Genomic DNA, 61,356 nt, shown 5'->3' with positions numbered 1-61,356 from the left:
ACGACCCTTTAGTCCCAGTTCCAGAACCGGGACAAATGGCCCTTTTTCTACTAGTGGTTGTACCCCTTGCAGTTGCAGCCGGGTTGCGACACATGCAATTGCAACTCTAGTAATGGACATGCAACTGGCCAACCATCCCTCCCCTTCAAGTTGTTGTCGTGTTGTACCCCTTGCAGTGTAGACAGGTTGCGACACGTGTAGTTGCAATTCCAGTGATGACATGCAAGTGGCCTACATCCCGTCCAATTGCAGTCGTGTTGTACTCCTTGTAATTGTAGATGGGGTTGCAACAAGTGCTATTGCTGGTTGCGCACGGATATTCACAACTTAAGTCATATACACAAAAGGCAATGCAACATGATGTATACAAAGATTAACAAAATATAGAGGAAAAATAAAAATAAAAATAAATTATCAGAAAAAGGAAAATAACTAAAAAGTTAATGATACAAAAAAAGGAAAAAACAAACATAGACAAAAGAGTGAAATAAAAAATAAAAAATGGCAGCCAACAAAAAAAAGGCCACAACCCCTGGCCAGCCCCCACGCAAACCCTAGACCCGACAGAAAAAACGAAGAGAGCAGCCCAGCAGCCCAATCCCAAACTTCGTACGCAGGCTGTTCACACGAAAGCAGCAAACAAATGTAACGATCTGTTTGGTCGACTGAGACTTGGACCCCTCTTTTATTGTTGTGTGGGGCCGCTGCTATAGTGTTTTCTCTCTCTCCTAACATACATTTACATGATATTCTCTACTGACTAAGTTTCATTCAAATAATAGATGCCTAATGCATGTTAAAATAAAAGTTTGATTTACATTCTGTTTGCACATTTGTATTTTTTCTGACAAGGTCTTTAAAACAAGACCGATATTGAATATATTTTCAGAAGTTAATATTTTGACAACTAAATCACCATGGTTCAAACTTGTTCCATACAAATATATTAATTCCATGTGAAAGAATTAATAATGTTTCATTGTGTTTCGCAAAAAAGAATCTTATTATTTCACTATGGTTACCCTTGTTCGGTTGCATTTCATAATGTTGCATTGTGTGCCAATGAGTATCAAGCTGATTCTTAGTAATCTAAAAGTTTGTAAATATTAATAGATTTTATTGGAACAAAACTTTGAACTTATCTAATTTCTAACAAAACATAGGATATTTATGTGTACTTTTATAGTGTTTCACCACGTTTCATAATTTAAATTTTAAAATTTATTGAAATATAAAGCGGTCTCATTTCAAAGGTCCCATCGTCAAAAACACAAATATGAAAATGGGTCATAAATTATACTTTTGGTTCAAAATATAAAATAGATTCAAACTCGGAAATAAAATGAAAAAGCATGGGATGGTGGAGCATAGGTGGAACAGTGCGCTTGCATGTGGTGAGAGAAAGATCTACCTACTGTGAGAAGTATAAATGCATGGCATTGGATCTCCAAGCAAAACCAACACGCATGCATGCACGGTGGGAGGTGAGCTTTTCTCCGCGGGCGTGCCCATGCCAAATCAACCCCTATGGTTTTCAGAGTGGGTTCATGCAATTCAACCACGGCTAACAGATTGAAATTCTCGGCATCATTTATTTTCCTTTTGAGAATATGCCCTTTCAGCTTTTTTTTCATGGGTGTTGCATTTCTGTACCAATGCAAGTCCAGAACTATGAGCCCAACCCTAGGCTCCATATTGTCATGAAGTCTAGCCAGGTCTAAACCCGACTAGCTCCGGACAAGCACAACTCAAATTTGAAATGTGTAGGTGATAGGTTAGGAGAAGAGGATGGAGGATAAGAAGCGGGTCACGTCTATAATAGTAGCCAACTCCTAATGTCCGAGGAAAGTGGCCAAACCCCTAGGTGTAGCCACTCGTCTCCCCATCTACCTCACCATGCGCGACAGGTTGTGGCCTCCACCACAAGCTATTCACCCTAGATCTCTTTGATGAAGCACAAGGGTACCGCTTCCCATCGTCAAAAGGTTGTCGGACCAGCCAGTCTTTGGAGCGCCTAACTGACAAGCACGAGTGTGCCACACACTCACTCAAGATCGGGATGAGGAGAAGCATTGCCGCAACCATCTAGAGAAACCACACAAGTTCTCTCCAGGAGCAAGGATGATGGGAAAGAAGTGGCAACATTTGGTTGGTTTGGGTGTCACCGAAGTTACTCCAGGGAGCAACATGGTGGTTGAGATGGGAATGGTTGAAATATTGGTTACTGCAAAGTGCAAACTCTATTGTTAATTGGTTTGAAGTTTGTATCCAAAATTGGCAGAAAGTTGCAAAAACAGCCCAAACTTTCGGATGGCTAGGCAAAATGATTCCCAAGATATTCACAAACCTATACCAAATTGCTAAAAGTTTTATAATTTCATTTAAAGATCAAACTTTCTAAAAAAACAGGTGAGGCGTAATAATAATTGAGATTGAAATGAGTTGAGCAACTCCCATAATCAATGATGTGTGGGTTGTCTGTCAACTTTGACTTCCCATGTTGCTACGATACCCAAAATATACATGTTTTTGTTATGTGTAAAGTATATTCCAAAACATATTATCATGTTCATCGGTGAAAATACATGTATATCTAGACGATGCAGCCATTTTTATACCCAAAATATCAAATTTCACACGTTGCTACGTTAAAAAATCCACCAAGAAAAGGAATAGCCAACTTATCTTTGGAATGGGAGAAAACAAAGGTAACTGATGAAGTGACTCGGTCATGAAAGTTGTGAGTTATGACTCTAGCACGGGGAAAATAGAGGTGGCAAGCACAACGAATGCAAACACCTATTCGGGGTATATAACAGTAGGAGAAATCCTCTTTTATGACAATGATTGAAGTTTGAATTCACACTATTTCTGTTATCTTTCAAATGTCATGCCAACAAATAGTTAGCCTACACAGGTTTAGAAGTACTAGCAGGCTTACATGTGGTTGCGCCTCTCATGTCAAGGGATTCACTTGCAAGCAAATAATCATGAATGCATCTTGAAAAGAAAAATCATCAGCAACATCTAGCAGAACCAGAGTAGTAGAAGAATTTTAGAATACATATATATTATGGAAAAATGAATTGAGAGATTCAAAGGAAGTAACAAACATCTCACTGATTACTCCCAATGATAAATATATCTGCTTATTACATTGAGGATGAAACTTCCCTCAAAAGAGTAAAGGAAGCATCAAAATTCATTTGATGATAAATTATCTAGTAGATGAAGTAAAGAAAATAAGCCTTATATTTGGGATAACTTAGCATAATCAAGGGTTCTCTTTCCATCTCGTTTGCTTGACAAATAAATTCTTGCATACTCTTCTACTCTGATTGTCTTGTATAACACCTTCTCCTTGGTACTGCCCAAAACTGGTGAAATTATTCCATCGTACTTTGGAACTTGAAATGCTGATATAGATAGTCGCTCCTTCTTGGCATTTATGGTGACCCTGTGCTCAATGCTCTTATACTTCCCATTTGTCATAATCTGTAACCAATGATGAATTTTAGTTAAATAAAATACCAAATTCCTCCCTTATACAAGGTGAAAATTGTTTGAAACTAGTGTAATATGTTCATACTGTTTATGAAACATCTCCCACTACACTACTCAATTATCACTCAGGTCAATAAAACACTCCCAACTCAAAATTGTTTGTGTTTCATTTGTAATGCAAAATTAGGTTTAACACCATACCTCAAGAAAGTCACCCACATTTACCAATAATGCATCACCCCGTGGTTTTACTGGGATCCATGCACAATGCCTTCTAATTTGTAGGCCTTGAACTGCATTCACTTCTAGCAGGATAGTGAGAAAAGATCCATCAGAATGCGGTGAGAAGCCTAAAACCTTTTCGGGAGTGGTTGTGCATGGAGGGTAGTAGTTCATTCTCAGAAATTGGCCCACATGCTTGTCTTCCATTAATTCAGGATCAACATCTATTGTTTTGGCAATAAAGGTGGCAAGAGAATGAGTGAATTTCATCAACTCGGAAGAGTACTCTTCGATAGAATTCCTGGGATTAAAACAAGAATAATGTATTTGTTACTGTTAGATATTGGTACAAATTAAAATTCTTACAAACTTTTAGTGACCACACTTGGCATTCATTTTTTTAGGGGATATCATTTGCTAGTGTAAAGTATAAATAGAACGTTCAAAGCACATTATATTGTTTGTTTAGCCATTGGCATACTTGTACTTTGTTGGGCGCACAATGAACACTTACAAATCAATTGATAGATATTTATACAAAATATTACCCTGTAAAAGTAGTTCATTTTATTTTGTAGAAAAGTTTGATGTCATATTTCAGTAAATTGCTCAAGATATATGTTTGATCAAGAAATTATTGAATTCAACTGAATGTCCCACTCACAAACATGCAAATTATGGCAATGAAAGCACCATGTCCGCTTCATTTAAAACGTGGCATGTTCTTTCTTAACCAAATGATTACGTGTGACTAACTAGAATCTTTAAGAATCCAACTTTGATTCAACTCTCGTGACGGCCATATTTAAATAATTTTCTTAATTTAATGCTTTGATCAGAAGGAAATAGTTTTAATGCCATATAGAAATAAGATGTTTCAAACACACAAATCTAACCTGAAATTAGGAGGCTGGTTTGGCCAGTAACTCATGTCACGGGCCTGAGGTGGCTGTGAAAAAAGGCCAAACATGTCTGACCAGTCTAGCTTTTGATCATCCGAGAGAACAAATGATTGACCATAACCTTGAAGGTCTCCTACTCGTTGCGCATATGTATTCTTAACTTCAAGGGGGAGTTGAAAGAACTTCTGAATGTCGTGCTTCATACCCGTGATGACCTCAACTGGTATTCCATGATTTACAACCTATAGATTGTAGAGGTTAGATAAGTAGTCTTGCTGTACATATGGAATTCTGTTTTTAGCAATGGAATGGTTGCATCTAGAAATAAATCTCTAGAAAATTAAGTACACTGTTCAAATTAGAAAAGTTTAATAAATCCACAAACTGTCAAACACAATCAAAGTTGTGTGACCACTAAAATGATGGCGATTTCATGCATGTGACAGCTCCATAAGCATAACAGAGAAACAAAATAAAAAAACTTAAGATAATAAAAATAAAAAATATAGAAAAACTAAAGGGAAGAAAGTCCGAAAATTATAAAAATAAAGACAATAGAATATCTAAAATATGGTAAGTAATACATAATTAAAAATCTAAATATTATAAGTTATTGATGATAATAGAAAATTGTAATATTGAAAATTCTAAAGATGGAAATAAATAAAACACCCGAAGAATTCAATAAATCTCTCCTTGTAACTTTTTGTGCGAGATCTCCTAGTAATTCAATAAATTACTCTCCTGGTAATTTATGAACAGTCATAGCTATCACCATATTTTAGTTGTTCAGTACTGTTACTGCATTATTTGTGAGTTATGTTGATTCCCATTTTGGGGGATATTGATGTGACTTTACCTTCTAAAAATTCTGAAACACTTTAACATTGTCTAATTCCTTGTTTTATATTTTCTACCTTCTTTCATTTTGGACCAACTTATTTTATTTTTCTTAAATTATTTACTATTTATACTTATGTAACTTTCCTTGATGACACAACGAAACCATTGGCAGCTATAATATTTTCTCCAAAAAAGAAGACATACTAAAAAATTTAGACTGCTTGGTTAATACGAGAGGTTGCTTTACAATATATATAAAGTAGGGGAAACCCTTTGTCGTCGAATACGAGACCGCACCTGGAAGAAGCCCCAGTCCTCACAGGCAAATCTGAGCTTGGCGGCCTCGGCTTCCACGGACTCGGCGTCCAGGAGCTTGGCGAGGTCGATCACCGGAACCTCATCGGAGTGCTCGGCGAGAACCGTGTCCCCGTCGACGCCCGGCTGGATGTACCGTTGGATGGTGTCGGCCGTCAGCTCGGCGGCCGACCCCGCCAGAGCCTGGACGTTCCTGACAGGGAGCGACGTTCCAGACTGCGACCATCTGCCCTCGCTGGCGCTGCTGCCACCACTCCTCGTCTCCACCTCCATGATCACTAGCAAGTTACTTCTCTGCCACACGTCTACACTGCACACTCTACTCCAGTTACTCTGCCTGCTTATCTGACCAGGCATTGAGCCGTCCAGTCTATTTATAGTACTATAAGATTGTTAGTTCTCGCAACTTGCTGACTAAAAGTTTTTCCTGGATCAAGCTGAATGATTCCTCGATCGGCTCTTCCGAGGTCCTCTGATCCATGCAGTTGGACGCACCGATCCATGCTGAAGCATGGCCGGCGGCTAACGGCCGAATTTTGCGGGGATAGAATACTTTTGCACCCCACATGCATGACATCATCAGTGTCCCCTCCAACTGTAAACCGGCCTAGTTTATAGTGTTTCAGACGAACGCATTCGGAGCATACGCGCACAACCAGGGGCGTGCCCATGCCGATGCAACGAGCAATGCTACATCAACGGACTGGTTACGGGATTTTATGGGGCTGGGAATACGTAGCAGTTTTTAGTTGGCCCACTCCTGAAAATCAGGGGGCGGAGGGTTAGTATTATGGGATAGGTCCGTACTATTTCATCCGTTGATGTAGCATTTTTGCGATGCAACCCCTGTGGAGTGGGTTCATGCAATTCAATCACGGTTAACAGATTGGACTTCTCGGCATCATTTTTTTTATTTTGAGAATCAGTCCTCTCAGCACTTTTTTTTTACGAGTGCTGATTTTCTGTACCAATGCGAGTTGCCGCCAGACTATATTTGGCCCATTTGCGAGACGGGAGTATGTCTCGCCTTCAGCTATCCCACTAATAGGCCAGCCTAGCTTGTGGTTTTTTTACGTGCACCGGAAAATATCGTTCTTCTTTTGCGCACTGTTTTTTTTTGTTTGGTGCGCGCACTGGTTTTATTCTATTCTCTTTTTTTTCAGTTTTGTTTTTTCTGCAAGGGTTCTCTATTTTTATTTTATCCTTTTTTCATTTCTCTTCTCTCCTCTCTACGGTCTTTACCTGTTTTCTTTGGTTTCTTATATTTATGTTAATTTAAAAATGCATGTCAACTTTTCAATACATGTTGTTATGCATACACGTATAATATAGTTTTAAATACACACTGAATGTTTTTCAGAAACATGTTTGGAACATTCCCATAGAATGAATGTTTTACCTTTTAAATAAACATTGAATATATTTTTGAATGGTATGGAATATTTTTTTCAAATTTCATGAACATTTTTCTACATTGTAAAAACTTTTTATAAATGTCACAAACATTGTTTTGAAACACATCATTTTTTTTATAAATGTCATGAATTGTTTTTTTAATGGTGTAAAACATTTACAGTGTATAAATAATTTTTAAATGTGACGAAAATTTATGAATAGTCCAAAACAAATTGGCGGGGGGGGGGGGTACCAATTTTGTCATTAGTTTTGTCATATTACTCAGTTGTGCCACTGGAAATTTTAACTACTCAAAGATGTCACCATTTTATTTAGTTGTGTTAAAAATGACCCTCTGCAATGTTACTGTCCAGTCAAAAGCCATTGACTGAGGTGAAGTGACCAAAATATCCCTGGACCCCACTTGTCAGCATCCTCTCTATAGCTCATTGTAACCTATGAGTGCTAGTTTTCAGCACACATAAAATAAAATTAGAAGGAAAAATAGCTTTGCACGCGGGTGATCGAATCCCTGTGTGTTGTTATTTTTTTTTCTAATTTAGTTCTCTGGGTGCTGACAACTAGAGCCCACGGGTTATAAGGGAGCGCTAACAAGTGGGGTACAAGCATATTTCGATCACTCAACCGGGTCAATGGCATTTTGACCGAATGCTAACGGTGATGAGTGGCCTTTAAGCGCATACGCTTAACGGAAGAATGGCATTCTTGAGTAGTTTAACCTTCTAGTGGCAAAATTGACTAGTGTGACAAAACTAGTGGCAAAACTTATAAAAATCCCTTTTTCTAAACCATGCAAACATTTTTTTTACTTTGTATAAACAATTATTTACATGGCTTAGAATTATGTATACATAAAAGATACTATTGTGTATACATAAGTTTTTTGTACATTTCATGAACATTTTCCAATGCTATATGAATAGTCTGAAAAAAACTACTAAGTTTAAAAAATATGCGCCTCCAATTAAAAAGTGTTCATAATGTAAATATTGTTCAGCAGTTTTCAAAAAAAAAATTGTGCACTACAAAAACATGTTTGTGACCTTCTACAAATATTTTTATGACATTTATAAAAAATTCAGTAAAATAAAAAAGTTCGCATTATTCATGAAAATATCCATACCTTTAAGTTTTTGTCATGACATAAGGTTTATGTGATTTTAAACAAATACTTTAATACCTCACTATAAATTTTCATGCAATTCTAAAAATACTTTGTGTAATTTTCCGAACATGTTCATGTGATATAAATAAATTTTGATGACATTCAAAATATTCATAACACAAACAAATATCCGCACATTTCAGAAAAACATTTCTGCATTTTTGAAAATAAATCAACGTGTGTATAAAATGTTCACCGTGTATTTTAAGAAATGATCTATGTGCATTTGAAAAATCTAAACACGCATTCAGATAAGTGTTAACATGTAATAAAAATGTTAAACATATATCTAAAAAATGTTCAACCTGTATATAAAAAAATGTTCAGCGTGTATTCAAAAAATAGGTATGTATTGAAATAGAAAAATAAAAAATCCAAAAAAAGAAAAGGGAAAAGAAAAAATGAAATGGAATAGATATAATAAAATAAAACCAACGAAAAAGTAGATAAAACCCTGAAGAAAAAACAGTCGAACATTCCAAAATCGAGGGAAATGTTTATAAAACCACTGCGACCCTACCCGAACCAATGCTATTGAGCTCTATAGGTGAGTCGCGCTTCTATCTCGCATTAAGCGAGACATAGCACCACGCTTTTTCTTTGTCTTCTGCCGATGCATACATGGGAAATCACACTCGCTTATTTGCTTGCTGCTTCCAATCGTACATGAAAGAAAACAAAATGCGATCGTTGACTCCTGACTACGAAAACGAATAGCCTGAGGGAAAAAAAATCAGCTAACAAGTTTTGTTGACAAATTTAGAAAATGAATTGTCTTTTTTTTGTCGGAATAGGACATGTGTTGTTGCAAAAGAATATGTTTGCTAATTTATTTATTTTTACAGAATTTAAAAGGCAATCAAGATATTTTTAAAATATCTCATGAATAAAGTTTAGAAAATTACAAATAAAATATAAAATGGAAAAATAATAAAAAGGAATAAAAAGCTAGACACAAAACCTGAAGAAAAAGAAAGGGAGGATAAACGACAAAACCATAAAAGTGTCAAAGAGATCAATTGGAAAAAAAGTAAAGTCAAAAGAAAAACAACTGACATGTTAGAAAACCGGTAGAGAAAAATGTATGATACTAAATTGCATGAAAATTGGAAGAAATATAGCCCAGTGTGAGGCAAAGTAAAGATAATTGGGGCAAGGCTCAAACGATGTCGTGGTGTGCCATTTTTACCACAAAAAACTACTATTCTTCATATAAGCGAAGAATGGAAAATTCGTATCGATGCGTGAATTCGGTAATCCCTATTTGACCATGTGGCATTAAACTATCCTTGTAACTCACATCCCCACACACAACTTCGATCCGTCCAGTTCAAATGTTCATCCATTTTCTTTCCCTTTTTTCTTGTTTGCTTATTGTGTTGTATTTCTCTTAAATTATTATTTTTTAGCTTCCTTTCGATCTTTTTACTTTTCCTTGACTTAAGTTTTTGTTTTTACTTAATTTTAGACTAGGACATTCTTTTTATACTATATGAATATACATTCATACACATGTGAAGATATTTTCTAATGAAATATATACACTTTTTTATAAAACAATATGTTTTTGTATACACAATTATTTTTCAAATACACAGTGAACATTTTGTTTCACCTAAATATCTTTTTCTCATCTAGTACATGAATATACATTTTTGTAATGTACAATTCTTTTTTTTCATGCGCGTAATGTACAGTTCTCTCTTTCTTGAAACTTCCTTTTGACAATACTTTTAACCTATTAAGAAAAAAAATTATAAAAATAAAAAAGGCATGGACTTTAGTGGACTGAGCCATGGGCCGGTCGGTCCATGTACAGTCTCTCTAGGCATCACGTTGATAATTTGACGGAGCGAGCCGACATCAAGCAACGGAGTTTGGGCAGCTAAAGAGCTATCATACATGAAAGATGAAACCATAGACTATAGTAGTTCTTTTATTATCTGTAAAATTTTCCACGAGTTTAGGAGACTCGCAAAGTGAAGCATACTTTACGGTTACGGGTGGGCTGCCATGTTTCCCCGATGATCTTTTGTTCATTCCTATAAACATTGTGACGGGTTAAATAAAGCTTCACGAGATTGACTAAAAAATAATTAACAGAGCAAGCATCAAATAAAAGTATTGTGTTCGCTCAAAAAGAAGTCGTCGCCTCCAACGTAGCCAGCCGCCGCCTCCCCAAAACTAGGGTTCTTTGCCTCCCATCGGCGCCGGCACCGGTCCATCCCGTCTCCGGTGGCCTTAGGGCCATGGAGGCGGAGTGGATCTCGGCCCTTGCCGATGGGAGGGCTCCGCTTTCATATCTTTTTTCAAGCTTTGTTAGGGTTTGTGTCCTGCTCAGGACGGCAAGACGGCGACGGCTCCCTGAAGATGGAATAAAGGTCTCCCCGTCTAGTCCCCGTTCCGGTGATGTGTGTAGCATCATCGGTGGGCGTGTGGAGGTGTGTCTCCGGCGGATCTGTCTTTGGTGGATTTGCTCGGATCTGTTCGTTGTTCGTCTTCGTTCGTGTGTCTTCAGGTTGGATCCTTTTGATCTACATTCTTCATCTGCGGCGGTTGCTGTTCTGGTGCGTTGGTTCCATGGGGCCTTAGCACGACGACTTCCCGACTGTCTACTACAACAATGTTTGCCCGGCTCTGGCGAGGGAGCGGCGATGACAGCGGCGCGCCTTCGGCTCGCTTCAGTGCTTGTAGTCGTCGCTAGGTGGTCTACGGTTCTGGATGTAATTTTTATTATTTCTAATGTCCATTGTACTACTATGATTAAAGATGAATAGATTGAAAGTTTTTCCGGAAAAAAAAAAGTCTCACTGTGTATCCAGCCATCCGACCTCAAGACATGTAGCTGTTTCGTGGGGTTGGCTTGGGTGAAAGTGTGTGAGTGTTTTTTCTTCCTTTTTCTTCATACAGGTCAAATTTTTTCGCCTCATTCATTAATTAAGAGAAAACAAAGTTTGTTACATAGTCCCAAATTACAAGTTGTTACTCTCTGGGCATAGTTGTCCCCAAATTTTTCACACCTGCGACCATCCAAGGTAAAGCTTCATTCTTTTTTGTTCTCTCTTGCTAACACAACTTTTTGCGGGTACTTGCTAACACAAGTATGTATTGCTATTTCGACCCGTCACAAAACTGTTTTTTTTAGGATCTTTTGCCTCTCAATTATAACTCTATGGTTTTTTTAAACACCTCTCCATAGAGTGCTTAAATAAAATGTCATTACAACCGTTCATAACAGCAAGTGTCACACACAACTATTAAAAAGAAGACCGTCCGATCTACTACAAAAGTGAACTTAGCAATCCCCTCGCCAAAAAAAAGCAATCTCATGCGTCGCTACATTGGCCTTCCTATTAATTTTAGACAACTTGAAGTTGTTCAGACACTTGATGATGCCAAACACTTCCTTCTTGAGGTCAACGAGTGGCGATCTGTCAAACTTTCTTTTGCAAGGAAAGAAGACACAAATGCACAATCAGTTTCAAGATAATTGGCATGTTAACTTTTTAGCCCCGAAAAAAACTAGTGTCAAAAACGTCCTTATATTATGGGACAGAGGGAGTACTTGTTACAAAAAAAATGAATTCTCTCATGACTTTCGGAAAGATTAGAGTATATGGTCGAATTGGTCATGGGCTAACCACCGCTAGCTAATATTTTTGTGCTCCAAAAGGCGGGACTAAAAATTAGGAACGTGCAAAAGTTTCTGTTTCTTTATCTCCAAAGGCGACGCGTTAGTCGCGGCGCTGAGCTTTACAGCGAGAGATACAGTTTGAAATATTTTTTCCAATCTTCCATGCAGCGAGTAATACACATCTATAGCATGCATATGTATCCAAAATTAAGGTTAGTAGAAGGTCGATCGTGCTTCTTATTTACACCCACATTCGTAGAGGGATAAACCTCAAATACAAAACTTGCAAGAACGTTTGCTACCTAGAACCCTAGCTACATGTGTCATGAGAAAACACGAGGAGCGAAGAGCGAAAAGAAACATCGTCGTCGATCTGTCTCAGAACCCTGGGACGAGCATGGTGGAGAACCAGATGACGAGGTCGTCGGCCAGGGCGCCCTCGCCGGCGTGCTTGGCCGCGGCTTGCCTGCCGTTGCCGTCGGCGACGTACACCCGGCAGAGCGGGCACGTCCGCTTGCAGAGCGCGAGCCACCGGTCGACGCAGTCCCGGTGGAAGGCGTGCTCGCACGGGAGCCGCCTGGTGGCCTCGCCGGCGCGGATCCTCGAGAGGCAGACGCAGCACTCCTCGCCGGCCGCCGGATGCTTCGCCGCCTCCTCCGACGACGGCGTCTTGATGCAGAGCATCTTGGAGATGTAGGAGAGGAGGTAGCTCATGATGCGAGAGTGAGATCGATCGAGCTGGTGTGGTGTTGGGTAGAGGAGGGCATATGTAATGGGGTCTTAGGTCGGGGGTCAGGTGGGCTGCTGCGGACGCTTTGTTGGTGAGGGTGGTTGCTACGCTACTTGCCACTGTCCGAGTGTGTTGGGAGATCCCCGTTGGAGAGGGTGCACCTACACTACACTTCAACTTTATTTTCTTTAGCGCCACCAAACCCTGGATAAAGCAAGTGATTTTGCACACACACAAGACATGGACGGACGGACGGAGGTTCGTACGTTCGTTCGCGGCCGGGAGCATGTCGCTCTCAGGGGAGAAAAGCAATGTAGGAATCAAGAAATGCGCAACATTAGGGTTTTTTGTGTTGCAGGGACAAGCATTAGTTGATGTGTCCATTTCCATTGCAGGGCCCGCATATTTTTTTCCTTGACATAAAGTTGACACCGATATCGCCTGATAACACAAGGCAATGTTCGTGTACATGAGTCAAAACAAGTAGCACACCAATGTACAGCACCAACATACGACCGCGTCCCCTAGTACTAAACCAAAGCATAACCACCTCAAAACGGGCTTTTTTTTGTGAAACTCCCATAGAGCAAGTATAATAAAGTGGGTGATCCTTGTTCCTTTTCTTTGACTTGTACTATTACATTTCTTTCCCAAAAGTCCTATTCTGATCCCAAGCTCAAATGCATCTTGATGAACAGTAAAATCAAAGAAACAGTAAAAAAATCAAAACATTCTGAATTTTTTTGTGGTAAGCTTTGAAAAATGTTTTGTATGCTCAACAAATTTCAGCATGAAATGACATTCGTGGAAGTCGTGGCAAAAAAACAAAATCAGTACTCCAAAACGTTTTCGAAACAAGCATTTTTGGAGTATCAATTTTATTTTAGTTTTGCCACGACTTTCACGAATGTCATTTCGTTCTGAATTTTTGCAAGCGTACAAAACATTTGCCAAAGTTTACCATAAAAAAATCAGAATTATTTGAATTATTTTACTATTTTTTCTATTTTACTGTTTATCAAGGTGCATTTGAGCTCAGGAGCAGATACTATTACATTGTAAATATACCTTATGTCTTTTAAATGCATGATTCATTATAACAATATAAAGAACAGAGGCACCAAATAAAGCTTAGGGCATCTCTAACAAATCCCTAAAAGCTCGGCCGCCTGTTATTTTCCAACAGATTTACGGTACGCACAAAAAACCGACCTGTTAGTTTCCCATATGAAAGTTGAAATTATGTCGCATGTGTTTAACAGATTTATTCTTTCTCGTCGTCTGTAGTATCCCATAAACGAAATTTGCAGTCCCATGGTTTGCGAAATATGCTAGAGATGCTCTTAGCTAGATGTGTTATAGTTGACTTGATCAAATTTTAAAACAAAGGAAAATACCCACACGAATCTTCGCGTAAAATCAATGACATAGGACTTCAATGTGCAATACTTAGGGAACATTTAGATGTGCTTTAGCAAAACTATTTTTTTAAATGCACAATTTTAGGGCATTACACACCCAAAAAAATACCAATCCATATCTTTAGCGTGTTATTATGTACTTGAGCAAAAATATAATAAGTAACTCTTGCCCGACAAGCCAGAAATACGACGCCTTCAATAGGAGCTAAACCACTAAGGGATAAACCACTGTAATTTCTCTAACAACTTGCTCTATGGTTTGACATGACCATGCTGTTACCATTCTGAACACATTCCCCACCACTGCGTACTTGCGATAGTCAATGCAACTATGATGTGTGTTCTTAAGTTTATTGAAGAACATGACGTTCATATAAGGGTTAAAGTATCTAGCGCTCCCAGGCCTAGGGTGCTCCCGGTGCTCCGATGCGAAAAACATTTTTTAAAATGTTCAAAAAATTCTGAAAAAAATGCAGCACATCGACGGAACATCGATGTCTCTTGTCACAAAATTTCAAATCAAAATTCAAAACATTGCTCGAGATACAAAAATGACAAATTTGACATCAATGTGATAATGGGCCAAAACTAAAGCCCAACTTATGTTTTTGTATCTCAAGCAATGTTTCAAATTTTGATTTGAAATTTTGTGACAAGAGACATTGATGTTCCATCGATGTGCTGCATTTTTTCAGAATTTTTTGAACATTCTAAAAATGTTTTTCGGACATTTGAAGCACCGGGAGCACCCCAAGCCTGGGAGCACTAGATATTTTCCCTCATATAAGGATAGGGCAAATAAAACAGACCCCATTGAAAAAAGTGCCGATAAAGCTATTCAGAAGTATAGACCAAATGATAATGATATCAAGCATTGATGACACACAATAAGAGATATACAGGACTCTGGAACGATACATGTACAATGGCCAATATGACAAAGCATTGAAAAACTTGTGTAGTGACCGCTGTTGTTTAATTGAAGTCAAAAATTGATTATTGCTAAATACACAGGCTACAGTGGCCAGCCGGCATTGTTGATTCTAGTTCAGAAGACCAAGATTATTCGCCTTATCCCCTCCTTCTGTGCTGGTGAGCCATCTTCTCGGCGTGGGCCTTCCTGTCAGCGTGGGCCTTCCTATCAGCGTACATTGGAAGGCTACTGATCTCATTCATCTCGCCCAGGAGCTTGTCTTCAGTAATGTTATCCGTGATGCTCCTCATCACCTGTCCATATGTATCACAATGGAAATTGTCAGATGGTATGGTGATTATGTTTCTCATTCTCTTCATGTCTGCACAGAAGGAGATGGGAGTCAAATTGCACGGTAGATTCTATGGCTCTATGGCATGCAAAGAATAGCGATGGTCTGCAATAGGAAGAAGGTAAAATGCAATGGCAATAAATGTATTAAATTGGAGAGCTCAAAATTTATCAACCATCACAAATCAACATCATTTGACTACTATTAAACATTACGAATTGTGTACCTGATTGCAAATTGACAACCTAACCATGAACCGACCATGAAAGATTAACTCAGCACAGAAAATGTACGTTTTGATTAATTTAGTGATCACATGATTCTCATGAATGCAAAATCACAATCTGTCAGTCAGAATGTAGCCTGCAACAGTCAGGACTGGGTATGGTCAATCTGATCTCCGTCCCATAATCGTGTTGAATTATGAAGACAATGTACTACTCCCTCCGTCCCATAATATAAGATCATTTTGCAAGCTAAAACAGCTTACAAAACGATCTTATTATGGGACGGAGGGAGTACAAAACTATGATTAATGTGCAAAACGGGGCCTGTAGCCTGCGCCACTCGTCCAATCTCTCTATACTGTGGATCACCAAGATACTGAACTTTGTAGGTGTGCATAACATGTACTGAACGACCTGGATATTGACACTAGTTTTCAGCATGATTTGGTTCGGGAAATCAAGCATGGCCATAGAGAGGGAGGGAGGCAGGGAGGAAGGGAAGTGCCTTTCTGTAAGTATTGATATCATTAGGAGTTGATTTATCTGCTCGGATTCGCATGCAGAACCAGCAGTCCTCCTGTTTATTCCAAGAGCACTCAACAATTTTCCCTGATATTGAAGATGGATCTACATCATCTGCAGAAGCTCCAGCATAAAACCCACATTTAGACCAAAATGAAATCACATTGCAGCAAAATTGTCTGCTTCAAGAATTGAGACATGATGCCTCAAGAAAAAACTGTAGTGGCAGATTCTATTTGAAGACAACATCATACAAGAGCCATAGTTGAAGACTTAAAGTTACCACGTATGTCAAGATTTTGAAACACTTAATCAATGTATTACAAATATAGTAACGCTGCACGATTGTGCTAGGGAACGGTTGAAAAAGGTATTACAAAAACATCCTTACCAGGAAATACCACCCGGGTACCATCCATAAGTTTCTTTTTGCCTCTCTCGTACAGAAAAATAAGCTGGCGGTTTTCACTACCGGTCTGCAGCATTTAGAAATTAGAACGATGATAAATTGGAAACAAAACTCAGCAGGACACATCCACATGAACAGATTCAACACCAAAAGTAGTTCTGTTTTAATATTTAACATTCAAGAGTATGACAAGCACACAAACCTCAAACAAAAAGTCAACTGAATTCATCTCTGGGTACTTCCATTTTAGCAGACCTTCGTGTGTACGATTCACGTATGGATCATCCCAGCCCTATATTGAGAATAACAGAAACACTTAACATATGAAGAAAATGGAAGGGGAAAAAGCATCGTTAAGCATATAACTTGAAATGCATGAAGAAATACATGGACTGATAAATAACAGCTGCATGGAGGCAGCTTTAGCTAGGTTTTCTCAAGTGACACAAAAGTTCATTTTAGCCAATATGTCACTAGTGACTCATCAAAAAGTCAAACATAGTCTTGTTATGAAAATCAGGGCTGGGGCGGGGTATGCCCTTGAATTAACTGCAGCTATTTTCAGTGCACAACTGTTCCTAACTGCATGTCATTAGCATGCTTTAGGGCAAGATTTATATGGATGATAAAGGATGATTGCTCTCAGTAGAGATCGAGTCCTTTGTTACTTACTCCCTCCGTTCCGAATTACTTGTCGCAGGTAGGGATGTATCTAGATGTATTTTAGTTCTAGATACATTCATTTCTGCGACGAGTAATTTGGAACGGAGGGAGTACATGTCACCGAAACATTGTTATTACTATGCAGGAAGTTAAACTTGGAACATGACCACTTCTAGAACCAGTCCAGCGATAAGAGCCGGACGGCCAGACATACGCGCGGATACAGGTATTCCGCAGCATCCCATATTTTCTCAATCGAAAAAGAAGGGGAAACAAATCGGGATAAGGCAGATACAGTGTGGACACAGTGGGGACTCAGAACCAGCCTCCAGCGACCGCGCTGGCGCCGCCTAGACTCGACGACGCCGCTGCCGCCTGGACTCGCTTCTCTAGTTGCCGGCTCGCCGCCGCCGTTTCCCCCAAGCCCAGCTCTCCCCCTGACAAAGAACATCCAGGCAGAGAGGAAGATGGCAAGGCATCTAAGGACGAGGAAGACGCTATGGGCAGGGAGAAAGATGGGGAATGTAGCCGCCAGTGAGGAAGAAGATACAGGCGGCGGCGCGGTCTTTTCATCTGCTCTCAGGCGGCTGGAAGAAAAGAGAACGGTTGGAGGAGCTGACTAGTCTAGGGTTTTCAGAAGCTGGGTCTTATATGGGCTCTGAGTGGAGAGCTACATGAGCCTGAGTGGAGGGTTCGTATGGACTGCCCAAAGACTTTTACCAATAGAAATGAGGCAATATATATCCAGTCTACTAACAAAAAAGTTTATCATCTAAAAATTATCATTAATTATTATATGCTGTTTATTCTTTGAAGTACCTATATACCCTGCCATATCCCTGAATGGCTGTTTTTGGAGAAGTATCCCGTGTCCCCGTACTCCTATCCCCGTGTCCGTAACTAACACCGTATCGGTGCTTCTTAAGTACTACAAAATTGTTCTTAATTTACAATTTCTACATTCCAATTTCCATGGACGTAGACCATCACGTATCAAAGCAAGAAACGACAAGACCACCCTACCTGAAATATAAGCCCATCAGATTCATGTGAAAGCGCTGGAATAAACTCCTTGAGTAATTTCTTCACCGTGGAAAGCAGCCAAAAATCCTTTCTCCTTACCTGATAAAAACCAAATATCAGAGAACTGTTTATGGTTATCCACTGAAAATCGTACTACAATGAAATAAACAAAATAATCCATCCAGATTTAGGTACCGAAAAAAGTTCCAGGTCATATCTATATGATGGATTGCCTTTCAGACCAGTTTCAAACTGCTTTCTCTCATAGATGCGTGGACGAATAATTTCATCCTCAAGTAGCTTCCACCTGTCAGAAAAGGGCAACTGCATCCGAAGATTAAATAAAATGCGGTCACTACAGTGCAGAGTAATGCAAATGCTTAAACTTCAGAATCATCATATATTCATATATCTACGTAGATTGAAAATTTACAAACAAAATATTGCATCAGTGATTATCCAGAAATTAAGAGCTTACTTCAATCAATCAAAATAATATAGCTATATTCTTATCAATCACTTCTGATTAACTTGTAGTGCATTATACTGTATTATTATCTCAACAACAATGATTTCCTGTGAAAGGTCAATGAGATCTCTGGTACTCATGCCACAACCCCAAAATAGATGAAATACCCACACAAAAATAAGGTGTATAGACGTCATCAATTGGGAAGGTGATAAAATGGCAACTTAAGTTAATGATAACAGATTTGAAGTTTCTACCTTGACTTTGGAGGAGAAATTAATCGCCATTAGATCATACGCTAAGTACCTCCGCTTCAATCCACCACCTGGTATGGTGTCTACAACCATTTCTCCATCGATCAATGTAAAGTTGTGGAAACCCTTGAGTTAGGAAAACAGAGGTAAAGTAAAATTCTGCAATATAATGAAAGAAAAACATGCACTACGCCTGTTATCCAAACCAAAAGTGAGGTCTTACATCATTAACATTCCTAATAGGAAAACGCATCTGAACTCTTCTAAAGCAGAAGTTCCGGTCTATTAAGAAACAGCCATCCCGCATTATAAGCATCATGTATCGTGTTCCATCAGCTTTCCATGTAGCATAATAATATCTTTGCCTCAGAAGTTGCAGGTTCTCACTTGAAATTGAGACACAAAAGAACACGAGTTAGAGTAAGGGCCAAAAGGCCAAAACAGAAGCAAGAACACTATAACAGCTATTATTTCTTAAAGGGCGAGACTCTTGTATTATTTTTCTAATTAAAGAATGATTGCTTCTGTTGAACCTAGCTGAAACTAGTTGATGGCGGACCAACCTTTTCTTTTATTATAATTACATCGACACGCGTAACATTTTTCTTCTCCATTTTTCACTTTCAAGCAAAAAAAAAATACAAATACGGCACTAGTTGGCCGTAACAGTATAGAGTGGAACGGCAGAAGGCAATTGTAAGACCTAACGTTCAGTGCTTAGGGAGGGTATTACATTAAGCATGCATGGTGTATGTATGTATTTCGATGACATAGGCACTCTCTTGAATGCTGCCACATATGCTATATAAGGATGTGCACCAAAAATGGCAACATTATTAAACATTAAACGCGCAGTAGAATGCATCAACATGCAGTAGAATGCATCAACTATACCACAAGAGGAATACTCTTCGCCATGGAAAAAGTACCAGTCGGAGCAGCAAAAGGAGGTGGCTAGGCATTAAGATTGGTTTTTAGGAATGCACGGCACAAAAGGATGAAGCAACATGACCTTGGACCAGGAGGAGGAACTTAAGTAGGGTGTCATCTCATCAACTCACCATTGGGTTGTTAGGCGACAGAGAGCGGTGGATATGAGATAAGATAGCAAGAACACAAAATGGAGAGCAAGAGGAACTGATGAGAAAGGTAGGGAGTTTATGCAAGTTTTACCCAAGGAAATGAGGCTATAGTACTGGACTATCCATACTCCAGTTCCAGTAAAAGGTTGGACTTGGTTCCTGATTCTAATTATGTTTATCCTTTCCTCTAGCTTCATTCACCTGTTTTTTGTTCAACAAAGCCTTGGAGGCTTATAAATTAGAGCTATATGGTCAAACGATACTTGCATGTGCCATACTTAGGATTTGCATGCCCTAGTTGGAATGCGCTCTGTGTAGAATTACATTCTCTTTCTCTACTATCTATTTGGCACATCAACCATTCTTGACTGCAGAAAATTGCCTCAAACAATGCTCTGTCATCAAATTATAGCCAGTCAACTAATCCCGATTCCCGAATCAAATTTGACAGATGAGAGGTAAGAGACAGAGATACATCTAAACAGAAGATACATCTCAAGGAGCAAAATGAACATCAAGGTTATTCCAGACATAAATGTTGTTCTCTGAACCTTAAAAAGACAAAGGGCGTCAATCGACATGTTTACTTATATAAATAGTACACAGAAGGGTGTAATTGGGTTATTCAATATGAGGTGAGTACTGACTATTATTGCTTGACAAATCGAACAAACAGCATCTGCATTGGGTTAGAGTCATGTAACCATATTATTCCATCAAAGAAAAATAACCACTGCATGCTAAAGCAAATTCTACAGCTATCACCTAGACATATTTCTTCCTTATATGGCAGCCATCTGTAGCTTTACTCATAAGAATTATTCCAGGGGCAAACATGCAACTCCCTTACTTAGTATATAATATAATGTTACTATATGCACAAGGCATATTGCCTATTGGCTTCTACAAAGTGCAAAGAAATATAAGTGACCACAACAAAGTACAACAAATTTATGTAAAATGCCTCCGAATCATGCATGATTGCATACATAATAAGAAGCTAATGCCTTAACTTGGGGTATATGCTTGCCCTTAATTGTGTGCTCATCTCCAGTACGACATGATTTAGCATATAGTGGGGATATTTGGTAGGAAACTCCCTAAGAGAACATGCATTTGTACAGCAAGACCACTTTGCACAAACAGCATCTAAATTGGATTAAGTGATACCTGTTGAGGGAAACTGGATGAGATCCTGGAAATTGAGCATTAGCTCTACCCTGGAAAGCAAAAGGGTAGCAGAACACTGTAAGAAGCTTGCTTTTGTGGGCACAATGATTATACAGGGACAGTGTGGTAAGTTCAAAATAAAGGGATGGCTACAGTTAAAATAAAAAGATACGAAAGAAAACAAGACAGTGAAACACAATGGATATGCACATAAAAACAAACTTCAGTGAAATGATCTCCAACACCAGCAGAAGAAGTTTTCATTGTTACACCTATTCATCGAAGCTACAGCCACTAATAAATTAAAAATGGATGTTCATAGATTCTTCTGTGTCAAACTTCAAAAATTACTTGATACGAGACGAGTTAACCATCTGTGTTTGCAACAAGTTAACTGAATTCAGATTTTGATCAAATAAGATTCTTGAAACCATAGTACCATAGTAATCAAAATAGAGCGGAACTTTGTAAACTGGTTTGAGAAAATGAAAGTAGTGATCGTATAATCAACATAGCTATGAGTACATACATAGTGGCACAGTGACAAGCCCAAACTACGCAAATGGAAGTGCTGATAACATTTTTCTGTCAGCATACAGCAAAGGGAACTACGTCATTAACAATTTTAGGGGTGGGGATGACTGGGTATGTGAAAGATGTGACTAAGAGCAAAAGACAGGTTTAAAACTTACATTGGGTACAAAATCAAGCAACTTGAAACATATGCCACGCAAGATATCTTGCTGGTCAAAAGGTACAGCATCCCCTAAGACATCATCGTTAGTAATGGCCTTGTCATCTACGGGATCCTACAATAAGCAGGAATATTTTGACAAACATTAGCAATATAAGAAAATGTTGTACGGAACGATTGATATTTGAGTAGAACCCTGGACCTATCTAGTAAAAAGGATAACAGATTCACAAGGAAACAACATATGAGATGGCATGTAGGTGTTATCCAAATTCAATGTGACCCATGCAAACTTTGTAAGCTTCCAAAAACATCCTAAAATACTGTTTCATTGGCTAATAAATGTGTTAGTGATTGGTGGATGTAGGGGGAAATGTATTATTTTGCTTGGCTAAACAGTTCCGTAATATTTCATGTCATAGACAACAGTACATGAAAGGACCTTACTTCTCCAAAGTACAATCAAAATCCCTTAAAATGTTGCTGGCATATAGAAAATATCTAACCAGCGGTTTTGACCATGTTCTAAATTTTGCATGCAAAGTTCACAGGAATACAAATGCTAGTTTACACCTTACACTACATGCGCCCCATATGCAATTATTCTTTTAAAACAAATTTATTAGCTGTAGATTGTCAAATCATCTTATAATGTTGACCTGAGTAGCAATAACACAGAATTGTCCAAACATGTACTGGAATTAACACCTACTGGTGATGGTGCAGGCTCGCCATTGTCGTCATCGTCGTCCTGCTTAGCTTCACCATTCAAATCAAGATCAGAAGGCCTCTTCCATTCCGGTGTCGGTGGACATGTGATACTTTCAGGAATTTCATGATAAAATGTATACAGTGCTTGAATGTAGTCGGTTTTATATATTCCTGGAGGCCGTCTTTGAGCAAATATATTTAAAGCCTAGCAAACAAAAGATTTAGCCAAGGAAACAAAAGGAAATATTACAATAAATTACATTTGAAGCATAAGTTGTCTCACCTCAGTAACACTAGACAGTTGTGTGCGCATTAGGTAATGAACAATCATAAAGCCAGTACGGTTATGCCCATGAGTACAATGAACAAGTACGTATTTGGGATTTCTTGATGGCTTCTGGCGCTCATGAAACGCCAACACCTAAAATTTAGCATCGATCATCAGCTAATAAATTAGGTTAAAGGAAATTTAGCATAGATTGTTTAAAGAAAATTTGCTGCAATTAGGTTATCAATATTCTTGTCTATGTGTTCCAACGGGAGAGACTACAAGTGTACACACTGAGTGTAGCCCGAGAAAGTTGTTCCGGTATGAATACTCAAAATATATATAATAAAATAACTCATGGATCATCTTACATCATTGCAGTGATGCTCCAGTATTATTTCATGATTTTTTAGAACTTTTAAACCGTTAAAAACTTAACTAGTTCCCCTTACACAAGTGATAGCCACATTCTTGCCTAGGGAACACAACACAGCACTTATGAAATTTCACATACAGACAAGTATTTCTACAAACTACATAAAAAAGCCATCGATAAGTTCAGACGATATCTATATCTACTAGCATTTCTAAAATGCACGAGTTGGTTGGGATACTTTTGATTTGAGCCGTCCAAAAGACTAGGGGAGGATATATAACATGTCCACAACCATTGGGTGGGTAACTCTGAAATTAGATTAAAGTTTTTGGACGGCTCATATCAGAAGTATCCCAACCAACTCATGTATATTGGTATGGATATGGATATTGTACTTGCGGTCTTCCGAGTACAATGATCCAATGGATGTGTGGGCAAGAACTTTTGCTTACTGGTTCTTTATGAGATATTTCTTTAAAAAAATGAGTTCCATGTTTTTCTCTGAAGAAAATTCTGAACAATGTCTCTTGATTCAACATAATTACAATGATCAATATATATGGACTTATTTTCTTTTGTGCCTGTCATATGTTGCCATCTAATATCTACTAGCATTTCTAAACAAGGTTTCTGAACTACATGTTTTTTATAGTTTTCTTCCACATAACAATATGGAATGTAAGAAAGCATCCAAAAAATAAGACAATATACTTAATTACTTATAGATGTTAAGATAGCTAGTTTTTTTCATGTTTCGACTAAAGTCATGCTTTTCACGTGTGTGGTTACTAGTATTTTAACAATTGTGGATGGCTGAATGAAGAACAGCAGGTGCAAGCATACAATTGATCTGGTATCATTATTAATTTATTAGACTTCCACTATTTTATACTAACAACACATAGGCACTTAACCTAACTATCAAGTGCGACACATACGCAACATATGTTATGTAACAATTTGTGGATGGCTGAATGAAAAACAGCAGGTGCAAACATGCACTTGATCTGGTATCATTATTAATTTATTAGACTTCCGTTCTTTTATACTAACAACACATAGGCACTTAACCTAACTATCAAGTGTGACACATACGCAACATATGTTATGTACTCCCTCCGTTCCGAATTACTTGTCGCAGGTATGGATGTATCTAGATGTATTTTAGTTCTAGATACACCCATTTCGGCGACAAGTAATTTGGAACGGAGGGAGTAGCAACTACAGTATAGAGCACCATGTTCAAAACCTTGACAACAGGTGTTCACCATTTTTTTCCAGCAGTCCATTTCAATAACCAACAATTAAAAAAATGCCCAGAAAATTAAAAGAAGATTTGAAGTTTACATATTCATGTCTAACCAAAAATACATCAAAAAGCATAGTGGCAAGGTCATCAAACTAGGAATATAGGTTACCTCATACACAAACGTGTTAACAGCTTCATTTTCTGGTACAGCATCTCTACCCCTGCAAGCAATCTGAAATGAACAGAAATGTCACAGCAATTATTTTTTTATTAATGCTGGAATATACATATTACTATGTAAACTGAGGTCTCACTCTCACCTTGACATGTTTAGTACCTTGCTTCGTCCACTCTGCTGGTGAATAGTACCGAGAGGTATTTGTCAAGTCAATCACCAAACCTATCTGATAAAATAGCAGGGGGGTATAGTTAATACAAGCAACAAGCTATAATGTGCTCCAAATTGATCAAATCAAGTACTCATTATGTATGTATAGCTCTCTTCAATAGCAAATAGCTAGAAGATAAGAAAAGAGACAATCAGCAGAAAGTATGTCAATTGAGAATTTGATACTTCAAGCAACTGTTACAACTCCATGAGTACAAGTGTACTGTAAATTGCATTTATGATCTAATAAGTTTACCTTTACTGTGGCTAGAAAGACAGGCCTTTCAGCACAAATGATAAAAATAAATTCACCTCCAATTTTAAGAAACAAGAAAATCAATTTACCTCTGTTCAGTTATGATTGCAAATGCCAACTAACTAGTGGTAGCGGAATAGCATAGCAGTGGAGTCACAGGATCCTAAGAATTTGAGCAAAAGAATATCTTACAAAGAAACTGGCATAGAAGTCCAAAATATCACTAAAACGTCACTGCCAGAAGCTATTTAGCTCTTCACCCGTAAGGGACCATACAGAGTGCTTGGTATATTTTCTCTAGCTCCAGTACTTGTTAACTAGTCAATCAAGACATGCAAGCATGTCGATATTATCTTTGTTCCCTGCCATATACTATGCTCTTTTCAGAAGATCTATTTTTTGCTTCAACAAGTATTTCAAAACGTCCATACTTTAGATCACCTCCTCTAAGTGTGCTTGAGGAGTCGGCATATTTGAGAAACATGTTAGCGATCCCTCTGGCCTAATATAAGCCAGCTAATCATGGATCATAGCAAACCATCGTCTTTGAAGCCTTGTTATCAATAAAGTGAAAGTTTGTAACACAAATCAAACCAAATGAATATGGAACGGAGATATATAATTCACTCAAGCAATAGGTGACATGACCATCAGTGCATAAGTGGGGGAAGTAGCACAAACATCATACACTCATACAAGAGAACAGGCAGCAATAACGACAATCATGAGTACAAACAGAGCATGTATAAAGAAATGCATGTTATTCTGTGTCATAAAAGACTTCATTCAAATATGCATGCTTCAAAGTAGGGCCAGATAACAGGAAAAAAGCACAATATCCAGCCTATAACATAATAAGTAATGGAATGTGCATTAGTGTCATGTGAGTAGAAAACTGTACTTACGTCCCTGCCAGCCTTTCTTTGTTTATTAACAACTTGTTTGGAAGAATATCTTTTTCCAGGAGGAATCGACTCATTGAATGTTTCATCCAGCGGAACTTTAGACGGTATGATTTTGTCTATTGGTTGACCAGATGCAGGGCAATCCAACCAACCTGAAAATAAGGACAATGTCAGATGCAAGGGTGAAAAATATCAAAAATCTATTTTTTTAGGCTAAGCATAAGTACTTTTTGTGATTTAGGCCTCTTTTGGTTCATAGGATAGGATTATCGTAGGAATAGGAATCTTGTAGGAAATGAGATGACATGTATCTCAAATCCTATGAGTAGGAATAGGAAACAAGATGTCATTTGGTTGACATCAAAGGAATTTTTCCATTGAGTCTAGGCTCATTTTTATTTTCCTACGAAATGTGGAGGATAGGAACCAATCCTATGTAGGAATAGGAATCCATTCCTATGAACCAAAGGGCTCTAAAGGAAAAAATCCTATAAGAATCCTATCCTCTAGAATTCCTATGAAATTCCTCCAAACCAAAGGAGGCCTTACTTAGCATAAGTATACAGGATAGTAATAGTTTAATTAAGAACCGACGAACAAGAATACAAGAACAAGACGTAACCATGGGACAATTCGACATGATTCACAAGAATATGACTTTCAGATACAACACATACCCTGAGGTGTCTCTTTAACTCGTTTGTATCCGCCAATCTTGTTTTGGGTCACATGATCATTCCTAACCTGTTGTGGTCGCGGCCTTGGTCCATCATCTGGTTGATCTCTCTTCAACTTTCTGCGTCGTTCTTCTCGTTCCTATGAAATACAGTAATCGCAACATAAAAAAGGGTACCAATGAGACCATAATTAATTATATTCCACTTTGCAGCTTTGCTGTTCTATAGAACGCCAAACAACTTACAATTTAATAACAAATAGAGCCACATGAGATTTTTTAGGGAAAATACAAAGAGGGACACATACAGCACAACCCACAACCACCACTCAGACCATCTGATCACCACATGCACACACACACACACGTTGACATCTGGTACACACAACAAGAAAATACTGGACACCCCACTTGACGTGACCACACGCTGTTCCACTTAACATGATGAATGTGTAGTCAAATTAAATATGACAGACTGTGCCGGTCCTAGAGACCGAATACAGGTGATAGAAAGAACACCTTCTCTCTTGCCATAGGCCACAACCAGATCCCAGAACTACATAAGCTGAAAGAAACATAACCGAAAGCATGAAAACAAATGTCGCATGGCTACCAATAGAAGTGACATGATGACATAGTTATCTTCAGGAGAGACAATACCATGGTCCTTACACTGCGAGTTATTATAACCTAATAACACACCTCTTAAAAGGTAAAAGTCACATGTAGCATAGTTACAAACGACAGAGTTCAAAACCATGCCCTCGACTCAAGGAGGACCTTCAACTAATGCTGCTAAATACACCATCAATTATATTATATTATATATGCATATCTTGCAGTTTACGATTATCACCACCGAAGTAGAAAAGCAATCAGCTGATGACACTAAGCTCCATCTATACAGATCAGATGCATGTGCGTGATTCATTTTATGGCCAGAAGAGATGATTTTATTTACCCTTCTCATAATCTCAACAGCAGACTCGACATGATCTTCATCGTCCTGTCCAAAATCAAGCTCAACTGGCTCTTCATGGTCATCTTCCTCGGGCAACGGCGATGCATTCAAATCCATTGAGGACCCTTCAATGTATCTGTCTCTAGATAACCATTAGGAACTGACACCTGATAAGAGGTGGCAGAAAGGGCGTCTTGTGTCAGACAGACTAACCAGCATAATACGCACTGGACGAACATGGTCACCTCTAAATCAGAACTAATTTTAACTGCAGTTGACGAGTGCGATGCAGTGAAGTCACGGGTGCTCATCCAATGCAAAAATCAGGAAAAAAAATTGAAGGAACAGAGGATGCGAGTGGAGGGGGAGGGGGGGTTGAGGGGAGAGGGGGAGTGGTGGCTACCTGCCGATGGACTGGTCGCCGGCGTAGCTCCGGGGCGGCGGCTGCTCCAGGGAGGGAGGGATTGAGGGAGGCGCTGCTGGCGGGAGCGGCTGCTCGGCGGAGGGAGGGAGGCGCTGGCTGAGATCCTGTACTGGCGGCGGGGCAGCGCGGGCTTGGGCCGGCTACGCGCGCCGCGGCGGAGGGCCGGCGGTGGTGGCGGTGGGGCGGTCGGTCGGCGGCGGCTAGTAACCCTAGCTGTCGCGCTCGGGGAGGAGGCCCTCCTGGTGGTTCGCTCGGGAGTCGGGAGGGAGGCGCTCTCTTGGGGGCGTCCGCTCGCTTGGGGAATAGGACGTGCTCCCCAGAGACACGTGGCAAGCATCCGTCAAGTCCAGCCCCAGCTTTTTTTTCTTCCTGCATCCCCGTTTTTCTTGCCAAAAAAATAATCCACAAATACAGCGTACGTGGTACGGAACGATAACAACAATACTGAGCTTGAGATGTCAAAAGAAAAAAAGAATACTGAGCTTGAAGCACTTCAGCCACTTAGCCAGCTGGGTGTAGCTCGGATGGTTAGGTTTTCTTTTTGGGTCAACTCAGGGTTTAAATCATAGACTTGGCATTAATGATCGTATTTTTTGAAAAAAAAAATCATGTAGGGTGTAGGGTGTAGGGTGTGTGTGGACGCCCTAGTGGTTGTTTGGATAGAGAATATTAGCGCCGAGTTTTAGGAAAACAAGTTTTAAGCAGATTTTTTGGTAAACCGGTATTATTTATTTTTTTGTGTATAATCTGTTTAACGAAAACTTTGTTTGGGTTATGGAAGGTGTAAAACCAGCGTACGCAGATCCTTGTTTGGAGACCGCTCGCCTATGGCTATTCCCTGGCTTCTAGAAAAAAAAGTATTTTCTATTCTCCTACCCCTGAACTCGTGGCCTTCCCAAAGCTGGCCACTTTCCCCAAATTGGCCGGACGGCAGCCTCCAAATCGCCGATTCGTCGTCGCCATTGCCTCCTGCCACCACCACCACTTCTCGGCAGCTCGGCCTCTTTGTGTCAAGTTAATCACTGCTCGTCCCCAGCTCGTCCAAGCCACAGCTCGCCTCTGCTCTCCCATGGACGACACGGCGCACGCGCGACGCCGGCGGTCGATTTCCCTCGATGGCTAGGTCGCCGCCTCTACCTCCACTTCGTCGGCTCCTCCATAGGCTTTGTACGGATTTGGTAGTCAGCCCGCCGGAGCCCAAGAAGAAGCACAGGGACATCGGTCTCACCTGAGTCGTCGTCAAGCGCAAGCTCGTGGTGGATACTCCGCGCCGTCCTTGGCGCCTTCGTCCTCATTGATGTCTCTATCAGCATCAGCGTACTCCATGGCCCGCCATCAGTCAAGTACATCGACGCTGTCAACAAGGTGCTCCAATTCTTCAACTACAGAAATGTGAGTACTACTTCACTTCACAGAGCCAAAAAGATACCTGATTGCGTATGAATGATCTATTATCTTTGCACATTCAGGCGCATATAGGCTAGTCAATTGATTCATTCTTTAGCTTAGCCCAACACATGGACGTTCACGCGCATTTGTACGTTTTGATCTCACCAGAAATTATGTGCACAGAGTAGTTATCTATTTCAGATTTACAAGTTCATTTTTCAGATTGTTACTACCTTTACAAGGTTAGTAGCTTAGTCTTGTCCATTTAGTTCATCAATCTCACAAACTAGAGAAGGCATACAGAGCTTTTACTGATTGCTTCATTAGGTGATTGGCATAGAATTATTATTTCAGCAGTGCTATCATCTGTAGCTGTAGAGACAGAGTGTGCTTGAATATAAATAGAATAGAAAGTTCCTGGGCCTACTAAGGAATGAAAAGATATAATGATAACTATGCAGTGTATATGCATATAAAGATCGCAATAAAATATTGCAGTGTTTAATCATCATCATCTTCTTCTTCTTCTTGCGTGGTACGTCGTTGATGATTAGTCCACAACTGTTGAGCGATGCCTGCACGTAATCGCTCACCAGCAACTCGATCATCTTCTTGTAAATTTGCGTGCCCTCTAACTTGTTGGTCACCTGTGTCAACATTTCCTTCTATACCCTCTTGTTCGAAAAGCTGAAACAACTCATCATCCCTATCAACCTTCCTAATGAAGTTATGGATGATGCAACAAGCCATAACAATTTGGACCTGTTTTTTGTAAGGATAAGGGATTCCTCCATTCCTGGTTAATATTGGAAATCGGGCTTTTAGAACACCAAAAGTGCGTTCTACAACATTCCGCAGTTGTGCATGTAGATGGTTGAACAGATCTTTCTCACTACTATACCGACGATTAGTTCCACGGAAAGAACCAATGTGATAGCGATCTCCACGGTAGGGGGCAATAAATCTTGGAGTATTTGCGTATCCCGAGTCAACAAGATAAAATTTACCTGCATGTAAAGTTTGATATCACACTCAAATTTTCTATCATATAATCATATGTTTGAGACAATGAAGATAAACTTTACTTGCATGCATGTAAAATTCATGTATTTAAAATTTTACCTTCTGGAACAACAAAGCCACCATCAGTAACAGCCCACCGTAAAACGGCCTGATCCGATGCAGAACCTTCCCATCCAGCAGCCACATATAAAAATGACATGTCAAATGACACTACCGCCATAACATTTTGAGATGGATAACCATGCCTATTTCTGTATGGAGTTTGCTTATCAAGCTTGATCTTTGCATTAATATGTGTCCCATCAATTGCTCCGATGCAGTTCTGTTGGTAAAATTGTGAATTAGAATGTAAGTTTTAAACCATTATGCAAGTCATTTGGAAAAGGAACATGTTCTTGAGATAGGATATATACCTTGAAGTATGGGTAGTACCTTTCATCGGCCAATATTTTGGTTGGAACTTCATTGGCCGGATCAGTTATGCAAACATCACGCAAACCATTTATGGCTTTTAAAACTCTCTTGAAGTGTCGACTAATTGTTTCTCCTGAATGTTGAAATCTATCCTGGAGAACACGATTCCTAACATTATGCCCAATTGTATGTAGAAATATCACTAGTTGTTCATTCACATCCATCCGTTTTGTATCCTTAAGTAAATTCCTCTCGCACAATGCATCTCGCAGTAAGTAGAAGGTGTGCTTATCAACGCGAAGTTGTTCATAAAATCTAACTGGATGCCCTTCTAACCACTCTTTAGTTTTCTGAGCACCAGTTAATTTGGAAGTACTACGTGGTGTTTTGAATAGTCTTCCAAATAGCACATATCGAAACAGTGACACTGCCGAAATGTTATGAACAACCATCTGCTCAGAATCAGAATATTCTTCATTTGCCATATCTTCCATCACTCTCCTTTAACTGATCGATAGACTTTCTGTTAAATGGCAGGACAAAAATCATGTAATGAGCGAGAGAACACCATTGCATCATTGTTGTGTCAAACCAATCAACGTAAAGGAAATATATGCCATCAATTTTATATATTCGGTTCTTTATTGATCTGAACAACATAAATATATATAACTCCAAATATCAAGAGTAGAAATTTATAATTGGATCTTATAATTAGCAAGCAACAACAACCAAATAAATATATAAAATTGCAACTGCCATTGATTGTTTGAACACAAAATTACAGAAGGATTAATGAAAAATTGCAAATATGACTTAATCTCAAAGCTCAACGGTACATTACAAGAAAACAAAACTACGCATTGTCAACCCAAAGAGATCGAGTCTCTTCATCCATCTCCACGAAAATCGCCCTTTTATTGGCTTGTTCAAATGCTTCTGCAGCTTTCAATTTTTTATTTGCCTCAAGTCCAGGCATGCTATTTAATATCTTCATACATGCTTTCACTGAGTAAGCTTCTATCTGTTGTGCTGCATTTTTCTTTGATTCAGCGATGAGGAGTGATGCGTCCGCTAGGCGATCAATTGCGTTTATAGCATCATCGGCTGATCGCTTCTGTCCCTTTGGAGGTTCTTGTGATCCACTTGCATTGCACTTCTTCTTTTTCTCTGCCTTGGTGCTATTAGGCTTTTTAGGACAAACAATAGTGGGATCATTTATTTCATCGGATTCTAGTTCTACCACCTCATTCAGATCAATTTGTGCTTTAGTTGTTTCACCTTTCCCTTTGCTAGATACATCACCGAGTCCGGATGCAGTAGAGCTCGCACATATGTCTTGCAGGTCTATCCAACTAGGCCACACTTTATCTCGGTATTCTTGAATATTCTTATCCTTCTGCGGTTTGTAAGTTCATTGTTAGTCTATTGGTCAAGTGTATGATATGGCAATTATATAAAAGTTACTATTCTTAAACTTACCAAAATGAGTTCTGCCCATTTTTCTTCTGGAGCTTTGATCATTTTGTCATCGTCATCCCAACCAAATCCTGTGTGCTTTAGAAGTCTGTCCATGGTAGCATAACAATTCCTGTAGTACTTATGGCGATTTTTTATTTGTTGCAACTCAAGTTTGTCTACCTTGGACTCATTGAACTTTTCTAGGATTTCACGCCATGCTTTTTTTGTGTATCCTGTTCCTTCCTTCCCTCCATTTAAAGTTTGATCTTTTAGTATGTTCAGCAATACTTTGTCCTCTGAAGATTTCCATGTGTGGCGCTTTGTGACCTGCTTATCGGTCTTTTCCTTCTTAATGCTTTTGATTTGGTCATCCATATTTTCCTAAAGGGAAATAAAGCAACAAAACGATTACTAGTTAAATCATTTAAGTTACACAAATACTGCAATCTTTGTTACCTTTGGCACCAATTATGATCTAAGGAAATTATCATGAAGGGTATTCCATCTACAAGGATTGCCTATATTGTAGTAAAAACTAAGACCTGACAATTTACATATGTGACTAATCTATAGGGAATAATTGTCTATTCATCACTCAAGTAAACACACAGCTGCTACAGATTTAAATTTCAATTTCGTAGTTGCATTCATGTCCTGAAAGCATGAACCTTCTTCCTACAGATTTGAGTATGCTGATCAGTTTCTGATTATGGACCTTACCTGTAGGATGACGAATCTGCAGATTGATCTCTGGTGATGGAAACAAGTTGGGGAAGAGAGATCCCTTCTCGTCCCAGCAATGGCCAGCTGCCAGTAATTGGTGATCCCAGCCTAACACCGGCGGCCAGGGAATTGGCGATCACAGCAGGGGTTAGCGGCTAGCCATTGAACTAGGTTTCCAGATCTTTTTTTGCTGATGTTTGTTGTGCCGCCGTCCAGTTTATATAGATGCGATGGAAAAAATGGCGCCTAGAACTGGCTGCGGGAGGGAAGAATTGGCGCCAATAAGTTTGTTGAGGAAGGAGCGGAGAGGAAAATGAGAGTTTTATGTAATCTTGTTTTCTCAAAAACGAGTATTAGTCTTTTTTGATAAAACGTAGTTTCCTGGCTTTGTGGAAACAGAATTTAAGTTATCCACGGTTTTGTTGGAGGGCCCAAACATGGTTTTAGTTTGTTGGGCGGTTATATGGGTCCACGGAAAACTAGTTTGGCTAATCCATCGTATCCAAACAAGGCCCTAAAGTCAAGCCACCGACTAGTGTTGGACTGATGCATCAACCAAATTCAGGTTACTGATTATTTATACATAGCCTTTGGGATGCATATTGACTCGCTTGTCTCTAATTACGGTAGCGATTTGACGTGTGTTTCTATAAGTACTTTTTTGTTCTGCTGAAGAATAATTTCTACAAGTGTTGAACTAGGAAGGAGAAAATGTGCCTCCCATATTATGCTATCTTATATTCCTGTTCGAGTATCATGATGATCGTATGTGCAGTTGTTTCCCACGAGAAGAAAATACCCGCGCCGCATAAAAGGCTCATATTCGTTATTTGCTCGGCACGTGTCCATGGAGCACGCATGGAGTAGGCAAGCCCCTCGAAAGGGGCACCTCCTGGTATGTCCAACTACATCGGACACTCGATGCATAGATTTTCTTGGTAACATGGCATGAGACATATAAAAAAAGGTATTGAGAAGGCATTCATCATGTATCGCCAACAAAAAAGAGTTTTTTAGTGTTTGTTTAATAATTCATAATATCTGGATACATATCATGAATCTATATTGAGTATGGACACACAGGGTCTCAGACATATCCATATTTGTTAGCTTCATACATGTAATAAGTTCTTTTACTACATCTCAAGTAATGGTTTGTTTGTATACAATCAATATGTGTGAGCCATTGATATTCACTACTACCTTTTTCTCTCTTTCCCTCTTTTGGTGGACGTGTAGACGTGTCTTTGTAGCATCAAGCTAAGCTAGCTAAGAGTATCAAACGAGAGTTATCAAATTCGGGTCTATACATCCTTGGACATGTCCGGATGCATCCACGGATAGTGACCGGCCGGCCCTCAAATGACCTCATTTGTAACCACAACTCCTATTTTCAAGACATCAAATACATGCAAACACATGGACGTCGATCATCACAGCCAAACAATGAGTAGTGCACATAAATACAAATTATTCGTACTTAAGAATACATAATCGAAACGTAGTGAAAACATAAAGTTGTTCATAGTGCATAACTGAAACATTAAAAGAAAAGTTTACCGATTTCCAGTGTGGATCCACATATGCTCCACGGGATCATTGAGAAGTTGCATATGCACCTGTTGATCTCGTAGTTGTCGATGCATCTCTAGAAGGTTGGCAATATGCTTCGCCTATTGTTCCGGAAGGCGGACCTGAACACCGCTTCTCAAAATTATGCGTGTGGGCTACCCCTTCACCGTCATCCTCGACAATCATATTGTGCAAGATTACACAACATGTCAGGAGCTTCCAAAGTCTCTCCGCTTCCCACGCCATTGTTGCTCCACGAACAAGACCCGAACGAACTTGGAGTACACCGAATACCCCATCCACATCCTCACCACCTTCTTGCGCTTGTGCAAAGAGACATTGTTTCCTACCATGAGGATCTGATGATATAGTCTTCACAAATGCCGCTCATTGAGGATAGATACAATCGGCAAGATAGTACCATATGTTGTAGTTGCGACTGTTGATGGTGTAGTTTCACGGCCGAGCTTCCCCATCGCAAAGTCTCTTGAACAAAGGAGATCGTCGGACCATATTGATGTCATTGTTAGAACCAGGCGTGCCAAAGAAAGCACGCCAAATCCACAAGTCCTTCGATGTCACTGCGTCAAGTATGACGGTGGCTTCTTTGACATGACATTGGTATTGCCCACGCAAACCTTTTCGGCGGTTCTTTCATTGCCAATGCATGTAATCAACTGAAATAGCATACTTGGGAATCCTCTTGATGCTCCAATTGACAACATTTTTTCTGTGTACTCCACAGTTGGCTCTCTCGGCTACTCTGCTCTAAACCCCTTCACCAGAGTGCGTGCAAATTGCATCGAGGTGTTCAAGACCACGGTCTCTCCCATTCGGATTCTAGTATCAATTGCATATGTGGCCTTACTGTAAGCAAATATCCTGAGAGCATACATGCATTTCTGTAGAGGATAGGAAGAAAGTTTTTGGTAACAATCCTTCATTAACTTGAAGTTGTTATCAACCTTCTCTACAGCAGTCACTACACACAAGAACAAACATCTGCCCATCTGGAAGCGACGTCGAAAGAAACCTTCACGGCATGTTGAGTCCAGTGTGAAATAGTCTGTACGCAGAAGTTGTGCACCGGCAATCCTATCCCAGGCAATAACTCTTCGACCCTTTTATGGAACCCTTGAACTTCAGTATATACCCCTCTACCTTCTCCATTTCCTCTTGGATGCTTATCATCATCATCATTCCAACATCTTCATCGTCTGAATTTGACAAATCGATGAACTCATTGAAAAAAAATTCGTCAAGGTCCGTGTTGACCAAAATAATAAAAAACCTACTTGGACATTTCATCGAACACATAGAGTGCAAGGTGTATATCCTGTGGAGTTGGACGTACCGGGACAATGTCCTTGACCGGTTGCGGCATGATCAGAGGCGGTGTGGGTTCGGGCCTCCGGTGGCAAAGTTGTGGGTTGGGGACGACCGCAGAGAAACGGTGGTGGTTGTGCGAACGAGGGAGAGAAGACAAAACAAGACTGGTCGGACAAGGAGGGGGATGTCTTCAAGTGAACTGGCGCAGGCCCTTGTGCCCAATCCTATGTGGTAAGTACATCCGGGCAACCCCATATCCATCCCAGATATGGGCATGGTATGGGCAGTGCAGGTCAGCCTGGGCATTTGGCCGGATTTTGCGTTGTGTGGCATTTCCTGTCCTGGCAGGCCGCCCAGACTTTTGGGGCGGATGTGAGGGCTCCGGTTATAGATGCTCTAACGACGCAATTGAGTGTAGGTAACCACCAAACTAATATCCTAGCACGCGCTGGACTAGCCTGGCGCTATGCTAACACCGACAACCCAAACTAACAACACCTAGAAACCCTTGTATTGTTTTTCTTTCTTTCCCTTTTTTGTTAGTTTTCTTTTAGTTTTAAGTCTTTTTCTATTTTTTATTTTTTTTTCAAAATTTTGTTTTCACCTTTTCCATCTTTCTTTGTTTATTTTTGTTTTCCCACTTTAAATTCATGAATATTATTTAAAATTTCAATCTTTTTCATTTATGTACACCTTTTAAAATTTGTGAACATTTTTTGAATCCATGAATATTATTTTAATTTCCAAATATTTTCCAACTTGTGTTTTTTAGAATTCATGAACTTTTTTCAAATTAACTATCTTTTTCGTATTTTAAAAAAAATTGAATTAGTGAATTTACTTAGATTTTTTGAACATTTTTAGAATTTATGATAATTTTCACATTTTGGGAACATTTTTCAAATACCTGAACATTTTTTAATTTGCAATTTTTTTCCAAAATTGTGAATAGTTTTGAAGTGATTTTGTTTTTAATTTGCAAACATTTTTAGACTCAACAAATATTTTTTCAAATTTGTGAACATCTCTTCAATTCTAGGAATATTTTTGAATTTAAAACATCTTTTCAAATTTGCAAAAAGTAAATCACTTCCATTTTTTAAAAATTCATGAATTTTTCGAATTTGTGATTTTTTCCAAAATTTACAAAACCTTTTTGAATTCATGAACGTTATTTAATCAGGGAACAATTTTATAATTTTGTAAAAAAAGTAAAACACAAAACTAAATTAAAAAGAAAAAAACGTTTGTGCCCCGCACTAGGTACCGGTTGACCCAAATCTTGTAGGTGTTCGTGTTACCTGTCTATCTAGGGCATAGGTGTGGAAAATAGGAGGTCCCTCAATACCCCGGCGAAGATATCCTGGGCAAGAGTTGTGTCCAAAATCTACCCATCATTTATTTATCTATTTATCACTACCTGATTTAATCCTTGTAATTAACCACTAAGGGATTGACAACCACATGCTTGCGTTGGGTGCAAGTATTTTGTTATTTTATGTGTAGGTACTGCTAACGAGTTGTTGAGATAGATAGATAGATAGATAGATAGATAGATAGAGAGAGAGAAGGCACCTAGCTATTGTTATGGACATGTAAGTCCTGAAGGAACTACTCACACATCATCATGGAGGCAGCAAGGTTGATGAAGAGGCCTCCCGTGGTGGCTTCCCCCTCCAGCAGAGCGCCGGAATAGGGCTCCAGATGGGATCGCTTCGGAACAGAGACTTGCGACGGCAATAAAATTCTATCGGGTTCCACTTTTGAAGGTTTTGGAACTTATAGGAGTTATAGGCGTTGGAATTAGGTCAAACGGTGGCTCAAGGGCCCCGCGTGGGCATGTGTGTTGGGAATATGCCCTAGAAGCAATAATATTTATATCATTATATTTCTATATTCATAATTAAAGAGTTTATATTCTATGCTATAACTTCTATGATTCTGGAATACGCGATTATGTGGAAAACTCATATGCACGTGTGGAATGATAAACGGTTAAATAAAAGATTCCTAGTCTTGCCTCTAGGACTAGCTCAAGTGTTGTTGGTGATCATGTTTCTCGGATCTTAGGATATTGTTTAAAGTGTTAAACGATAGTCCTAAAACAACATTGAGATTACGACATTGGAAGAACGACCATGTTGAATCGACCCAAATTTGTCTATTATGAATTGAGTAATATCGTCCATAATCAATTATAATAACTGATATGTCTCCAACTTATCTATGATTTTTAATTGTTCTATGCTATGATAATATCGATCTTGGATGTTTATTAAGAAATTATATGCAATTATATATCGTTTTTGGGACTAACCTATTCGCTCAGTGCCCAGTGCCAGTTGCTGTTTTTGGCTTTTCAGAAAATCCATATAAAAAGAGTCCAAATGAAAAAAAACTTTCGATTAATTTTTTCTGTACCAGAGGGGACCCTAGAAGCTTCGGGAGAAGACCTGAAGAGCCACGAGAAGGCGACAAGCCTGCCAGGCACACCCTAGGGGGGCGCCCCAGGCTTGTGGGCCCCTCATGGCACCTCTTGAGCTAATCTCAGCTCTATAAAATACCCAAATATTCCTCCTACATCAGAGAGCCACCCAAAATACTTTTTCCGCCGCCACAAATTTCTATTCTCACGAGATCCCATCTGGAGGCCTTCCCCGACACTCTACCAGAGGGAGGATCGATCAAGGAGGGGCTCTACATCAACCTTGTTGCCCTTCTGATGATGTGTGAGTAGTATACCACGGACCTACAGGTCCATAGCTAGTTGCTAGATGACTTCTTCTCTCTATTTGATCTTCAATACAATGTTCTCCTTGATATTCTTGGAGATCTATTCGATGTAATCACTCTTTGTGGGATAATTGTTGGGATCCGATGAATTGTGACTTTATGATCATATCATCTATGCATATTATTTGAGTCTTCTCTGAACTCTTTTATGCATGATTATTATAGCTTTGTATTTCTCTCTGATCTATTGATTTGGTTTGGCCAACTAGATTAATTTTTCTTGCAATGGGTGAGGTGCTTTGTGATGGGTTTGATCTTGCGGTGCTCAATCCCAGTGACAGAAAGGGACATGACACGTATTTGTATCATAGCCATTAATGATAAAAAGATGGGGTTTATTCATATTAATTGAGTTTACTTTGTCTACATCATGTCATCTTGCTTAAGGCATTACTCCGTTCTTTATGAACTTAATACTCTAGATGCATACTAGATAGCGGTCGATGTGTGGAGTAATAGTAGTAGATGCAGGAAGGAGTCGATGTACTTGTCTCAGATGATGCCTATATACATAATCATTGCCTTAGATATCACCATGATCATTCGCTTTTCTATCAATTTCCCAACAGTAATTTGTTTACCCACTGTATGCTATTTTCAAGAGAGAAGCCTCTAGTGAAAACTATCCCCCCCGGGTCTATCTAAATCATATATTAAATTCCAAAAATACCTTCCTACACTTTTCTTTACTTATTTTTATTTTGTGTTTTTATTTATCTATTTATCACTACCAGATTTAATCCTTGTAATTAACCACTAAGGGATTGACAACCACATGCTTGTGTTGGGTGCAAGTATTTGTTATTTTGTGTGTAGGTACTGCTAACGAGTTGTTGCGTGGTTCTCCTACTGGATTGATAAGCTTGGTTTCTAACAGAGAGAAATACTTATCTCTACTGTACTGCATCATCCTCTCCTCTTCAGGAAATCCCAACGCAGCTCACAAGTAGCAGGAAGAATTTTTGGCGTCATTGTCGGGGAGACATCACCAACATCTATCAAGTACCTACGCATACACTTTCATCTCCTTGCATTTACTTTATTTGCCCTTTGTCTCTCATTTTCATCTCCCCCACTTCTAAAACCTTTTTACAGAAAAATATACAAAAATGTTTTCCATTTGCCTTTTTTGTGTTTACTTGTTCGTTTTGCTTTGTCGTTATGGCTAGTTCTTCTCTTGTTACATGTACCCCTAAAAATGAAGTTCTCAATTTTAAACAAAGGGGAGGAGAAAATTTAAAAGATGCTTGTCATAGGATTTGTGATGCTCATAATAGATTAACTCATAAGCAATCCACTACCATTCTTCTTCGCAAATTTTATGTGGGTATTACAGGAGGGACTTTCCTGAGTAGTCACCCTATGGATGCTTTTAATGCTATGGGAAATTTAGTGGGATCACCACCTATTGCTATTAATGAAACTGCATTGACTTTGGAACACATTATGCAAAGGCTAGAAGTTGGATTTTCCCGAAGAGGAAGGGTGATGTAGCATAGCAGCAGAAAGTATTTCACTCAGTTAAGAACAAAGGTTTAATCAAACCAGTAGGAGTCTACAAGCTAACAAGATAAGCAGCACATGCACACAAACAAAGAATGCTTGCACCTAACTTGACAAGGGGGTTGTCAATCCCCTCGTCTTGCTAGTTGCAAGGTTAAAAGCAAATAGTGATAGATAGTGATATGACACAAATGAAAAAATAGTAAAAGTAAATAAAAGAGAAATAGAGCAACACGAGTATTAATAGAGCAACATATGTTCACTAATGGCTTCTCTCTTGAAAGCAGGCAGTGGCATGGTAAACGAATTATTGTTAGGAAATTGGCAGGTAAGCAGCATCGATCATAACTAAGATCATTCACGGCATAATCTTGCATAGGCATCATGTCCATGACAAGTAGACCGTAATCCAACTGTATCTAATACTATTACTCCAGCTCAAAACCGCTACCCAACATGCATCTCAAGGTATTAAGTTTAAAGAAAAATAGTAATGCAATAAGTAATATGACACGATATAGGCAGAAAGAAACCTATCAATAAGATCAATCTCTGTAGTTTTATCCTTAGTAACAACAACACATCATGTGCCTTCTTCCCATTATGTCACTGGGATATAGATCAGCGTGAGGTTGAACCCACTACTATGCACTTTTCACTTTGAAGAATTACCCATCTATCTTGTACAGAGAAGACAAATAACTCGGAAAGCATAGATAGCTACTCAATTATACATCAAAGAAACTTCCAAAGATTCAATTATATTCAATGAACAATCTAATCATAAATCCACAAATCATCGACTCCCAACAAATACACCACAAGAGTTACATCAGATTGATCTCAAAGGAGATCATTGTATTGAAGATCAAAAGGAGAGAGAGAGAGAGATCACAAGTAGTAGGAAGAATTTTTGGCGTCATTGCCGGGAGATGTCACCAACATCTATCAAGTACCTACGCATAAACTTTCATCTCCTTGCATTTACTTTATTTGCCCTTTGCCTCTCGTTTTCATCGCCCACTTCTAAAACCTTTTACAAAAAAATATACAAAAATATTTTCTATTTGCCTTTTTTGTGTTTACTTGTTCGTTTTGCTTTGTCGTTATGGCTAGTTCTTCTCTTGTTACATGTACCCCTAAAAATGAAGTTCTCAATTTTAAACAAAGGGGAGGAGAAAATCTAAAAGATGCTTGGCATAGGATTTGTGATGCTCATAATAGATTAACTCGTAAGGAATCCACTACCGTTCTTCTTCACAATTTTTATGTGGGTATTACAGGAGGGACTTTCCTGAGTAGTCACCCTATGGATGCTTTTAATGCTATGGGAAATTTAGTGGGATCACCACCTATTGCTATTAATGAAACTGCATTGACTTTGGAACACGTTATGCAAAGGCTAGAAGCTATTGAGAATAAAATGGCCACTGTAGAGCACATTGAAAATTTGGATAAAAAGATTAATAATCATACTCCCTCCATTCCTTTATCTAAGGTGTATTATTCTTGGCACAGTGACCAAGGCACATAATTATAGACTATTTAGGACGAAATTACCCTTGTCTAATTCATTGATCAGCGGCAAGTAAACTATTTAGGCTAGGAAAGGAAGAGATACACGCAATCAGGAGAGAGATAGTTATTTGGTGTTTGCGTTGAGCATTAATACAATTAGATCACATTTATTACAATACAATTATACATTTAAGTCAGTGAATAATTGTTGTTCTGTTTATATGAATAAAACCTTCTATGGTCATACACCCAGTGTGAATGGTTTGTTGAATCTCGATCGTGGTGATACACATATTCATAATATTGATGCCAAAAGATGCAAAGTTGATAATGATAGTGCAACATATTTGTGGGACTGCTGTTTAGGTCATATTGGTGTAAAGCGCATGAAGAAACTCCATGCGGATGGACTTTTGAAATCACTTGATTATGAATCATTTGATGCTTGCGAACCATGCCTCATGGGCAAGATGACTAAAACTCCATTCTCCATAACAATGGAGCGAGCCACTGACTTACTGGAAATAATACATACCGATGCATGCGGTCCGATGAGTGTAGAGGCTCGCGGTGGGTATCATTATTTTCTGACCTTCACAAATCATTTGAGCAGATATGGGTATATCTACTTAATGAAACACAAGTCTGAAACATTTTAAAAGTTCAAAGAATTTCAGAGTGAAGTGGAGAATCATCGTAACAAGAAAATAAAGTTTCTATGATCTGATCGTGGAGGCGAATATTTGAGTTACGAGTTTGGCCTTCATTTAAAACAATGTGGAATGGTTTCACAACTCATGCCACCTGGAACACCATAACGTAATGGTGTGCCCGCACGTCGTAACCGTACTTTATTAGATATGGTGCGATCTATGATGTCTCCTACTGATTTACCACTATCATTTTATGGTTATGCATTAGAGACAGCTGCATTCACTTTAAGTAGGACACCGTCTAAATCCGTTGAGACAACACCGTATGAATTGTGGTTTGGCAAGAAACCTAAGCTGTCATTTCTTAAAGTTTGGGGTTGCGATGCTTATGTGAAAAATCTTAAGCCTGATAAGCTCGAACCCAAATCGGAGAAGTGCGTCTTCATAGGATACCCAAAAGCGACTGTTGGGTACACCTTCTATCACAGATCCGAAGGCAAGATCTTTGTTGCTAAGAATGGATCCTTTCTAGAGAAGGAGTTTCTCTCGAAAGAAGTGAGTGGTAGGAAAGTAGAACTTGATGAGGTAATTGTACCTTCTCTCGAATTGGAAAGTAGCTCATCACAGAAAACCATTCCCGTGATGCCTACACCAACTAGTGAGGAAGCTAATGATAATGATCATGAAACTTCAGATCAAGTTACTACCGAACCTCGTAAGTCAACCAGAGCACGTTCCGCACCAGAGTGGTACGGCAATCCTGTTCTGGAAGTCATGTTACTAGACCATGACGAACCTACAAACTATGATGAAGCGATGATAAGCCCAGATTCCGCAAAATGGCTTGAGGCCATGAAATCTGAGATGGGATCCATGTATGAGAACAAAGTATGGACTTTGGTGGACTTGCCCGATGATCGGCAATCCACGGATAATAAATGGATCTTCAAGAAGAAGACTGACACTGATTGTAATGTTACTGACTACGGTGATGGGGCGAGCGGCCATCTCAGATGAACACAGTGTGCTGATGAATACGGTGATGGAGAGAATCTCGTCCGCCGAAAGCGGATTGCATAAAGCTTTTATGAGTCTACTGACAGGGTTTGAGGTACGTAAAATAATGTATGGTAGTCCTGCACATACTAGGTGTGCCCTGTGTAGATAGTAGCCCCTGAGACTCTGGTTGTCGTCGGAAACGACGATGAACAGAGGATCATATTCCCAGGTAATAACCATACTGCCTCAATGTGCAGGTGATGGAAGCTCCGGTGGCTAGCCGGACTAGCGACTTTGCCCATTTAGAACGGCAGTTGGATGCGGCAGACGCTGACGTCGAGCTTGTTAACAAAAGGCTTGACGAGGCACAGGGTAAGTGTCATTATCTGGTGAACGTCACATAGGAAGAGTAGCATGATGCCAATATCTTTAATATGTTGTGACTGCAGATGGGGCTGCCAATGTTGAAGCCTTGCGGGCAGAACTTGCCCGAGCCAAGGAACAAGCGAGGTTGGGTAATGCGGCTGCTTTAAAGGCGGCCGAAGAGTTGCAAGCCGAGAAGGCCGCACATGGCGAGAGCCGAGATAAGATGGCGAAGATGGCTATAGAATTAAAAGCCGCCGCCGACCGTTGCCGGGTTCTTGAAAAGGAAAACCAGGCGAAGGCATCGGACCTTGAGAAGGCTGTTGCGATGAGGAAGGACCTCCGCTCTGCTATGAGGGCAAAGAAGGAGGAGCTGCGGGAAGCCGATGATGTTGTAGCTGGGAAATCCTTTATGTTGCGGAGGAAGTTCGGAGATCCACGGTATGCCCCCCTGGATCGGCTGTGGAGCTCGGAAGATGTGTATATGGATTTGGCGGCGAGCGCTGTCGATGCGGCCAAGTACTTCCAGGGTCAGACGGACCGTGGAGTAGACCAGCTATTTTGGAGACAATTCCATACTCCCGAGCGTCCACTTTCATTGACTGACCAATTAGCCGAATGGGCCGAACTAAATAGGTTGTCCGGACTCTCCATGAGGTCTGTTGTGGATCAGTTATGGCCGGAAGGGTCAAAACCGAACATCTATTTCAGCTTGGTGCAACAGTTACTCGATGTGATGCCGCGCATTGATGCGATGAAGAGGTTGGCGTGCATAGAGGGCGCACGGATGGCCTTTGCCCGTGTCAAGGCATACTGGGCGGAGATGGATGCTACCAATGTTGCAGCGCGGGATTCGGCCATAGGTCGAAAGGCTGCTGAGCACGACTTTGAAGAAGTTCTTGAGGGTGCCCGTTTGATAGAGACCCAGTGCTCAAAAAATATTATGTTTGAGTGATATGTAATCTCATTGTAAGCGAAATGCTTTTATAGAGTTTTATAAGGCTATTTTTATACTTTTGCCTCAAAGTAATATGATGCCTCCTGGGCGGCCATTTTTGTACACGTGTGTATAACCTGAAAGATTGCAGTCGTCGGCTTCAACCCCCACGCATATAATGCGGAGGTGCTAGCAAAAACACACGTTCACACTTAACCCAACGTCTTGGTCCTATTAAGGAGGTGATAGCGGAGCGAGCGAGGCAACCGGACTATAATGCTTTAACACTTTCACTTAGCCATAGGAGTTTGACAGTGGGGCTACTAGATAGCCCCTGGTGGCTTCGCACTCTCCCGATCTCGGGGTGCGTATATGCCTAGCCGGAAAACGGCCCTTCGTTAAGGCGGAGGAATTCTAACATTCCCACAGGTCATCGAGTGGTTGACCAGTTTCACGCTATATCATGACAGTCAGTTTTCGGCTTTCTCTACTGAGGTGCTCATCCGGATGAACCAGGGCACAATCATAGTAGTTCTCCTGGTGCCACCTTAGCCGGTAAAGTGGAACGTAAGGCACCAAAACACAGGAGCCGGGCAAACCCAACATTTGACTAAAGACAATGATTCGGAGCTGATGCATATAGGGCCAAACTCGCGACGCCGAACACTCCCTAAGGTATTCGGTCTTTGTGGTATAAACCGGGCCTAAATAATGGCCTTTGTAAGAAGCCCCTTGTGTCCAGGTACGTGCATTGTTCTGGCGTGGCCACATGCCAAGACGTCAGCATCCTTCACAACGGTGGATATGTATCAACAAGAGATAGTAAAAAAGGTTTACGCAGGGTCTTAATCTAAAAATAATCCTTTGAGCGGGTCCCTGCTGCACGTCTGCGCCTGTGTCTCCGTTGTGCCATATCCTGGACGGGTGTAGCACGATGATCGTCTGTAAAAGAGAGGAAGTTAAGTGAAAGAGTTGTCGTGCAAAAAGATAGTTTTTAAAGAAACCATGTATAATTGAAGATGATAAGAAATTGCCACTTGTCTACGCGCATTGAGCCCCTTGTATTGATGAATAGGGGTGTGATCACTTATTCGGTGTAAATAGCGGCGCCGGACTCGATCGCTGGTCCAAACGTCTTTAATGTTCGGCTGCCAAGGCAGCCTCACTCTCTTCGGCGCGCAGAGAGCGCTTGATATCTCCGTGCACTGTAATGATGCCACGTGGACCGGGCATCTTGAGTGTGAGGGAGGCGTAGTGTGGTATTGAATTAAAGCGAGCGAAAGCTTCGCGTCCTAGCAGTGCTTGATAGCCACTTTGAAACGGAGCGATGTGGAAAGTTAAATGCTCGCGACGGAAGTTATCGGGGGAGCCGAATATAACTTGTAGTAGGAGGGAGCCCGTACAACGAGCCCCTGGGCCTGGCATTACTCCTTTAAAGGTAGTATTGCTATGGCGAATTTGTGTTGGGTCTAAACCCATCCCGCGGATTGTATCCTGGTATATTAGGTTTAGGCTACTGCCGCCGTCCATCAAGACTCGTGTGAAGTGATATTCGCCAATTACTGGGTCTAATACCAAGGCAGCCCATCCTGCGTGTCGGATACTTGCTGAGTAATCACGATGGTCGAAAGTGATCGGTTGAGACGACCATTGGCAGGACTTCGAGGTGACAGGCACTTGGGTATATTTTCCTGGGGGTGCCGCATTGTTTTTTCCCTTGATCATGTGTAGTACGTTTACTGTTTTGACTTCTGGTGGGAATTTCTTTTGTTCCCCCGTGTCTTACTTGGGGGGCTCGTCCTTGTCTTCACTTGGTGTGTCCTCCCCTTTGTGTACGGCGTTGAGCTTGCCGGACTGCTTGAAGACCCAACATTCTCTGTGGGTATGATTAGCAGGTTTACCCGGGGTACTGTGGATCTGACATACTTGGTCCAAAATTTTGTTGAGGCTGGACAGTTCATCCCTGGTGCCTTTAGTGGGCGGCTTTTGACCTGGCCGGGAGCTTTTGAATCCGGCGTTTACTGCCGTGCCCTTCGTGCTGTCTTCTTTATTCTGGCATTTGTTATTGCTGTTGCGCCGTGATTTCTCGTTTCCATCTCTAACTTCCGATGTACTGGGGTCACTGGTGCTGCATCTGGCTAGCCAGCTGTCCTCACCCGCGCAAAAGCGGGTCATGAGGTTTGTTAAAGCGGCCATCGTTCACGGCTTATTTTGGCCGAGGTGTCTGGCGAGCCATTCGTCACGGACGCTATGCTTGAAAGCCGCTAAGGCTTCGGTGTCCGGACAGTCGATAATCTGGTTCTTTTTAGTAAGAAACCTATTCCAAAGCTTTCGGGCTGACTCTCCAGGCTGCTGAGTTATATGGCTCAGATCATCCGCATCCGGAGGTCGGACATAAGTCCCTTGAAAATTTGCCCGAAAGGCGTCTTCGAGCTCTTCCCAACTTCCAATGGAGCTTTGGGGAGGCCTTTGAGCCAGTGACGAGCTGGCCCTTTGAGCTTGAGGGGTAAGTATTTGATTGCGTGGAGATCATCTCCTCGAGCCATATGGATATGAAGGATATAGTCCTCAATCCAAACCCCAGGGTCTGTTGTTCCGTCGTATGCCTCTATGTTTACGGATTTGAATCCCTCGAGAAATTCATGGTCCAGCACCTCATCGGTGAAACACAGGGGGTGTGCGGCACCCCTGTAGCTGGGCGTGCCGCGTTGTTCGGATACTTGTTGTGTTGCATTGTATGCTGGGGGCGCTTGCGTGGTCCATAGATGGATCTTGTTGCGCCGTCCTTTGGGTACGAACCCTCGCCTGGGTCGCGTGTTGTATTGTGAGCAGCGTTGTATGCCGCTCTGTGTTGGTAGAGGCGTCGTCTATCCGACCAGGTGGCTGCTTTGATATTTGGTTGTGGGGGGTCTGCGGCCTCCTCATCGAATTCGGGTAGCAGCTTCCGCTTTGGGTAGCTCTTGGAGGGGCGATTGTCGCCGTACCTCGCTGCTGTGTTGAGTATTTTGCTCCATCTAATGTGGAGTGTGTCTTGCGCAGCCTTGAGCCTTTGCTTCTGTTTTTTCAGACTCCTCGCGGTGGCAACAAGCCTTTTACGGGCAGTCTGCTGCTCCGGGTGTCTGTCCGGCGTTATGTCGTCCAGACCATTATCCTTGACAGGATTTGTTTGTTCGGTTTGGTTATCCGGATTGTCGTTGTCCGGCAGTGGTTTGCCCTGCTCCAATGCTGGGTCTGTGTGATCGCTATTTCTGTCGAGGCGGGATTTGGGGCGGCACTTGCGTCGCCGCTTTGACTGCTTTTCGAGGGAACAAGCCTTCGGTTCGTCCTTCCGCTCCTCGTCGTCATCTTTTGGTGCGTCCACCATGTATACGTCATATGACGAGGTGGCGTTCCAGGGCCCAATAGGCGCTGGTTCTTCACCGTCTCCTTCATCGGCGTCCATACCGTCGATGTCTTCTGAGCCGAAGTCGAGCATGTCGGTTAAATCGTCGACAGTGGCTACAAAGTGGGTGGTGGGTGGGCTTTGAATTTCTTCATCGTCCGAATTCCCTCCTTGCTGGCCACAATCCGGCCAGGGCTTTCCTGATAAAGAGAGACTTCAGTGACTTCAGAATATCGCCAAAAGGCGAGTGCTGAAAGATGTCCGTGGCAGTAAACTCCACGATCGGCGCCGAATCGGATTCGATTGGCCGGGGCGCGGAGGGCTCGGAGTCCGGAAAGGGGTCCGGCTCCTTGGAGTCATGAGTCTCGCGGAGTGCGGGGCTGATGTTCGGCTCAATCACCGTTGGGATCGCAACCCTCGAGGTGGCGTCCAACCGCCCATCCTCGATCGGCGTAGTTGGCTCCGAATTAAGGATCGGAGCCGATGCGGGTGCGGCCTCCAGGGCACTGTTCAGCGGCAGAGCTGGATCATGCTCGTCGGGACAGTACGGCATGCTCGGCAGTGGCTCGAATCTGCCGAGGATCAAGTCCCTGCGGATGTCAGCCATGTAGTTTAAACTTCCAAATCTGACCTGACGGGCAGGGGCATAGCTTTCGATCTGCTCCAGGTGGCCAAGTGAATTGTGTCGGATTTCAGGTTCCGGCAGACCCTTGAGGTTCGAACACTGGGGTGCGCGCGGAGATCTCGCTTCCTACCTACCTGCACCCCTCTACCTTGCTAAGATCTAAGCTATGGAAAGAACAACACAAGGGACACAGGGTTTATACTGGTTCGGGCCACCGTTGTGGTGTAATACCCTACTCCAGTTTGTGGCGTGGTGGATTGCCTCTTGGGCTGATGATGATGAATGATACAAGGAAGAATAGCCTCGCGAGGGTCTGTTCTTGGCTGGGGCGATAAACTGCTGGGAGGAGTTCAACCACCCTTCTCTCTCTCTCTCTGATCGAACCCCCTCTCCTCTGTGGGTGGCTGGTCCTATTTATAGAGGCCCTGGTCCTCTTCCCAAATATCGAGCGGGAAGGGAGCCAACAATGGCGGGCTAATTTGAAGGGGGATAGCTAGTACTCGCTACCTTGACAAAAGTAGTTTTCGCCTGCACAAAGCTCTGGTGGTGACGCCGTCCTGGGCTCCACGATGACCTCCATCTTGCAGTCTTCCTGGTCGTGGTCTCGTTGCACCGAAATGGCAACCTTTGCCTGATGCCTCGGTACTCCGCGGCTGCGCTTGCCCCCTTTGCACCAAAGAGGAAAGGAGGACACTGCGCGGGCTGGCACCCGCTTGGCGCCCTCGGTTGTCATGGCTTGCGTCATGGGCACCTCGTGAGGTACCCCGCCTTGATCTCTCCGCCTCCTCGCGAGCCAGCCTGATGAGGCCATGCCTGAGGAAGCTCCATGTCGTCCGCCCCGCGAGGCTTGGCCCCTCGCGAGGGTCTTGGGTCTGTGTTGATGAATATGGGCCGTGCTGGGCCCCCCCTTGAGCCACGCCGCAGGCCGCAGGCAGGCAAGTCTGGGGACCCCCGTTCCCAGAATGCCGACAGTAGCCCCCGGGCCCAAGGCGCGCCCGGACTTGGCCGTGCAGGGAGGCGGAAGGGCAAGAAGCGCCGCAGGCTCTAACAGCCTGCGGCCTTGGGCGCCGCGTGGCGGTTGATTGGACGTGGGCGGCACTGTTCCCCCACGCCCTCCTTATTTTGCGCCATGCTAGGCGGACCCGTAGTCGTACACAGCCGTTCCCCTTTCTGTTGCTCGAGCGCCCTCTGTCCTTCCTCCGCTCGAACTCTGGTTTCTGTTTTCAACCCAATCTTGAACCTTCCCCCCCCTTCCCATCGCCATGGCTCCGACGAAGAAGGGAAGAGGGAAGAAACCCGTGTCTCCGCCTTGCCCGCCGCCATTGGCGGCCCCCGCCGAGGGCTTGGGCAAGGTCAGCTCGGCTCTGGCCACCATCTTGAACGAATGCGGGAGGACGATGGCCTGGCCCGCGTCCCACTTCTCCATCGACAGGATAGTCACCGAGGTCCCGTATTTTGCCGACGCCCTATGGGCGGGTCTGGTTCCTCCCTTTTCTGATTTCTTCAATGTCGTGCTTTCCCACTATCAGATCCACATGATGCATCTGGGTCCTAAATCCATCACTCTCCTTTTGGTCTTCGCCTTTGTTTGCAAGGCTATGATGGGCATCCTTCCTTCGGTTGCCTTGCTGCGCCACTTCTTCTCGCTGCGCCTTGTTGACCCTACCCAATGCTGGGCGTGTGTGAGCTTCGTTGCCGCGTCTGAGACGGCGGCCTCTGGGATTGATTTCAAGCTCCCTCTGCCCGCGGCTGGGTTCTGCGAGCGGTGTCCGTATGTGGATGTTGGGGTGCCCAGCCCCCTGCTGTCGGAGCCAACTTCGCCTGCTGTCCCCAATTCGGGCTGGGGCCAGGAGACGCTTGAGAGCCCCCGGCTCGTCTTCGTCTGGCACCGCTTCGCGTTCTTGAGGTCGCTGGGCGTGACAGCGCCCAAGGTGGTGAAGGAGTTCCTGCTACGCCACGTTGCTCCTCTCCAACGCCACTCTCGCCGGATGTGGGCCTTCAGCGGGCGTGATGATCGTATGAGGCTCCAGGAAGAGGACCTGACGCCTGAAGTGCTGAGGACGACGCTCTTGACCCTGACGGGGGACCCCAACCCTGGCAGCATCCGGCAGGGAGGGACCTTGCTGTACCTCTGCCAGAGCAGGGGCGATTTTGTGAGGCAGATGCCTATCTTCGATGAGTGGGGGCCGTGCCCCGCCGGCCTCCAGGGGCCTCGTGAGAACCCAGTGGTGGTGACTGCCCTTCCAGTCGGCCAAGGCGACTCTTCCTCAAGTGGCGGAGCAGGGAGGCATGAGGCGCCAGAGGCCGAGGGGGCTCCCGATGGAGTGACAGCACCGGGCGATGCTCATGAGGAAGCAGTTATTGGGGCACATGCCGCTGAGGCTGAGGGTGACAAGCAGCTGCCCTCTGCCCCTACGACCGAGGCCCCTGAGGCTCCAGCGGCTTCTCTTAGCGAGGTGATTGGCAGCGCACATCAGGCAGGCGCCCCTGACGCAGATCGCCTTGATGCTCCATCTTCGTCGCAGGTTGATCCCTGCGCCCAACTCTTAGGCCGCTTCCGCGTGGACTTTGAGGCCCTCCGGAAGAGAAGGGAGGCCCTGGACGACGATTACCCTTGTCGCCTGCTGAAGCGTAGGAGGTACTTCGCCACTAATGAGTAAGCCTTCTCCTTTCCCAGCTCCCGATCCTTCTGTTGCTCTTACTGACCCTTGCTCCACAAGCCCCTTCCAGCCGAGCTAGCGGAGACGGCTGAGGAGCCGTCCCCCTTGGCTTCGCCCCCTCCACCGTCCTCAAGCGCTCCAAGCAGTGGAGCCCTTGTGGTGAGGGCGATCGACGAGGCGAACTGTCCCGAGGCGTATCGTGGCCCTGCGCACCTCGCGATCCTTCGTGGGCCTTCTCGTGGCATAGCCAGCCTGCCGTGGGCTTCTCGCCTGGTCGTGGACCGCGATTGGCTGAGGCGCTTCCTGCGCTCTTCACCTGGGGACGGGCTGGCCCCAGGCCGGGCTTCTGACACGGCATGCCTGGCCGTCGCGAGGGTGCCAGCCCCCAGCCCGGAGGGGGAGTGCTGACTCGTGGCCCCCGGCGCTTGCTTGGGGCAGATGATGGTGTGGAAGACGTGCTCGAGCGCGCTCGGGAGTGTCGCGCTCTCCGCCAAGGATTCCTTCGAAGGGCGGCTGACGCGGTAAGCCTGATTGGAGAGGAGCTTGCCGATGAAGACGCGCACCTTGAGGCCGAGGGCCTGCGCCTGGCTGCAGAGAGGCGCGAGCTGGAGGGCGCCATCGCCCTTGCGCGCCGTCAGCGCGATCTTGACAACGCAGAGGCCAAGGCATCGCTGGTGGCCTCTCGGGAGGCCCGATCTTGGGCCGTTGAGGAGGCTCGGGAAGCTGACCGGCGGCGAACGGCGGCGGAGGAGCGGGCTCGGGAGCTCCTGGCCTGGTGCCACTCACTGGAGGAGCAGGTGGATCTGCGCGAGGCAGCCCTCGCGTCGATGAAGGTGGCCTCCGGCGACTCAGCAGAGCTCCAGAAGCGTGAGGAGGCGCTGACGCTGGAAGCCGCCGAACATACCCGTGAGTACGAGCGTCTGGAGACGAGGGAGCGCTTGGTGACGCAGGCGGAGGATGATGTCGCTGCACAGGAAGCCCGCGTCCTGGAGGAGGTCGGACGTCGAGTGGCGATGGCGCATTTGAACCTCGAGCACGAGTTCGAAGAGAAGCTGGGGTTGATCCGGGCCGAAGCTGAAGGCAGGACTGCTGCCTTGAGGGCCAAGCTGGAGGAGGCGACGCGGCGGGCCGACGCTTTCCGGGCCGCTCTTGAGGTGGCGCAAAGTGAGTTAACCGCCTCCTAGGCCGAGGTGCTCCTTCTCCGCCAGCGGGTGGAGGAGGCTGAGGTCGTCGCGGGCCAGAACACGGACGAGATACGTCAGCGGCGGATCCTGGAGCATGAGCATGGCCCCATGCTCACCACGCTCCGGGAGAGAGCCAATACAGCCTTGGGCAACATCTGCGAGGCGGCTGTTGGCGAGCCGCACGCAGTCTACTATGCTGGCAATCTTCAGTTCTTCACTGACGTGGTGACGTAGCTGGAGGCGCGGTCGGTCAGGGCTGACAGGTTGGTGGAGGAGAGGAGCCACGCCCTACTTGGGCGCGCCTTTTCTCGCGTCTTCAGCCACCTCCGGAACATGGATCCCCACTTTGATTTTGACGCCGCCATCGCCCCAGTCCCCCAGGCCGTCCGAGGCGATCTGGCGCACTGGGTGGAAGACAATGTGGATGCTCTTATCAGGGCCTTCGCTTCATACAACGATGACGTGATCGTGGCGGCCGACGAGGGCGGCGTGGTGAACGGCCCTGACGCCGCTGGCGGCGACACGGACAGCGATGGCGAGTTCAGCGATGCCAGCAACGGCTCGGGTGGTGCTCCTGAGAACGCATTGGGGGATTTATCCGACTGATTGTGCATCGTTCCTACTTCCTTACCCTACATGAATAGAACTCAGGTTTTGGCCTGATGGCAGTGAGAGCATTTTGGAGGGGGAGCCCCTTATGTAAAACTTGTGTTCATCGTATTAGTAGATGCTACATTGCCCATGCGCCCGCGCCAAGTGGTTGGCCTAAGCGACGCGCTGGTCGGCTAGTTTACCTTTGTCCCGTGCTGGCCCTGAGGCAGCCTGTGGGAGGTTGTGGTGTCTCAAGTGTTCCCTGATTGGGTTCGTAGGATCTGCAGTAAAACGCCCTCCTGAGAGGACACGTCGGCGGCAGTCTGGGCTGCGCGCAAGCTAGGCCTGACCCGGCTCGCGAGGGGAGGCAGCTGAGGCGAAGTGGTAACCAAAATGCGACAAATTTCTCAGACGAGACTAAGCACCCCTTCCCCGAACACACGCAAATCTCAAATTCGAATCCAACTTGAATCCAGCAGGGGAAAGCGACAACCAAAGGGAAAAGCAACGAAAACAAAAAAAGGCCGCGTCCGGCACCTAGTCTAGTCTTGGACGTCTTCTCACCAGCGCGGAGCTAAGTGCTGCCACTGGGCGTGGGAGGGAGCCCCAGGGCCTGAGGCCGGCACCCCTGAGACTCTGGGGCGTGTACAGCCCCACTCATTATTACGTGAGAGTGTCACGGGGCAGCGAGCTTCACAGGCGCTGGGCCTTCTTCACAGGTACTGGCCTTGCTTCATATCGCCAGATGAGGGCCCCGCCTTGCACCACACTCTAGTGCCATCAACGACGACCGGAAACCAGGACGCCGCTGATGGGGTAGAGCGGTCGCCAGCGGTTCCCCCGATGACCACGGGTCCTCCGCCGGGGGCAGGCCCTGAGGCACCTCCCCAGCGGAGGGCCTACCTCCTGAGAACACCTTGCTCCGAACGCCGCGGTGGTGATGTCGGATCCCGACCCCTCTCCTGCAGCCCCCTGCGCCCTCCTCCCGAGGGGTAGGAGACTGTGGGAGCGGGACAGCTGCTCGCTGTGGCGACCTGCACCTCCTGCGATCCATGGTTAGCGTATGCCTGCTCCTGAAGAATTAGCGGTACCCGATAATCGTTGCCTCCAGCGTGGCCAGTGGGACCGTCCCGGGGCTCCCGGAAAGGTTCAGCTTCTGGCGCCTCGTCCCCCCAGCTTGGGCTGAGGAGCGAGCCTTGTTCGCTCTCATGAGGGTATCCTTGGTCCATCATGAGGGGCACATATTCCTCTGGCGCCGCCATCCCGAAGGCCACGCCGTAGTGCCCCGCGTGCCACGTGGTCCTGCCTGACGCGCCCACTGTGAGGTGGCAGCGCGGCTGTCCACTGGGGCCGCGGGTCATGCCGAGTCCTTCTTCTTCGCGGACCGGGAGCGGGGGCAGCGCCACCACCGGTCCGGTGCTGACAGCTTCGCTGGCGCTGGGGTAGCCTTGGAGCCCGCGGGCACGCGCGGAGCCCCCGCGCGGGCCGCCCTGGGCTTGAGATGGGAGCTGGGTGCAGAAGGGGTGAGCCCCCGAGGCGGCGAAGCCCAGAAGCTCCGCCACCCGCTCCAACAGCACGTCGCGGCCGCCCTCCAGCAGTCTGCACTGCAGCAGCTCTCGGGCCATCGTGAGCGCGGCCCTCGAGTTCGCCTGCTCCCGGCGGGTGTACGATGTCGTGGTCGCGGCGTGATTGGAGGCCCTTGCTGCCGACCGCGCCTGCCGTGGTGTGGGAGCTGTCGAAGCCTGTCCGCGTCGCCCGCGGCCCGCAGCGCCCTGCTGACCGCGAGCTGCCTGGGGCACGGGGTCGCCCGAGGCGAGCGGTCCTGTGCGGGCGGGCCACGCCGCCCATGGATCTGGGTTGCCCGCCTGGTCGCCGGACATGATGATGACGACGGGACGGGGCACGAAGCGGTAGAAGGTGAATTCCGGCGCACCCCTACCTGGCGCACCAAATGTCGGATTTCGGGTTCCGGCAGACCCTTGAGGTTCGAACACTGGGGTGCGTGCGGAGATCTCGCTTCCTACCTACCTGCACCCCTCCGCCTCGCTAAGATCTAAGCTATGGAAAGAACAACACAAGGGACACAGGGTTTATACTGGTTCGGGCCACCGTTGTGGTGTAATACCCTACTCCAGTTTGTGGCGTGGTGGATTGCCTCTTGGGCTGATGATGATGAATGATACAAGGAAGAACAGCCTCGTGAGGGTCTGTTCTTGGCTGGGGCGATGAACTGTTGGGAGGAGTTCAACCACCCTTCTCTCTCTCTCTCTCTCTCTCTCTGATCGAACCCCCTCTCCTCTGTGGGTGGCTGGTCCTATTTATAGATGCCCTGGTCCTCTTCCCAAATATCGAGCAGGAAGGGAGCCAACAATGGCGGGCTAATTTGAAGGGGGACAGCTAGTACTCGCTACCCTGACAAAAGTAGTCTTCGCCTGCACAAAGCTCTGGTGGTGACGCCGTCCTGGGCTCCACGATGACCTCCGTCTTGCAGTCTTCCTGGTCCTGGTCTCGTTGCACCCAAATGGCAACCTTTGCCTGATGCCTCGGTACTCCGCGGCTGCGCTTGCCCCCTTTGCACCAAAGAGAAAAGGAGGACACTGCGTGGGCTGGCACCCGCCTGGCGCCCTCGGTCGTCATGGCTTGCGTCACGGGCACCTCGTGAGGTACCCCGCCTTGATCTCTCCGCCTCCTCGCGAGCCAGCCTGATGAGGTTGTGCCTGAGGAAGCTCCGTGTCGTCCGCCCCACGAGGCTTGGCCCCTCGCGAGGGTCTTGGGTCTGTGTTGATGAAGATGGGCCGTGCTGGGCCCCCCTTGAGCCACGCCTCAGGCCGCAGGCAGGCAAGTCTGGGGACCCCCGTTCCCAGAATGCTGACAAATTGGCCCGCAGTGCGAAGCCGCCGAAGACGAAGATCTGTCCGGGGAGGAAGGTCTCACCCTGGACTGCATCGCTATCGATGATCGTAGGAGCCATCGAGCCTGACGGCGACGACACAGAGGAACTCTCAATGAAAGCACCAATGTCGGTGTCAAAACCGGTGGATCTCGGGTAGGGGGTCCCGAACTGTGCGTCTAGGCCGGATGGTAACAGGAGGCAAGGGACACGAAGTTTTACCCAGGTTCGGGCCCTCTCGATGGAGGTAAAACCCTACGTCCTGCTTGATTAATATTGATGATATGGGTAGTACAAGAGTAGATCTACCACGAGATCAGAGAGGCTAAACCCTAGAAGCTAGCCTATGGTATGATTGTTGATGTGTATGTTGTCCTACGGACTAAAACCCTCCGGTTTATATAGACACCGGATAGGGTTAGGGTTACATAGAGTCGGTTACAATGGTAGGAGATCTGAATATCCGTATCGCCAAGCTTGCCTTCCACGCCAAGGAAAGTCCCTCCCGGACACGGGACGGAGTCTTCAATCTTGTATCTTCATAGTCCAGGAGTCCGGCTGAAGGTATAGTTCGGCTATCCGAACACCCCCTAATCCAGGACTCCCTCAGTGGTAAACTAACAAGCAAAGACTCAAATCATACAAGACGCTCCAAGCAAAACACATATCATGTGGCGAATAAAAATATAGCTCCAAGTAAAGTTACCGATAGAAGTAGACGAAAGAGGGGATGCCTACCGGGGCATCCCCAAGCTTTGGCTTTTAGGTGTCCTTAGATTATCTTGGGGGTGCCATGGGCATCCCCAAGCTTAGGCTCTTTGTCGGTGTCAAAACCGGCGGATCTCGGGTAGGGGGTCCCGAACTGTGCGTCTAGGCGGATGGTAATAGGAGACGGGGGACATGATGTTTTTACCCAGGTTCGGGCCCTCTCGATGGAGGTAAAACCCTACTCCTGCTTGATTGATCTTGATGATATGAGTATTACAAGAGTTGATCTACCACGAGATCGAAGAGGCTAAACCCTAGAAGCTAGCCTATGGTATGATTGTTGTTGTTGGTCCTACGGACTAAACCCTCCGGTTTATATAGATACCGGAGGGGGCTAGGGTTACACAGAGTCGGTTACAAGGAAGGAGATCTACATATCCGTATTGCCAAGCTTGCCTTCAACGCCAAGGAGAGTCCCATCCGGACACGAGACGAAGTCTTCAATCTTGTATCTTCATAGTCCAACAGTCCGGCCAAAGGATATAATCCGGCTGTCCGGATACCCCCTAATCTAGGACTCCCTCAGTAGCCCCTGAACCAGGCTTCAATGACGATGAGTCCGGTGCGCAGATTGTCTTCGGCATTGCAAGGCGGGTTCCTCCTCCGAATACTTCATGGAAGATTTTGAACACGAGGATCGTGTCTGGCTCTGCAAAACAAGTTCCACATACCACCGTAGAGAGAATATTATTTCCACAAATCTAATCTGCTGACGTATCCCGTAGTGCGGCATCACGCCACAGCCAGGTCTTTATTCGAATCATTTTTCATATCCCATCTCAGCGTGTTTCGCGAGGCGGTTTCCTTGGCACGTCTTGTCGAAGCAGAGATCGTGTCCCCTTTATCATGGGATTCTCATCAATACGGACGTGGGTAACCCAACCATGCCTATGGGTAGGACTCCTAGATCTTAGGCAAGTCCCAAACGACCACGAGGAGGATGCTTGATATTCACCCTCTTTATAAAGGGGACAAGGCTTTTTCTTTTTTCCTCTCATGCTTAATCAAATCCTTCCCCCGCCTCGAGTTCTAACACCCAAAACTCAGGCCAGGTGCTTCAGACCTTCAACTATGTCCGGATCCAACCTTCAAGGTCGGTGGATGCCTTCCTCCGTCACGGAGGAGGACATCAAGAAGTTGAGAGGGGCCAGATATCTGACCGCCGAAATTTCGCATCGGCTGCCTGCCCGAGGGCAGGTCGTCCCTACTCCCGAACCCAACGAGAGCGTCGTGTTCGTCTCCCACTTCCTCCGAGGACTAGGCCTCGCTCTGGATCCCTTTGTTAGGGGTCTTATGTTCTATTATGGGCTAGATTTTCACGATCTGGCCCCAGATTCCCTTCTTCACATCTCGACATTTATTGTCGTATGTGAGGCCTTCCTCCGCATTACCCCTCACTTCGGCTTGTGGCTCAAGACCTTCGATGTGAAGCCAAAGATGATCGAGGGGCAGCACGCAGCGTGCGGAGGTGCTTTAATAAGCAAAATCGCTGGCGCTCCATGGCCTGAGGGTTGCTTCCCAGAGGTGTCCGGATTGTGGCAGCGGGAGTGGTTTTACATCACAGCTCCCCGAAGTGCCAAGTGGGTAGCTGCCCCCACCTTTCGCTCAGGCCCCCACCACAACTGATGTCATGGATCAGCAGGGGGCTGAGCTGGGGTCCAGCCAAGGACGTGCCAATACTGCAAAGCCGTATCCGAGATCTCTTTGAGAGAGATTTCAGTCTGGTTATGGTAGTGCAAGTTATGCTAGTTTGTCAAATCCAGCCTTGCAAACGCCGGCCCCTTCGCATGTGGGAATTCAACCCGGAAGGACCGCGAGCTATTCAACATTTCCTCGGCATGACGCACGAAGAGATGTACAAATTGTTCTTCGGACCACAAATAATGTGTCCGGACATCACTGAGGATGCAGGTCTGAGCTGCAATCGCCTGGATACCCAAGTATGTAGCCCCGCATCCGAACACACTGTCCGTTTATTTATCGCAACGTTGCCCTAAAAAAGCCGCTCTTTGACCAGGATTGGATAGCGAAGGCAAAGTTGATCAGGTGTCCGACCCCCCTCCCTGAGACCTCACCAAATCCCGTGATAACGAGGATGCTGGAGATCGCGCCTTATCAAGCGCCCTGAGGAGAAGATAAAGGGGGGAACAAGGAGGCTAGCGGCTCCGTGAAGGAGGTTAGCCGGGGAGGAGGAACTGAAACTTCCTCTCCCTAGGGAAGGAAGAGAACCGCCTCTGAGGACCCGGAGACAATGGTCTCCAAACGGGGGAAGAAATCTCCGCCGGAGGGTCCTGCCCTGGGGGATACCCTCGCCGCACTATGCCCTCAAGGGGATCATCCCTCCACCGAACTGTAAGTAAAAGGGTACTTAATAATGAAAATATCTCGCTTTACTTCTAAGGAAAGTAATCGAAGCATTTATCTTGCAGTTCGGATCTTAGCCCTTCTCAGCAGAGCTCGTCTTCAGGGGATCTTTTTCCAGAGATGATGGAGAGCGAAACGCCTCCCCCTGCCACACCGCCTCACGAGGCGGGCGACCCCGAGGTGTCGTCGCGGAGGGTTTCTCCTGATCCGGCAAGGCCAGAAGGTAATCCTATGGCCACCCGAAGCCCTCAGTATCCGGCTCTTGAAGAGAGCAATCAAAAGGGTCTGGCACCGTCTGGTGTGCGGTCGGACGTACCGAGGGATCTGCTAGAGCAAGCGGCTATCTCAGAAGAGCACCACACGTTGATGGGTGCTACGTCTTGAGCTTGCGTTGGTTTTCCCCGAAGAGGAAGGGATGATGCAGCAGAGTAGCGTAAGTATTTCCCTCAGTTTTTGAGAACCAAGGTATCAATCTAGTAGGAGCCCACGCTCAAGTCCCTCGTACTTGCACAAAGTGATAGCTACTCGCAACCAACACAATTAGGGGTTGTCAAGCCCTTCACGGTCACTTACGAGAGTGAGATCTGATAGATAGAATATTTTTGGTATTTTTGATATAAAGATGCAAAGTAAAAAGTAAAGGCAAAGTAAATAGCAAAACAATATAAAAGTGATGGAGATTGATATGATGAGAATAGACCCGGGGGCCATAGGTTTCACTAGTGGCTTCTCTCAAGAGCATAAGTATTCTACGGTGGGTGAACAAATTACTGTTGAATAATTGATAGAATTGTGCATAATTATGAGAATATCTAGGCATGATCATGTATATAGGCATCACGTCCGTGACAAGTAGATCGAAACGATTCTGCATCTACTACTATTACTCCACTCATCGACCGCTATCCAGCATGCATCTAGAGTATTAAGTTAAAAACAGAGTAACGCCTTAAGCAAGATGACATGATGTAGAGAGATAAATTCATGCAATATGAAATAAACCCCATCTTGTTATCCTCGATGGCAACGATACAATACGTGCCTTGCTGCCCCTTCTGTCACTAGGTAAGGACACCGCAAGATCGAACCCAAAGCTAAGCACTTCTCCCATGGCAAGAACTACCAATCTAGTTGGCCAAACCAAACGGATAATTCAAAGAGACTTGCAAAGATAACCAATCATGCATAAAATAATTCAGAGAAGATTCAAATATTATTCATAGATGGACTTGATCATAAACCCACAATTCATCGGCCTCAACAAACACACCGCAAAAAGAAGATTACATCGAATAGATCTCCACAAGAGAGGGGGAGAACTTTGTATTGAGATTCAAAGAGAGATAAGAAGCCATCTAGCTGCTAACTATGGACCCGAAGGTCTGAGGTAAACTACTCACACTTCATCGGAGGGGCTAGGATGATGTAGAAGCCCTCCGTGATGACGGCCCTCTTCCGGCGGAGCTCCGGAACAGGCCCCAAGATGGGATCTCGTGGATACAGAAAGTTGCGGCGGTGGAATTAGGTTTTTGGCTCCTGTTCTGATCGTTTGAGGGTACGTGTGTATATATATAGGAGGAAGAAGTACGTCAGTGGAGCACCAAGGGGCCCATGAGGCAGGGGGGCTCGCCCTAGGGGGGGGGGGCGCCCCCACCCTCGTGACCACCTGTTTTATCCCTTGCAGTAGGGTCCAAGTCTCCTGGATCACGTTCGGTGAGAAAATCACGTTTCCGAAGATTTTATTCCGTTTGGACTCCGTTTGATATTCCGTTTATTCGAAACACCGAAATAGGCAAAATACAACAATTCTGGGCTGGCCCTCCGGTTAATAGGTTAGTCCCAAAAAAAATATAAAAAAGTGGAAAATAAAGCCCAATATAGTCCAAAACAGTAGATAATATAGCATGGAGCAATCAAAAATTATAGATACGTTGGAGACGTATCAATGGGTACGGTGATTGAAAGGATTTCGTCCGCCGAAAGCAGGTTGCATGAAGCCTTTATGAGTCTACTGACGGGTTTTGAGGTACACGAAATGATGTACATTGTTGACAGTACCGCACATTTTTAG

General features: G+C 43.9%; 4 protein-coding genes across 4 annotated transcripts; all 4 read right to left on the bottom strand.

Moving 5' to 3' along the window:
• Positions 1–3,249: 3,249 nt before the first annotated feature.
• Positions 3,250–6,146, bottom strand: LOC125540807 (2-oxoglutarate-dependent dioxygenase 11-like). The gene is made up of 4 exons (XM_048704361.2): positions 5,769–6,146; positions 4,623–4,870; positions 3,706–4,027; positions 3,250–3,495 (listed from the first exon to the last, which is right to left on the bottom strand). The coding sequence occupies exons 1-4, from the start codon at positions 6,141–6,143 to the stop codon at positions 3,250–3,252; spliced, it is 1,191 nt and encodes a 396-aa protein (XP_048560318.2). The 5' UTR covers positions 6,144–6,146.
• Positions 6,147–12,184: 6,038 nt separating this feature from the next.
• LOC125540806 (E3 ubiquitin-protein ligase RHA2A) lies at positions 12,185–12,788 on the bottom strand. Its single transcript, XM_048704360.2, has one exon. It carries the CDS (start codon positions 12,713–12,715, stop codon positions 12,380–12,382), a length of 336 nt encoding a protein of 111 aa, XP_048560317.1. The 5' UTR covers positions 12,716–12,788; the 3' UTR covers positions 12,185–12,379.
• A 2,177-nt stretch (positions 12,789–14,965) lies between these two features.
• Positions 14,966–28,423, bottom strand: LOC125535356 (uncharacterized). Its single transcript, XM_087542949.1, has 18 exons — positions 28,124–28,423; positions 27,721–27,887; positions 26,761–26,899; positions 26,084–26,235; positions 24,855–24,938; positions 24,704–24,766; positions 22,925–23,062; positions 22,643–22,846; positions 21,929–22,045; positions 21,237–21,286; positions 19,208–19,370; positions 18,988–19,110; positions 18,457–18,585; positions 18,262–18,360; positions 16,778–16,867; positions 16,558–16,642; positions 16,150–16,280; positions 14,966–15,379 (listed from the first exon to the last, which is right to left on the bottom strand). Exons 2-18 carry the CDS (start codon positions 27,835–27,837, stop codon positions 15,224–15,226), a joined length of 2,040 nt encoding a protein of 679 aa, XP_087399075.1. The 5' UTR covers positions 27,838–27,887; positions 28,124–28,423; the 3' UTR covers positions 14,966–15,223.
• A 3,403-nt stretch (positions 28,424–31,826) lies between these two features.
• LOC147983448 (uncharacterized protein At2g29880-like) lies at positions 31,827–32,806 on the bottom strand. Its single transcript, XM_087539506.1, has 2 exons — positions 32,453–32,806; positions 31,827–32,369 (listed from the first exon to the last, which is right to left on the bottom strand). Exons 1-2 carry the CDS (start codon positions 32,804–32,806, stop codon positions 31,827–31,829), a joined length of 897 nt encoding a protein of 298 aa, XP_087395632.1.
• Positions 32,807–61,356: the final 28,550 nt, after the last annotated feature.

This window comes from Triticum urartu, chromosome 2A, assembly GCF_056163025.1.
Source record: "Triticum urartu cultivar PI428250 chromosome 2A, HENAU_Tu73, whole genome shotgun sequence".
Classification (NCBI taxonomy): Eukaryota; Viridiplantae; Streptophyta; class Magnoliopsida; order Poales; family Poaceae; genus Triticum; species Triticum urartu.
This window is presented reverse-complemented; position numbering and strand designations above follow the sequence as displayed.

Excerpts from the sequence above, each read along its gene's own strand:
- LOC125540807 (XM_048704361.2), bottom strand. The coding sequence starts at position 6,143 with ATGCCTGGTCAGATAAGCAGGCAGAGTAACTGGAGTAGAGTGTGCAGT. Across the intron at positions 4,028-4,622 it reads AACCAGCCTCCTAATTTCAG|GAATTCTATCGAAGAGTACT; the intron begins GTTAGATTTGTG and ends TTTTAATCCCAG. Across the intron at positions 3,496-3,705 it reads ATGTGGGTGACTTTCTTGAG|ATTATGACAAATGGGAAGTA; the intron begins GTATGGTGTTAA and ends CATTGGTTACAG.
- LOC125535356 (XM_087542949.1), bottom strand. The coding sequence starts at position 27,837 with ATGGATTTGAATGCATCGCCGTTGCCCGAGGAAGATGACCATGAAGAG. Across the intron at positions 26,236-26,760 it reads AGTTAAAGAGACACCTCAGG|GTTGGTTGGATTGCCCTGCA; the intron begins GTATGTGTTGTA and ends CCTTATTTTCAG. Across the intron at positions 22,847-22,924 it reads AACTGTCTAGTGTTACTGAG|GCTTTAAATATATTTGCTCA; the intron begins GTGAGACAACTT and ends TTTGTTTGCTAG.
- LOC147983448 (XM_087539506.1), bottom strand. The coding sequence starts at position 32,806 with ATGGATGACCAAATCAAAAGCATTAAGAAGGAAAAGACCGATAAGCAG. Across the intron at positions 32,370-32,452 it reads AATGGGCAGAACTCATTTTG|AAGGATAAGAATATTCAAGA; the intron begins GTAAGTTTAAGA and ends TACAAACCGCAG.
- LOC125540806 (XM_048704360.2), bottom strand. The coding sequence starts at position 12,715 with ATGAGCTACCTCCTCTCCTACATCTCCAAGATGCTCTGCATCAAGACG.